The 72,089-nt window shown below is 33.5% G+C and overlaps 5 protein-coding genes and 1 long non-coding RNA gene across 9 annotated transcripts in view; 5 read left to right on the top strand and 1 right to left on the bottom strand.

Annotated features, from left to right (window-relative positions):
• Positions 1-321: 321 nt before the first annotated feature.
• Positions 322-7,900, bottom strand: LOC115725444 (uncharacterized). Its single transcript, XR_004013402.2, has 2 exons — positions 7,758-7,900; positions 322-7,581 (listed from the first exon to the last, which is right to left on the bottom strand). It is a non-coding gene; the product is annotated as an uncharacterized LOC115725444 (long non-coding RNA).
• Positions 7,726-13,892, top strand: LOC115725443 (AP2/ERF and B3 domain-containing transcription factor At1g50680). Of its 4 annotated transcripts, XM_030654962.2 has the most exons (4): positions 8,092-8,609; positions 8,996-9,085; positions 9,915-10,015; positions 12,520-13,892. In XM_030654962.2, exon 4 carries the CDS (start codon positions 12,528-12,530, stop codon positions 13,587-13,589), a length of 1,062 nt encoding a protein of 353 aa, XP_030510822.1. In that variant the 5' UTR covers positions 8,092-8,609; positions 8,996-9,085; positions 9,915-10,015; positions 12,520-12,527; the 3' UTR covers positions 13,590-13,892. The 4 variants fall into 4 exon arrangements, with proteins under 4 accessions (XP_030510821.1, XP_030510823.1, XP_030510822.1 ...); XM_030654961.2 differs by having other exon boundaries at positions 7,726-9,724; XM_061117004.1 differs by having other exon boundaries at positions 8,093-8,609; positions 8,996-10,015.
• A 13,470-nt stretch (positions 13,893-27,362) lies between these two features.
• On the top strand, positions 27,363-31,089 carry LOC115694769 (uncharacterized). Its single transcript, XM_030621855.2, has 4 exons — positions 27,363-28,439; positions 29,082-29,289; positions 30,150-30,405; positions 30,522-31,089. The coding sequence occupies exons 2-4, from the start codon at positions 29,121-29,123 to the stop codon at positions 30,862-30,864; spliced, it is 768 nt and encodes a 255-aa protein (XP_030477715.1). The 5' UTR covers positions 27,363-28,439; positions 29,082-29,120; the 3' UTR covers positions 30,865-31,089.
• A 6,587-nt stretch (positions 31,090-37,676) lies between these two features.
• LOC115694932 (uncharacterized) lies at positions 37,677-38,971 on the top strand. The gene is made up of 3 exons (XM_030622034.1): positions 37,677-38,603; positions 38,682-38,711; positions 38,882-38,971. The coding sequence occupies exons 1-3, from the start codon at positions 37,677-37,679 to the stop codon at positions 38,969-38,971; spliced, it is 1,047 nt and encodes a 348-aa protein (XP_030477894.1).
• Positions 38,972-43,587: 4,616 nt separating this feature from the next.
• LOC115694931 (uncharacterized) lies at positions 43,588-44,111 on the top strand. Its single transcript, XM_030622033.1, has 2 exons — positions 43,588-43,620; positions 43,737-44,111. Exons 1-2 carry the CDS (start codon positions 43,588-43,590, stop codon positions 44,109-44,111), a joined length of 408 nt encoding a protein of 135 aa, XP_030477893.1.
• Positions 44,112-68,232: 24,121 nt separating this feature from the next.
• LOC133039062 (glyoxylate/hydroxypyruvate reductase A HPR2-like) overlaps positions 68,233-72,089 on the top strand; it is a 9,444-nt gene continuing 5,587 nt past the window's right edge. The window contains exon 1 of the mRNA XM_061117870.1: positions 68,233-68,574. Within this exon, the coding sequence (XP_060973853.1) occupies positions 68,329-68,574 (246 nt within the window). The 5' untranslated portion in view covers positions 68,233-68,328. The remainder of the gene's footprint in view (positions 68,575-72,089) is intronic.

Genomic DNA, 72,089 nt, shown 5'->3' with positions numbered 1-72,089 from the left:
GACTTTAGTTGGTTTTTTTTTCCAATGTTTTTATTTTTTTGTTATTTTAGAAGCTTGGACTTCCTTTAATTTTTCAACTTGATGCAACTAGTGGTTTAATTATCTGTGGTAAGAAATAACTTGCTCCCAGTTTCCTGAGGTTCTGTTTCCAAAGGCATGGACCTTGGACTTCAGTATACCTTAAATCATACCAAGCAAATTTTTAGAGGTACATGGCTGTACATAATACCCTCCAAGTGAGATCCTGGGTTCCTGGTCACTTGTTAGAAACACACATAAAGATTTAAAAATAATTCATGTTTTTCTTCATTTTTCTCTATAATTGTTACAACATTGTCTTTGCCCTGGGGAGTTACTAGAGGCTTACATTTCTTGAAAAGGAAAAGAGAAATAAAACGTGTAAGGTGAAACAAGATCCAGCTACCCCCATTTACTAATAGTACTGGCGTAGGTGGTCCGCATTCCAAGCTCGTGGAATCTTAGATTCATCATGGGTTTTTAACTGCTATGTTCAGTCATCTTGTGCTAGATCTCATATGGTTCTTACCAGTTGGGTCGCCCCACTTCCAACTCTTGAGATGCCTAAACCCTTCTTAAATCAAGATCTCCGACGTCAAACCTCTGGCTTATGATCTTCGAGCTAAAGTGTTAGGAAATTTTGCCTTAATACATTTTCAGTTAAACTTGTGACTGCTCCTGAAGTTCTTCGATTAAATCTAGTCATTCTTGAAGTAAAGTGTGGTTCCAGGTAGGGTCATAAGTTTCTTGCATATTGGAATGACGAACTCACAACCATATGCCATAGAGTATGGAGTATGCCCCATTGAAGTTCTTTTAGTTGTTCGGTATGCCTAAATAACTCTGGGAAGTTCTTCCAGCCAATGCACTTGGCAGGCTTGCAATTCTTCTTCAATGTGTTTTTTAGGATCTTTTCGATGACCTCCACTTGTCTGTTTGATTGTGGCCTGGCCACAGTCGAAAAGCTTTTGATAATTTCATGTTTAGTACAAAAATTGGTGAAGTGATCACTATCAAACTGCTTATTGTTATCGGACACGATCTTATGTGGAAGGCCAAAATGACATATGGTGTTCTTGATTACAATCCAAAGCCTTCTTAGAGGTGACCGTGTTCATTGATTTCACTTCTACACACTTGGTGAAGTAGTCAACGACAACTATAGGGTATTTAACTCATCCTTTCCCAGTTTGAAGAGACCCTACTAAGTTAATCCCTCATACCACAAAAGGCCATGGGCTACTAATGAGTGCTATTTCAGTAGGTGGAGCCTAAGGGACCTTGGTGTAACAATTACATTGCTCTCATTTTTGGAGGTAGTCAATGCAATCTTTTTCATCATGGGCCAGAAACACCCTCGCCGGATGATCTTCTTGGATAGACTTATTCTAGACGTGTGATCTCCACAAACTCTATCGTGTATCTCGTGGATAACCACGCTGATCTTGGTCCTGGCTATGCACCATAGGTATGGTACAAACAACCCTCTTATGTATAATTTTTTTCTAGGATTACGTAGATGGGAGCTTGATATTGGATTTTTCTCGCAGCTTCTCTATCTATCAAGAGCTCTTCGGAACTTAAGAACTTGTAGATTGGGCCTATCCAATAGTTGGGGTGGTAATTGACGTTTACCCCAGCATCTGGGTACTTAGTACAATGAGACGAGCTATGGGGACCAATTTATGTTCCTCTATTTCTATATCTATTGCTAACTTAGCCAACATGTCCTCAAAGGCATTATGATCCCTGGAGACCTACTGGATAGTATATGTTTTAAAATTCTAGAGCAGTTATCGAGCTTTGGAGACATAAGTAGCCATCTTTTCTCCCTTAGTTTGATACTCCCCTAATATTTGGTTCACCACTAACTGGGAGTTGCTGTAAACTTCAATGTTTTCAGCACTGACTTCCTTAGCTAGATGCAAACTAGTAATCACTGTTTCATGCTCTGCTTCGTTATTGGAGGCGATGAACTTGAATTGGAGGGCACTTTTGAGCCCTTGCAGTGAGATTTGAATTATTCTTGCTCTGAAACCTTTCTTGTTAAAGGCTCTACCGATATAGATTTTCTAAATCACCAGTCCTGGAACTAGTTCTTTTGGATCGTCGTTGATTCCGATGCATTCCACAATGAAATCAATGAGGGCTTGACCCTTGATGGATATTCTTAGCTGGTACTGAATATAAAATTGACTGAGCTCTATGGCCCACTTAAGCAGTCTTCCTAAGGATTCTAGCTGCTTCAAGACTTGGCGGAGAGGGTGGTTCCTGAGTACCTTAATGGCATGGGCCTAGAAGTACGGTCTTAACTTCCTTTAGGCTATCACTAAACAGTAGGAAAGCTTTTTTATCATAGGATACTTGGACTCTACGCCAAATAATCTCTCAATTACGTAATAAATTTGAAGTTACCCTTCATTTTTCTTGCACTAATGCCAACTAATGACTTGATCTGACATGACCAAATATAGGTACAATGACTTTTTCCCTCAACTGGCTTCAACAAAATGGGAGCCCTAGACAAATGCTCTTTTAATCTTTAGAAGGCTTTTTCACACTCACTGGTCCATTTGAATGTTTTGCTTCCGCGTAAGATCTTGAGAAATGGAATGCATTATCTGTTTCTTTAGACAAAAATCTACTGAGAGATGCAATCCTCCTGGTTAAGCTGCCTACATCTTCATGCTTTCTTAGGAAGGGCATATCTAGGAGAGCCCGCATCTTCTCTGGGTTTGCTTTGATTCCTCAAAAGTTGACAATGAAGCCTAGGAATTTCCTTAAGGAGACTTTAAAGGTACATTTTTCTGGATTCAGCTTTATACTATACTTTTAGATTATCGAGAAGGCCTCTAACAAATCATTATTGTGCTCCCCAGTAGTCTTGGACTTTACTAACATGTTGTCCTCATAAAGTTCCATATTCTTCCCCAAAATATCTTTCAACATTTTATTACCAAACACTGATAGGTAGTTCCGGCATTTTTGAGCCCAAAGAGCATTACAAGGTAGCAGTACACACCTTTGTTTGTTTGAAAGCTGGTTTACTCTTGTCCTGCTACATGAATTTTTATCTGATTGTAGTTGGAGTATGGGTCCATAATACTGTGGAGTTCATACCCAGAGGTAGTGTTTAACATTTAGTCTATTCGCAGAAGCAGAAAGCAATCCTTCAGACATGCCTTATTTAATTTTGTGAAGTCAATGCACATTCTCAATGTCCTATTTTTCTTAGGGACCAGAACTAGATAGCAAGACAAACTGGTTATACAGTTTCCCTGAGGAAATTTATCGAGGTTAACTTGTTGACTTTTGCCTTCACATTTTTTGAGCGCACCTGATCAAGTGGTATCCACTTTCATTTTCCTGGTTGGGTTGGCATCTGAATCTATGTTCAAGGCATGACAGATTATATGGGGACTGATACATGTCATATATGCATGGCTCCACACCAGGATGTCTTGGTTTTGCTTCACTGTGGACATAATTTGTTCTTTTATTGTTGGGGGCAGAATTCGTCTCACTTTAATGACTTTGTGGGGTCTGCTTCACTATTACATACTTATTCTACATCCCCCAATGGTTCTATCATTATTTCCACCCCTATAGGGGGTCTGATTTATCTTTTTCCCGGGCTGTCCCTGGTGCTAGCTAGGCAAGTGCTCTAGGAATTGTCTCTTCCATATTTTATGAGGGAGATGAACATGCTTGACATCTTCTTCTATGAATATGATTGGAAAGTTCAAAATTTATGGCCTCTATGCTGGTGTTTTCACTAGAGCACACACTTCCCCATCCTATTCGAGTTCATTGAGATACCTCTTCTGGGAATTGTTAGTACTTCTGGCGATATGTGGACCTCTGGAAATAGTCACACGTGTCCATCTACCGGGGTGGAGCAACACTTAGAGGTTAGGGATTCCCTGGTCTAGAAGCTTGTATGTTTTTGAGTGCTTGTACATTTGGGACCCCCTGAGGGGCCTAAACTCCCCGATCTTGTTAGTAAACTGCTCCTTGAGGAGGGTTTATGGCTCTATGTTGTCTGGGAATGACCAGTTTTCCTTGGGCTACCCTTTGTCTTATTCATAAGATTAGGATTCTCACCCACTCGTGGAGGCACCCATTCTTTATGAGATTCTCGATCTCATCCTTTAAGTAATCGCATTCATTCATAGTATTTCAAATGTTATTATGATACTCACACCTTTTACTAGGATCAGTTTTATGCTTGCCTCCATTATACATCAGAGGGGGCTTTCTGTAATGAATCGTGTTGCACATGGTTTTATAGAAATTATCTCAAGTGTCGATCCAATTTGTATACTCAGAATATTGGGCCTCATATCTCTTTCTTCCTTTCTTCATAGCTTCACTCAGACTTTGAATTTTTCCACTTCTCTTGCTTCGAGACTAGCTTACACCTGATTCTGAAACTTTCTCTTATTGGTTCATCTGGATCTACCTAGAAGCCAACTACATCTGATCAGTGCCACTCTAAAGCCAGAGAAACTTGTCTGTGGAAGCACATACCCTGAGGTAGTGGGTCCATAGATGGTCGGAGTTGTGTACTAAGTTTTAGGAGGTAGAATAGATAGAACCAGGAGTTGTGGTGCAAATACTAACATTGATTGAGGGTACTAGAGCCACCCCTAAAGACTCGAGTGTAAGACTCTTCCAGACTGATAAAACCTTGGCCTATTGCCAAAAAATCAATAGAGTGTCATACCTTTATCTTTGCATTTCATTCCAAAATAGGGAACCTACCAAAATCCCCGACTATAGGGTCACTAACTTCATGTCATCATTAAATTTAGTCTCGACTGTTGCCTCCATCATCTTCTATTTTTAGCCAAATTTCTGGTGGAATAGTCTAGTTTTTCTCAAAAATAATCTTTTGGAGATCCCTATACTCTTAACTTTCTCTGAAAGGTGCTTCTTATAGTTCAAAGGTGGGAGTGCAAACTATTTTCTTGTTCTCATCCAATTTTGCATTAAGACTAATAAGGAAAATAGTGTAGAAATCTATCATGTTGACTACATGTGTTCCTAATGGATAAATAAAGATGTGCCTATTGCTGTGATTCTTTTCCTATTCATACCAAAGGATTTTTTTCCACTCTTCTAGAGGAGCGTACATAGACAAAATGTCCATTTGAATTTTGTAGGCATGCTTAATTTGTTCTTGTTTGAGAAAAGACTGTATAGCAGTGTGAAGAGGCATAGTTTGGACTTTGACAATAATCGTATAGATGCATGTTAAGTACCAAAAAAGATGGGCTATGGATTTTGGAGTGAAAAATTTAGTCCGGAGGGGTACCAGATTGGCAAAAGGATACTTTGGGTGAATTAAAAAATCATGTTGAAAATGGGGTCCAAGTTTAGAGAGAATGGTTGTGAGTATAAACAGCCATGTGAGAGGCCCTTTCATTTCCTGACTTTTTGGATTTGGAAAGGATGATCTTTGCATCTCAAGGAAATGAGCGATTCTTTTGTGATGATGATCGATGATGATGCCATTATATATATGGAATGGTATGAGAAGATTTTTAGATGATAATCTAATGCGCATGCCATGGAGAATTGGTCTATAGAAATTAAAGGTACCTCCAAAAGTGAAACATTTTATTTGGAAGATATGCCACTCATGGATTCTAACTAATGTTGAACTCAATAAACGAAAGTTGAGGGTGACACCTGATTCTGATCTGTGCTCAAGGAAACACAAAGAAGGAATCTTTAATACTCTCTGGGGTGCTCAGTCAATAAGGAACTATGGAAACTTAATGGGCTAAAAGGTGATATAATGTCTTGTGCTCAAACTGATATACTCTCATTTGATAGAGATTATCTCACCTTTGGGACCCAAATAAATTTAATTTTTTTTTTCTACTGGTTTCATAGTATTTATGGTCTATATGTAATAGCATGAAACATGGGGGTGTAAGCCGAGAGGGAGGGATGTTCTAGATTGGTTTGAAAATAATTTGAATGAGTTTCAGGCACCAAAAGATAAACATGTCCATAAAGAACAGTGACAAAATATACGTTGGCAACCACCCATTGAAGGGTGTTACAAAGTGAATGTTGATGCCAGTTTAAAAAATGAAACTCCGATAGGAGGGATAGGCTCGGTAGTACCTAATGCACATGGTAGTATTATTTTTGCTGCATCAAAATTTATTCAGGATGATTTATTGCTAGTCACAACTGAGCTCCTTACGATTTGGGAAGGCTTACAGATTGGCATTCAATGACAACTCCCTCACTTTACTACTGAATCGAATTGTAGAGAAGCAATTAGCTTAATGCAGGGAGAAGATGGGGGTTGTCATGATGTGGATGTTATTCTACAGGAAATTCAACGTTGATGAATCATGCTTGGATTGTCTTTTGTGTATCGTGAGGCCAATATGATGGCTCATATTTTAGCAAATTATGCTTTGATTAACAAAATTAGTACCATGTGAATTGGGGTTGTTCTCCCTCGTGTCATTTATGCTATATAAAGGTTGTATGGCCTTATCCTTTTGTAAGAATGTTTCAGTGAATGAATTACCTTTCAAAAAAAAAGATATAACATGTTATCCTTAAAATATCTCCAATAGAGTGTTAAACAGTGTATTGTGATATTTTACCACACTTAAAATTAATACAATTCTAATGGTATTCTAAAAAATGTACCAAATTTGTAACATGCTGCTAACAATTGTACCAAATTTAACACAAGATATAACATTTACTAAATTTGGCCCACAATAAATGCCACTTTTTGATTTACTATTATGACATGAATTATTATGATATATTAACTTTTAAAAACTTTACATAAATTATTTACCTTATTACCATTATTTATACAATAAAAAGATAAAAAAAAATGTATTCTCAATTGCTCATCAATAATAATTAATATTTTTTTTACTTATTTTACATATTGTGTATTGAAGTATAATTGTAAATAGTGGGCTAAATATAACACAATCTCATTTGTTGTCTCAAATTTAACACAAATTTTATAGGGATTTCTATATCATATACTAAAATTTTCTACTTTTTTTCTTTTTTATTGTGGGACAGAATTTTTTTCAAAAATATTGTGTACTGTGTTAAGTTTTCAGTTGTTCAAGGATTATTTTTTAGTTGTTCTACTTTTGTTTTTAATTGTTTTATTTTATTGTTTTACGGTTATTTTATAAAAAGACAGTATTATTATAAGAATTTTCATGTAGCAATAAAATTGTAAATTTTTACTCAAAATCTAATATTTTTTTATAAAAATCCCAATTTAAAATCTCTTATATGAAAAATATTAAATGCCCAACACAACTACATAAATGTGTTTACAATTTAATATTAATTAAATCTCACAAAATTTAATTTAAAAACTATACTATAAAAAATTGCAACTACTACCTATTAATAATGGTGTACATTTTTTTCAAAAAAAAAAAATAAATAAATAATGGTGTACATTTATACTTGTGTAAGTACTAGCAGTCTATCACCATTATGTTATCATCATTTTCTTTCTTTCTTTTCTTTGGTTGATGGATGAGCTTTCTTCTACACAAATACATATTCTAAAATTCAACAACTAAATAAAGGAACATAATAAAAACATTAGAAAAAAAATGATTGAAATGAAAATGAGAGGCTCAAATTTTTGGGAGTACAAAAAGAAGGAGCATGCATATATAAAAGGTGGGTTTCTCTTATTTATTGTTTGTTCTTTTTCTTACCTTGAAATTTCTCTTTCTTCATATGTTTGTGACTTTATACCTACTATCTCTTTATTTCATGAACTTAGTCCTCTCCCATCATCTCCACACACTTGCCTCTTCCTCTTCTTCTTCTTCTTCTTCTTTTTCTTCTAGCTAGGTCTTTTTTCTGAAGAAAAACAAAATATTGATCTTGCAAACCAGTCATGAAATCATTACTATATGTAAATTTATCTATAGAGGGAGATGGGTGGAAGAGGAAAAAGAAAAAGAGATTTAATATAGACTATATATTATATGTAGTGGTAATTTATGGGATAATATAGACTATATATTATATATATATATAATATAGTTTGTTTTAGTTGTGGGGGTGGTTCTGAAATTACCAAAAAAAAACCCTAGATCCTAATGAGAAGGTTGGGGTTTATGGTAGATGTATGTAGCTATAGCTGTAGAGATTCAATTCTAATTAAGGTACTTAGCTATAGGAAGCTAGAAAAGGGTGGGTGTGCGTTGAAAAACTAACATGTTTTTACCATAAATAGTGTCATTTCTGGGTACAATCTCATCATTTCTCAGATCTGATGAATATATATAGTATATATTTTCTCCACTATCATCATCATCATCATATAGATCCATTCCACATCTTTCTGGGATTAATTAGATAGATCTTGTTGTATATGTATGTAGTGTTTTGTATACATACACATATTACAATATAGATAAGCAAAAACAAGTAAAGGGTTTGGATTAGAAGGGGATATAATAATCTATATATATCTATATATAAAAGATGAGATAATATACAAACTGACAGAAGAGAGTGAGCACACACTGACAATTGTATGAGTGCATACCTTGTTGACGGTTTGTGCTCACTTCTCTATCTGTCAGCTTATTGCACTTTTATATTCTCTCTTTGCCCTTTCTAATTAATTTGCTATATATATAAATATTTATTCATTACTTCTTCTTCTTCTCTAGACTTTTTTTTTCTTACTTTTATAATGTATGTATAGTAGTATATGTATATATATGTTCTTAGCTAGCTCTTCTTCTTTTTTCTTTTTTGTTTTTTGTTCATATTATATAAATATTTGACTGAATATGGATCTGTGTGTTTTCTTCTTTCTATTTCTATTGGCTATATAGCTTTAAGATCAGTAGTTTTCAACACCTTTATCTCACAATAAATTTTTGGTTGGTTTCAGTCAAATATTGTCTCTTTAATTTCTATTTGTTTTTGTTGATAGAAATATAAAAAACAAAAGAAGAAAAACAAGTACTGAATTGGCTTTAATGGCGGCTGCTGCTCCTTTAGAGAGAGATAATATATCAATGTGGTGATAGTCTAGTCTGATGACACATATTTCATTGATCATATCCTTTTGACACATCACCCCCTTATATATATATATGATCTTATCTCTATAACTTTATCTTTCCTTTTATTTTCTTCACACACATCAATGCCAGAATTTATTAGATTTTCTTTTTTAATGTTTGCACATGATATGATTTTTCAACAGAAAATATAGTTAATTTTGTGCTTTCCATAAATAATGAACAAATTATTAATAGCATCTTTTCATTATTTTGTTTGTGCTAAAGTATATTTCATGTGATTGAACCTAGTTGGAGAATCTGTATAATTTGTTTTTGAAAGATTGAAAAACTTTCATAAATTTCTAATAAAATGTTTAGTGGAGTATTTAATTTATTAATATGAAGTAAATTAATAATTATTTTGAATATTTCTATATATACATAAAAAGAAAAAAAAAAAAGCGTGACTTTTCATGGTCCTTCCTTTGTTGAAGATATAAATAATATGATGGATTAGCCAGGTACATTAAAGGTACGCCTGGCACTGTTATTTATTTAACGGAAAAAACCCTTAATTTATTCTTCACTTAATTCTCAAAATCGCTTAAAAAGGAAAAACTTCTTCTCTCTTTTCTTCTTCTCCATGCAAAGATAAGGTAAATAAAACAGTTTTTTTTTGTGTTTTTATTTTTCAATAAAAAGATCTTTCCGTTGTTAATTAATGAGCTATTTAGATATGGGGCTTTTGATTTTTTTTTTTTTTTGTTGGTCTATATATATATTTGATGGTGAAGATTCTATTTCATGGTAATAATGATTTTTTTTTTCTGGGTTTCCTTTTCTTAGGTGGGTCAACGATCATAATGATAAAGATGGAAACTTTTGTTAGTTTCCTATTCTGGGTCGCAATGAAAAAGCTCGTCAAAGAAGAAAATTACCTTATGGAGGTATGCGATTAATTGCTCATCACCTTGTTTTTCTTTTCAAATTTTTGATTCTCTTTCTTTATTTGGGTAAATAGTAATTTAATTATTTTTTGATTTCCTTTTTTCTTTGTTGCTTGGAACACGAAATAGATTATACCCCATATATATAATACATATATGTAAACATTTTCTTATATATATATATGATATATGAGTGTCTGCTGTTTTCACTACATTGCTTGTTAGTGTTTTGGGAGGCAACGTTGAAAATATTTTCTGCTTCTAAAATTTGCAGCAGGTTAGATATTCAAGTTCTATACAATTTTGGGTTCTTCTATTTCGATCTTCTGATTTTATGTGTGGTCTATTATTACTTTTGATGCATGTTTTAAGTGTGTATGTATAGTATAATACTTGTTAATTATTTCTTTTTTTTCCAGATTTGATTTGCATAAAATTTCACTATTTCAATCTACTGTAATGTATATGTACTGAAACGAATATTAATTGGTATTAAATTTGATTTGTTGTGTTTGTGCAGTAATTTGTTGAATATATAATTAATAGAAAACTGAGTAATTCCGTGCAAGAAATTGATTGTATGTTTCGTTATATATATTTCCCTCTTTTTCTTTGAAGATGTGTAAAAATAACTCTATATGTATGTACAATATATATTAATTGTATGTATGTTAAATATATTATTTGTCTTGTGTTGTAATTGAACTCAAATTATTTCACAAGTAATCACTCACTCCTTTTACTTGAATTCTTTTGAACATTCTTAATTTATTTGATTTTAGTTCATCATATACAGTGATTTTTCTCTGTTGGATTATTAACCCCCTTCACAATAAAGTATGGAGTATGGAGTTGTGTTTTTCTTTTCTTTTTTTTTTTTTTCCATTTTTTTTGGTGCAGCTATAGTAAATTTTTAATTCCTCTCATGAGTGTTAGCGTTTTTAATTTTTTTTTTCTAGAATGATAATCTAGCTATTTTTTTTGGTGAATAATTGATTATTTATTCAATAACTTTCGGCCATTACAATAGATTTTAAGACACGAGAAGCATTGAGCTCACTAAAATTATAGTCCGACATAAAACAAGATTCTAGCAACACAATGAGCGGCCTTATCATTTAACAAAAGACAAACACACATTATTAGCAACACAATGAACGGTCTTATTTGATAATCTAGCTATATTTTAATATTGTTTAATTGTATTGTATTGTTTAATCTTGATCAGTTCTTTTACTATAGAAGTACTAATGCATAACTCACGAGATCATGAGATCTCAGTACTAGTTTTAATTTACATTTACACACACAGACACTTCTATGTATAAAATTTTTGTTAAATTAACTTTTGTTTATGATTGGCTGCTTGGAAACAAATTACATGCTCTTTTAATCTTGCTTTGTAATTATATAATTTGGTTTATTATTATTTGTATGCGGATGATACAGTTTGCATAGTCTTTCTTTCAGGAATTACCTAATTGTATGTATATTATCATTGTGAGTAGTGTTAATTTCTCAATAATGAAGTACTGGACTGATTGTATGCCAAAGGATTATAAACCTATATATATATATATAAATTATGCATTATTTTCTGCAAAAGATTTTGTTTGGAAAGGGTTTTGATTGTTTCTAGAATGATTATCTCTTGTTACTGTTTTTCTTTTCCCTGCTTTTTGTTTTTGGTTTTAGAGAGATAATCAGTAATATATTCGAAACTTTTTTATGGTTTAAAAGCTTTATAGGGGTTTCTTTATTCCATAACTTGAAGTTATTAAAATATAATAGGGTATTTTTAGTTTATTTGGAACTTAGAAGTCTAATCATAATAATAAAAAATTTGAATGTTATATTAATTATCTTTTTGTATGTATACTACCTACCATAAAAATTTAAAAATAATCACAACCTCTATTTTTCATTAGATTTTATTATAGATGCACTTGATGTGCTACAATAATCCATGTTTTTCGATTAATTGTTTAAATAATTTTGAATTTTAGCATTTTGAAGCGTTTTATTCTTGTGGAAAATGGATTAATATACTATATGAAAGGAAAGTCGATCTTTGTTTGTCTATGTATAATTGGTTTTTGAGATACTTGTTTGATATTCAATTAAGATGCTTAATTTAATTGTGTATATTCCAATTGCATGAATATTATTAATCTTGGTTTATGCAAGGATATATACTGTTTCGTTATATAAAATATTTATTTCTTCTGATTTTCGTAATTGGTTTTCATTTCTTGTGTAATCTAATTTTCATAAGTGCATCTGATATGATCCTTTTCTCACTTAATGGTAACATTATAACATTTATATATCTTTTGGATTGATGAGCATTGTGTAATAACTTGATCAAACTATAAATGTAGATTATCAATTATATGCCAAACTTAATGACTCATGTTTCATCTGTGTTTCAGTTCCGTTTAATTTGTTGTTGATTCGTTTCTTTAGTCTAATATTGGGCTATTTCATTTTGAATTTATGCATAGGTATCAGCATGGAAGATGTCATGTCGAGCATTGTTTTAAATGGAGGGTTGAATGTGATACCGGAAGCAGCTAATTCCAATGGCAGCGTGCACTCGCTCACTCCAAGCAAGCGTGCAAAGACTGGTTCCTCGGCAAAATACAAAGGGACGGTGAAGCAGCAAAATGGGCACTGGGGTGCCCAGATATACGCTAATCACCAGCGCATTTGGCTTGGGACTTTCAAGTTGGAGGAGGATGCTGCTATGGCCTATGACAGTGCGGCAATCAGGCTGCGGTGCGGGGATTCACACAGGAACTTTCCTTGGACTAAAGCTACTGTTGAAGAGCCAAAGTTCCAAAGTCATTACACCACAGAAAATTTGCTAAACATGATCAAAGATGGCTCTTATCAAGCCAAATTCGAAGACTTTCTAAGGAATACTTGCTTAGAAAATTCTGAGAAAGCTGCTTCTCTCGGCTTATTAGGTAATGCTAACATAGGTGGATTGTTGTTTAAGCAACTTCTTTTCCAAAAGGAGCTCACACCGAGCGATGTAGGCAAGCTGAACAGGCTTGTGATTCCCAAGAAATACGCCATCAAGTATTTGCCTCATATTTCTGAAGAGGACTCAGAGGAGAAGGAAAGTCTCGGTGATGGGACGGTTGATGACATGGAGGTGGTGTTCCATGACCATTCAATGAGGTCATGGAAGTTTCGGTATTGTTACTGGAGGAGCAGCCAGAGCTATGTCTTCACTAGGGGTTGGAGTCGGTTTGTCAAGGAAAAAAAGCTCAAGGCAAATGACACCATTGCCTTCTACTTATGTGAGCAGAGAAATGTTTTGAATGAGAAGGATGCTTTTGCTATGATCGAAGTGGTTGAAGATAACGACAGATTATTGATCAACGGTGCAGCGAAACATTCCTGTCTTCGATTGAATTTCGACAAGTGTTGTAAACAAGTTGAAGTTGACAAGGAAGGGGATGGCGAAGTGGCCATGGAAGAAGTCGGCAATGAAATTCCGAAGGCGGCTGCTGCTGCTGCTGCTGCCAATTCAGGTTTTAGGCTATTTGGAGTGCAAATAGTATGATCTGCTGATTGAAGTTTTTCTTAGCACTTTTTGGGCACATATCTAAGCTAGTTAGTTCTAATTTTAGTTAGTTTAAAGTTGAGAATTCGGATTTTGAGGCTATATTATCTAGTAATTAAGGGGTAATATTTTGTTATCTGCTATTCTAATAATCTTGTTTTTGTTCATATTTGGCTTGTAGTCTTAATTGCACTACAATTTTGAGCAGCCAATTATGCATACATAATTATATATACAGGGCTCTAGTCTACTTGTTAATGTTAGTGGCAGACCAACATAAAAAGGAGTTGTTTTTTTCTATTATTATTAATTGTTAATGTTGTAACTATTTGTCGTCCTATTATAAGTAGTACCGTTCACAAAATATCTGATTTAATTTAATCTACAAAATATGGACATCTACATTTGTGAGAATTAGATTGAAAAATTTAAATACTTGTGCGGATTGGATATTGTTTAACCTCAAAAAAATAACATTTTTTTTGAGATAAATTATATATATATTTTTTAAAAATGAGAATATAAAATATATATTGATTTCTAATAATATTAATTTTTATTTGCATATACACATAAATTTAAGGAATAATTATATAAGGCACTATTTTTTGTAAAATATTTATATTTTTACGTTCAAAGAATGTTTTTTTTTTTTTTTTACATTTTTATAGTTTTCTAAAAAATAACACGAAAACAACCTAAAATCAACAAAAAAAACAACATTAAAGTAACATGAAAATAACATCAAAATAAGAATAAAAAATAACATACAAATAACAAAAAATTAACAACAAATGAATAAAATTTCCACATAAAAGGACTGTATTTTATGTAAATAAAATTAAAAAAATCGTAAAAATATTTAAAATTCCGTGAAACCGTATTTTTGTTGTTTTTGAGCATTTGTGAAATTAACCCTAAATTTAAATATGTATTTATACTTGTTTATTTATTTTAATAATGGATACATATACAATTTAGTGTAAATCTAAAGATGAGTAGATATATGTATATTAATTTGATTTGTATATAAATAGAGATGAAAATAAATTATTATTGGAGATTAAAAAATAATAGTCTTTTTTTAATTTTTTTCTATGAAATATTAAATAATTTATCGTTAAAAAAAAATAACTGATCTAATCCGTACTATTGCGAATTGGATTAGATTGGATTTAAACTGTTACGCGAATCAGATTGAATCTAAAATATAAAATCTGTACTTAGTACGGATTGAATGTTGTTTAACCTAAAAAAAAACGCGGAATGGGATGAAAGCCCTAATTATAAGTTTTAGGGAAATTCTACAATACACCCTTAAAATAGATATATTGATGCACCCTTATCTGTTTTAGCACTTGAAATAATGTTTAGTCAAATTTTTTCTCATAGTCATGTACGTTATAGTTATTTAAGATATCCTGTAAAATTTTAAGAAATTTGGAAAAATTTAACACACCGAAAAATATGTTCAAACAGTGTGTTGCACACGTGACTATTTTATTTTATACGCGTGTAAAATAGACTGTTTGAACATTATTTTCTATATTGTAAATTATTCTGAATTTCATAAAATTTTGTAGGTTATCTTATATAGCTATAACGTACATGAATATGAAAAAAAAAAATTAGACTAAAAAATTTTTCTGGATACCGAAACAAGTCATGGGTATATCAGTACATTTCTTTTAAAAGGGTACATTGTAGAATCACCCTAAGTTTTATCTCTCTCTAATTATTTAAGGTGTTAAAGGACAAGAGTGAGGAGTGGTAGTAATGAAAGAGAGATTCATGTAAAGTCAACAACGGTAAATCCTCATTTTGGTCTGCTATTTTTTTTTTTTTTTTTTTTTGGCAGTTGAGAAAGTTGTAATATTATTTAGTGAAGTGGAGGCTTGATTTCGATAATTCTCCACAAAATAATCATCTATTCTCTTATGGAATATTAGAGAACTCTAATTTTATTTTTAACTTTTTTTTAGAACATTTTTAACTTATTATTTGAAAATAATAAAAAAAAAATGCGATAGAATTTTAAGTTAGGGGTGGCACATGGCAATTCAAATATTGTCAACAAATCTTAATTTTAATATTATTTTATTATTATATCAATTTTTTTTTAAAAAATTTAATCACACTAAAATAATATTTATCCAATTATTAAAATTTTATAATAAAATTATATTTCAATCTTTTTTATTTGTATTACATTTTATAACAATATAAAAAAATTTAAATCAACAAATAAAATATTAATAAATTAAAGAATTTATCACTAAAATATTAACATAATATAGTACTTATCAAGATGTTCTCATTGTACTCGGCGAGTTTGTATGTACCATGGTTTGTTATCTTGTAACGTGGTGCGGACATTTTTAGTTTGGTCCAAACATGCTTGTTGTAGGATCTTTTGTATCAGGAAATGTTCTTCGAAGCATTAAGTCTTCTATGGAGAATTTCGTCTCCTTGACTTATTTATTGAAGTACCTGGCAACTTTTTTTTGGCAGACATACGCTTTTAGTTGGCTTGCTCTCTTCTTTCTTCTATTTCGTCAAGGGATTCTGCTAGCAAGATGTTTACTTTTTGGTCATGGTAGACCAAAAGTATAGAGTAGGCTGTTGGCGGATCAGGTCAGCTAGGGTACAAACCAAGTGGCTGGCGAGGCTGAGGGAGCATTGCCTGGCCACTTTGATGAGGCTATGGCCGCCAGATTGTGGAAGGTTATGGCCAGCTAGGTTGTTGAACCCATGGTCGGCCAGCCTGTTGAGGCCATGGTCGGCCAGCCTTTAGGAGACGAGGTCAGTGCTGCAGTCCAAGACAATTTGATCCCACCTACACTTAGCTGGCTTTACCCCCGACATGATTGTCATAGAGCCTTCATGCACTCCTATCAAAAGTTGTTCAATTTCTTTCTTAGCAACACATTTTAGAGGTGATATTGGGATTCCACGTCTATGTGTTACCCTTCTAGGATTGGACACCTAGTAGCTTTTCCCCTCATCCTTGCAATCTGGCAAGATTTTTGTTTAGAGATATGTTGTTATGGGTGTCATCCATGTTGAACTGACATCTAGCATGTCTATTTCTTCCAAAATAGAGATGCTTAATTATTTTAAGAACTAAACGGGTACCAAGTTTGCCTTGGCTGTCAAGGCATTGCTGGCTAGTCAAGCGAGTGCATTGGCTATTGCATCTTCTTTGGGGACTTGCCTTTTAGTATAGCCTTTGAGCTGACTTAATAAGTCTCAAATCTAACTCAAGTAGACTATCATCTTTTCATATTAGGCTGTGTATTCACTTAGGACATGATTTATGACTAGGTGAAAGTCGTTGTGTATATTCAAGTAATTAGCCTGTACCTCTTGTGCTAGCTTGAGGCCAGCAATCAGAGCTTCATATTCAGCCTCATTGTTGGAAGCATTGAAGCTGACCTTCATTGCCTCGTGCAACTATTGCTCCAGGTGTCTTGAGGGTCATGCCTGCACCAAGCAAGTGGAATGCACTTTCTAGGTTGAATTGTCTTGCTCTTGCTCTCGCTTCTTCTCTGGCTCTTGCCTTTCTCCTAAATCTTGAGAGATTTCAAGAGATAAGCTCATTCATTCAGCCATGAAGTCATCGAGAGCTTGGAATTTTATAGCCATGCTTGATCGATGAGTGATCTCATATTGGTCGAGCATGATGGCCCACCTAAGTGGTCGGCCAGATGCTTCAAGTTTTTATAGCCATGCTTGATCGATGAGCGACCTCAAATTGGTCCAGCTTGATGGCCCACCTAAGTAATGGGCCTTGGCTAGCTAGCCTTTGGCCAAGTAATGGGTCTTGGCCGGCCAGCCTTTGGCTGGTTATACTTTCTTGGCCGGCCAGATCGACGAGATTCCCCTTGTTGGCCAGGCCGGTTTGTGGGTTAATGGGAGGTTGATCTTACCGATTCCTTAAGTTTGGTTGATCCACCTGCTTGAAATTATTGTTCTGTGGTAGAACAAAGTCATTCCAGTTCTTGCTCCTTGGGTTATTATTGTCCTGTGTGTTGTTGGTTATCCTAGGACCCAGCTTGTCGAGAGCAAGGTCTCTAGGCCTTGGAACAACTTGTTCTCAGATACCCTGGAAAGAGAGTCATAATGGTGGTCGGTTAGGGCCTGGCCAGAATGTAACACACCCTCTTTGAGGTTGCTTTGTCGTTGTCAAATGCCTCCTAGTGCCAGGAACTATTTATTTGTGCCATACGGTCTTTCCAAAAATATTTGACCATTGTTAAGGAGGAAAGGTTCTGTCCTTGTGTTTGAGGAACTTGATTGGACTGTTTGTCTATGGTCTACATGCTTGTAGACCTGCCTGATATGTCTATGAACCTTTCTCCCAAAGGATCAGTTCTCTCATTGAACTACCTCATCAAGTCATTAGCCTCCCTATTGCAGTGGTTTAATTTTGGCATGCAGGCTCAGAGGATGTATTCCTAGTCATCCTCCACTTTAGGAATTCACGTCTCTGCAGGGTGAAAGCATCGCAACTAGCAACGCATGGTTCTTTTTATCCTTTTTTGAATTTGCGTCTCTACTAGGCGAAAACATCGCAACTAGCATTGTGTGGTTCTTCTTGTCCTATTTGAGTGACCTGGCCTACAACTTCTCTAAGCCTGGCCACCTCAATATCATCTCCCAATGTCAAGTGAGGCTCACCAATAACTGGTTCGCCGATTTCTGGCACTGTTTCTCCTACGTAGCACCGTTGAATAGCCACAATTGTGTTTTGTGGAGGCTATCCCTATTGGGTTTTGGGCCCTAAATAAAATTCATTTCAATATAATCAGATTTACTAATTAATAAAAGATCAGAAATCATTTTATGTTGAATGGTTCACATGATTTATTTCATGATTATACTTAATTTATAAATTCTATTAAGTCTAGAACATATATAAATATGTATATATATATTTTTATTCATGATTATAGTATCGTCAGCACAGTAAAATATAATCATGATTATATGTTCAAAAGTTTAATTCTCGTGATTTGTCAGTTCATTAAATTTAGACTAGGACTGAATATTTCGAGCGGGTTCGACCCGGACCCGGGCAACCCGCAAAGCCTTTTTAAGAAAAAATATTCAAACCGACTCGGTCAACCCGCAAATTTTTTTTAAGAAAAAATATTCGGACGGGTCGTGTTCAACCCGGTACCCTTCGTGCGTGTTTGCGGGTTAAGTTTTTAGGACCACCGGGTTTTGGGTTGAACCCGAACCCGCCCGCCAACCCGCATATTTCATATATTATATATATTTTTTTATTACATATTATATATTAATTAAAAAATAAAAAGAATTAAAAATAAAACTAAAAACTAAAAAACCCTAAACTTCCCTTTACCTTTTACTATGGATATGGATGTATTTTGAAATATTTTAGTTTTCACTTTTATCATGATTCATACATGAAGATGACATTTGATTTGATGAACAAGTTGTTTGTTGGTTGGATTGATTAATGCTTCTTTTCTACAATAGTTGATTTGATGAATAAGTTGTTATATTATATATGTTTAATTTAATAAATAAAAAAAATAAAAGAAATAATTATTTGAATAAAATATTAATTTTTTTAAAGAGTTGACCGAGTTGACTAGGTCAACCCGTTGACCTCGTCAACCTGGCCAATCGTGACCCGCCAACCCGTGACCCGCCAACCCGACCCCTATTCAAGTTCGGGTTCGGTTTCATTTTTTTAAACCTGAAACCCATGAAACTGAAACTCGATAAACCTGCCCGATGTTCAGCCCTAATTTAGACTGACATGATAATCGGCAACAAGGTATACTTACACCTTGGATAAGTGTTATGTCATTTCTAAGGCATTGGTAGAGTTTACCATTATCAGATGTATGGAGTACACATTGGAAGGGACCGATATTGATCTTGGGTAAGATATCATAAACTTACCCTTATATCTTTCTAAGTCAATATCACTGGTTGATCTTAGATCTATGGATCTTAATCCTGATAAGGTTAGGTTCATCTTAGTTTTATTATTTGTGGAAGCTAACAAATGGTTCTGGCAGATATTTATATCTTGGGAACATGGTAGTTCAATTGAGTGGGAGCGCTGATCATAGATATGGAATCTATAGCTTCTTAAGTATTTAGAAGTGATTTCTTTCGAGCTTGGCTGAATAGAGATAAATAATTGTGATCTCATTTCAGTAATTATATTACTAAAATATCATTTATAGGTAGCTAAGTGTTTTAAGGATAAAATACATTGAAGGGTAGAACGATAAATATGTCCCTTTTTGATGTAGATCATCTATAGAGGATTTTTGACTATTAGAATTGTAACAATAGATAATCATAACATATCTATATCTTGGTATGTATAGAGCATTCTATATAATTGAGAGTCTAATTCAATTCCAAATATATAGTGGTGCAAGGCAGAACTAATAAGTTAAAAAAATTATTTTGTAAATTCTAGATCTACTTATTGAAAGCTCGGTTATATAGGCCCATGGTCCCTTCACTAGTTGAGAGAATACTACTTTCAGACTCATTTAATTGGTTTTAATTAATCAATTATAATTCTAAAACTAGACTATGTCTTATTTGTAAATTTTCACTAAGTAAGGACTTAATTGTGAAAAAAAGAGGTTTTGGGGTCTATTTATTAATTAAGAGACTTTGTGTGGTCTAATTAATAAATAATATAAACGGTAATTTTATTTGGTAATTAATTATAATTATTAAATAAATAGTTTTGGTATTTATAGGATTGAATTAGAAAATATGATATTATTGAAAGAAGAATAAGTGGTTGAAATAAAGTGACAAAATTGTAACTAGAGATTGGTCCCTTTATGGCTGGCCACTAGTGTGATTTTTTGCCAAATATTTTATTCTTTTTTAATCCATATAATTCAACCCTAAGCCCTAGTTGAAACACTATAAAAGGAACATGATGCTCTCATCTCATCCAATACTTGACTTTTCAACCTACCAAATCTAGTTTTCATTCTCTAAAAACTAGTAGATGAGAGACACCTTCTATAGTGATTTTCAAGCCTCCTTCATTGTTCTTCATACTCAAGCCTATAGTGATAGAGTGTCATGCCCACACATAGCAAGTCAAGTACTCAATCATAGTGAGTAAGACGGTGGTAACCAAATCCGAAGGAGAGAAAGAGATCCAGACTCAGATCTTGATAATACTCTGCGACAAAAAAGAACAAGGGTTAGAGATCTGAGCAGAAAGAGTCATTATATTCTGCTGCAACCAATATAAGGTTTTCTAAACTCTTATGTGTTTAATTTCATTATTTTAGAGATATTTATATTTAGGATGTTAATCAACATACTTGTTAGTAAATCTAGATCATGGTAAAATATTTCTAACAATCCCATGTTAATTTGCTCTCCTATATGAGATCTTGTGGATTCATCCAACCTTGGAGGAATGTCAGGATCAACAGGACTCACATCATTGGCTAGATTGACAGTGTTATGTAGGTCGGTAGGTCCCTTTGTGGTGGGAGAAACACTAGTCTTAGAATTTACCGTCATGGGATCCTGACGAGGATTCAAGGGGGGATTTCTTCTATTTAAAACTATGGTGATAATTAAAATTTTAAAAATTTTGAAAAAAAAAGTTTTAATTTTTTTTAAACAAATTTTTTAATTAATATTTTGGACTTTGACGCCAATTTGGACCTTGACACCCAGACCACCAGACCCAAACCCCGACCACGACCCAGACCCGAACCCCATACTCGAATCCCAAGCCTCGATCCCAGCTCGGATCCGAACCTGAACTCCGGCTCTAGACCCAAACCCAACTTAAATATTATAAAAAAATGAAAAATAAAATAAAATTTACAAAACACACTTTTGTATTCTGTTTTTAAAATTGAAAAACAAAAGTGGTTATAGAACACAATTTTATTTTTTAAAAATAAAATTTTAATAACAAAAATTTTACTTTTACTATTGTAATTAATAAATTTTAAAATAAATGTTACCAAATATATCCTTCAATGTATTTTCATTTTAAAAGGATAAATTAGAAATTTTGAAAATATAACACAAATAGTATACATAGAAATTTATTTTAGTTAAATACAATTTTAATTTAATACATATATATTAAAATATTTTTTTTAGTATAAAGTCTCACGTCTTAGATTTGTTTTTTTTTTTTTAAAAAATATGTATGTTTTTAATTATTTTCGTGTAATGCATTATTGTTTATTGTTTAATTTTATTATAATCTTTCCTTTCACGGATTGTAATTCGTGATATACGACAACTATCAGATGAGAGAGTTATTTAATCTGACGACTGAGATTGATCTAAGGGTAATTAGGGTTAAAAAGTAAAAACATTCTCTGATACTTATTTAATATACCTGATACCCATCTAATGTACCACAGAATACATTCGGTAAAAATACATTGGTACAAAATGATATCCTTATAATCTTTTTTTTTTTTTTTTGAGAAATTTCCATGTTATTATAACTGGCAATCGTTTATAACAACAGAGAAAATAGGATTTGGGATTTCACCCATCCAACAGACGTCTTCATCCACCTCGAGAGCATACTTAGCTAAACCATGTGCAGCCTGGTTAGCTTGTCTCTTAACATGAGAGACAGTTACTCTTGAGAAAAAGGACAAAAGACAACTAATATCAACTATTAAGTCAGTAAAACTAGAAAGATCCCGAGAAACTGAATTGATAGCCGAAGAAACACGCAATGCATCCGTCTCAATATGTGTAATTGGAAGTTGTTGTTGTAACACCCAATTGAGACTATGAAAAAGTGACTTAGCTTCCATTTCATCAGATCGAAAGCATCCTTGGACTGGCTTGGATAGAGCTGCTATGACAGTACCATGATGGTCACGTACGATTGCTCCACAGCCTAGAATTTTTAAGTCTGTGTTTACAGCAACATCAACATTTAATTTGAGGCCAGAAACTGGTGGTGGTGTCCAGGGAAACGCCTTGAAGCTTCGGTCAGAATGTTGTACAGCAGCAGACGGTTCAGCTATGTGATCCGTAGGATGCATACTTGGACGAACAAGTCCATTTTCTTGCTGGTTTGGTGCTGTTACAGTAGCTGTACTGGTGCAGTGAGATTGAAGCCGTTTTTTTGTTCTACTTCGTGCATATCTTTCCAGGTGCGTGTTTGCAAAAGTGGCAATAGTGAGACTTGATCGTGAAACACCCCCATGAGTTACCTTGTTGCGCTCATGCCAAATAGCCCACATGGTACATATAATCAACTCAAAATCATGTTTTGAGTGAATTGAAGACAAGTGAATGAGATAGTCACCATTGTGCATATTATGAGCATGAGTATGGTCTATTTTGAACTTAGTTTCTCTCCAAACTTTCTTTGCCTTTGTGCAATTAAACATGGCATGACCAATGGATTCCCAAGCATTACTACACAAAGAGCAAGTGGCAGAATTTATTACTTTCCTTCGGCAAAGAGCAGTGGCCACAGGGAGTGCATTTTGCATTACTCTCCAAGCAAAGATCTTCACTTTTGATGGCAGACTTAGGCCCCAAAAAGTTTTCCACCAATCCCTATGAGCATTTGAACCACTTGATTCTCGGTTTTCTGCTAAGTTTTCAGCCAAATGAAAACCAGAATTTACAGTATACAAACCAGTTGTAGTATGATGCCAAATATACTGATCTTGGCTTGGGAAAAAACTTAATGGGATTGCAACAATTTTATCCACATCAATTGGTTGAAAATGTTGATTTAGCAAAGGGAGATTCCATTCTCTGTGATCATTAATGAATGATGAAACAGGAATGTTTCTTGGGCCCATATAACTGACTGGTTTAAAATTAAAGTGGCTTGGTATCCATTTATCCACACCAGCCAATACGTTGTGTCCATTACCAATCTTATAACGCAATCCTTCTTCCAATAATTGGCGGCCCCAATGAATTCCTTGCCAAGTAAGAGAAGGAGAGTGGCCAAGACGAGCTTCCAAGAAGGTGTTGTTGGAGAAGTATCGATGCTTTAAAAGGCGGCTGAGCAAAGAATTAGGCATGTGGAAAATTCTCCAAGCTTGTTTAGCAAGTAGAGCTTGGTTGAAATGTACGAACGATCGGAAACCCATTCCCCCTTCAAATTTAGACTTACAGAGCAATTTCCAACTACGCCAATGAATCTTTGAACCATCTTTATTAGAGCCCCACCAAAAATTAGCCATCATGGATTCCAACTGATTGCAGAAAGTAACTGGTAAACGGAAGCAACTCATTGCATATGTTGGAATGGATTGAACCACAGCTTTCAAAAGCACCTCTTTTCCACCAACTGAAAAAAGTTTTTCATTCCATGCATGTAATCTTTGCCATATTCGTTCCTTGATATCACTAAACATTTCCTTTTTATCTCGCTCCGAGAAAGCAGGGAGACCAAGGTAACGTTCATGACATTCACTTATTGGCATTCCAAGAGTTTGATGGAAAAAAGTTTTTGCTGCTTGAGTAGTGTTGGGGGAGAAAGACATGACTGACTTGGAGGTGTTGAGCAACTGGCCAGATGCTTTATGATAGATATCCAAGACCCTATGAATGGCAATGGCTGAATTGTTGGTAGCTTCACAGAAGAGGAGACTGTCGTCAGCAAATAATAAATGGGAAATGGAAGGAGCATGACGTGTTAACCTCAATCCTCTTAGATTTTGAATTTCTTCTTCATGTTGTAGAAGACGTGAGAGCCCTTCAGAACAAATCAAGAACAAATATGGTGATAGCGGGTCACCTTGGCGAAGACCTCGAGTAGGTTGCACATTCCCAACCTCTTCTCCATTCAACATAAATGAGAAGCTAGTGGTGCTCAGGCAACTCATAATCAAAGAAATCCATTTCTGATGGAAGCCCATTTTTCGCATAACTTCTTGAATGTAAAGCCATTCCACTCTATCAAACGCTTTGCTCATATCCAGTTTGAGGGCTGAGTAGCTTCGGTTTCCTCTTGTTTTATGTTTCAAATGATGTACCAACTCAAAAGCAACAAGAATATTATCAGTGATGAGTCGATTCGAGAGAAAAGCACTTTGTGTTTCAGAGATAACCATGGGAAGAACCTCTTTGAATCTGATAGCTAGGGTCTTGGAAATTATTTTGTAAATGACATTACATAGGCTAATTGGTCGGAAATCACTCATACCTTGAGTAGCCTTAATCTTTGGTATTAATGTGATGAGTGATTGATTGAAAGATGCCATACTGTGCCCTTCATTAAGAACTCCCAAAGCAACCTTTGTGACAACATCTCCAACAATAGGCCAATATTGGTGGTAGAACATAGCAGACATTCCATCACTTCCTGGGCTCTTATCGGGATTAATTGTTTTAAGAGCACTAAACACTTCAGTACTCGTGAAAGGCTGTGTTAGAGCATCATTCATAGCTGAGGTGATTGTTGTTGGAATGGTGTCCAAAACATGGTTTAAAGCTTCTCTGTTAACTGAAGTTGCAGAAAAAAGATCCTCAAAGTAAGATGTAATGATGGTTGTCATACCAGTTTTTGAACTCACTACATGACCATTATTATCAACCAGTGATTTAATGGTATTATGTTGTTTGCGGGAAGAGGCATATGCATGAAAAAACTTGGTATTTTCGTCCCCATTCTGCATCCAATCCACTCGTGAACGCTGTTGCCAATACATCTCTTCTTGAGCGAGCAAGTCATCTAGAATATTTTCTTGGCATTTCAGGTCATTTAAAACAATAGGGGTACGATGACTGCTGTTATTCAAGTCTGTAACAGTTTTCTGCACCTTTGAAATCTTTTTTTTGAGATTTCCGAACTTGTGTTTGTGCCACTGCTGTAGCAAACCAGCACAGTTACTGATGTTGTTGTTGAAGATTGCACACGCATTTTCAGCATCAGCACCTTGCCAATTTTGTTTGATGATATCAGTAGCTTCTTCCTCGTGTAACCAAATTTTTTCAAAGCGAAACCTTCTTTGCACAGATTGTTTCTGGTGTGTAACCGAATGCTGCAAAACTTTGACAGAGATTGCTCGATGGTCTGAGCCATAGTAATCTAGATGCTGAGTTAAAATTGGTTGAAAGGTATCACACCATGAAGTGTTCACAAAACACCAGTCAAGTCTCTCTTTTAAAGTATCAAGTGACAGCCTGCCCTTAATCCAAGTGAATGAATCACCTTCAAAGGCCTGCTCATGAAGATGACAATGGTGAAGAACTTGTCTAAATTTGTCCATTTGCGACTCTCGACGAAGGGCTCCACCTGACTTATTGGCATTTGACAAGATTTCATTGAAATCTCCAATTACTATCCAAGGTAGTAAAGGAGCAACATCCCTCAATCGTTCTAAAAGTGTCCAAGTGAGATGTCTATTATGAACAGCCGGTTCACCATAAAAAGCAGTAAAATGCCAAGTCGGACCATTTCCACAAGCCATATAGCAATCAAAGATATTTGTATTATAGTTCAATAAGGTTACATTTACATCGTCTTTCCAAAGCAACATTAAACCTCCACTAAGACCAACACGAGGGACTTCAAGTCCATTATTGAAATGTAAAACATTACGAAAGCGAGAAATAGAATTAGAACCTAGCTTAGTTTCCATAATAAAGAGAACAGTTGGGGATTGCTCTTTTACAAGCAATTTGAGATGACGGAAAGCACTCGGGTTCCCCAAACCACGAGAGTTCCAACTCAAGATTTTCATGGCTGCTTGCGGAGCTGAGATTCAGACTCCGCAGAATTGTCCTTATCACCAGTAGAATCCATGTTATCGATGGAAACATCAAAGTGTGATTCAGTATCCCCTGACAAAGAAGACATGAATTGTGCTTGGTTACCCCTGCATCTCTTTAGAGTTTGCCTCAGACTTAAGCTCTCGGAATTTCTCTTCGATAGTCTATTTGGAGATAGATTTTCTTTTCCAATGTGTGGTTCAGCAGAAGCAGTGATAATCGATTTGGGATTGTGATAAAGCCGAGTTGGTACTGGAGAAATCAACTGACTGAATGGTGGAGAAGCTTGGACAGTAGCATTTGTTGGAGGATATGTTGCAAAAAAATTTGAAGAGACATCCATAGCAGCCAAAGGAGTAAAAACCCGTGATAGATCAGCCACATTATCCTTGGAATTTGGCTGTGATTGCGCCTGGGACATTGCTGCAGAAAATTGCAGCAGATTGCAATTTTGTTGGGCCATAGTCACACCTGGTTTGGAGGCCAAAGTTGAGGCAGTATGCATGGACTTAGAACCATTGATTGTAATACCACTAGACATAGCAGTGTTGGTTACTGCAGGGATGCTAACTTCAGTCGATGTAGCAATATCAAAACCCGAATGCACTGATCTGTTAACTCCAGGAATATTAATTTCAGGGATACTAACTCCAATTGAAGTGGCAGAGGAACCAACCCTTGGCTGTGATGATTCACCCATAAGTAAGTGTGTTGGATTAGGACTTTCACGATTCTTTAAGTTTGGTATGGCCGAAATGAGTGATGTCTTTGCCAATCGGGTAAGTAATGGCCAAGCATTGCCCTTGGAAAAATCAGTTCTATAGCGATCATAATTTGAAATCGGTAGTGGTGCACCCTTCATTGTAGGCCTATATTCCAAATCTGGTTCAATACCATCATCCAACTTCTCAAGATAGACAGAGCACTTGTCAAAAGGGTGTCCCAATCGGCCACATTCCATACAATATTCAGGTAACCGTTCATACCGAAATTCCACCCAAAATTCCTCCTTTGCTTGGTGTAAAGTGATCATTTTGCCTCTCAAAAGTGGTTTAGTAATGTCTAGTTTCACTCTGACACGCAGAAATGGTCCCCAACCTTCACTAAGAGAATCCTCAAATACATCCACATATTCACCAATAATGTTTCCAAGAGCCATTGCAATTCCTTTTGTTTTGCTAAGGAAAGGAAGTCTGAAAATCTGTACCCAAAATGGTGTATAAATGAGTGAATCAGAGTTAACTGTTTGTCCTTGAGTGGGAGAGTACAACACGATGTGGTGATTTTGGAAGTGAAAAGGTTCTCGAAGGAGAGCCCTCACTTTGTCACCCTCACAGCCAAAACTTAGAGAAAACATATCCGAAGATTCCGTGATTGTTACGGGAAATCTACCATTCCAGTGCTGCGCCATCTGGTTTTTGAATGTAGATAACCAGACTTTTTTTCCTGTAAGAACTTTGGCATAGAGAACAAGATCAGAAGCATCTTGATGTCGAGAAGGAATCAGATCAGTAAGATCGAAAACCCCCTCTTCATCTTCAGTTAAATTCATAGGCTTTTTCATCTTTTGCATAGCAGAATCCATAAGTGGAAGGAGAAGAATCTATGAAATGGAGATAGTGGGATAATCGAAGTAGTGTTGTGATGGAATTTGTGGTTAATGTTGAATTGATGCTATAGAAAATGGAAAAACCAGAAGAAAACCAGAAGAAAAACAATACAAAAAAACTGTCAAAGACAGTTAAAATCCATAAACTGCCACAGAGCACTCAGGAGGGCAGACGCTCTTATAATCTTTTTGAGACATAATATTCAATTTCAAAATTTATATTATATATATAAGAAAGATTTCAAAATTTAGAGTCTCTTCAAAAAAAACGATTGAGTCTTCACTTTCCGACAAAACCCTAAAATTGAATTAGCCCCTTCTCTCTCTCTCTCTCTCTCGTGCGATACTGCGATCTGCTTCTCTCCATCAAGCACCGTCACCTCCTCCTTCTCCTCAGTCGTCGTCCTCTTTCTCTCGCAACAACCAGCGGCAGCGCCGGCCAAAGCACAGAGAATCATTGACGGAGGTCACTCTCCTTCCTCAGGGTATGTACTATGTTTTATGTTTTCAGGTGTAAATATATTTGTGTTACAGCGATAAATTTATTTTAATATTTGAAAATTTTGTATCTTTTGCTTGTTTTCTAAAACTTATGTTTGTTTGTTTGCTGGTCTTCTTCCTCAATTTTAAGATTTATCATATGATATGTTTGTTTGTTTAGTTCTATGCTGTATTGATCCTTTTTTTTACTGGTTATAGCCTTTTTATTATTATGATTATTATTATTAATATTTGTTTGCTGCTTTGCTTTACATAGCTGTTGTAGATTCTAGTTTCTGTTTAAACTTTTTTTTTTGAAACTAGGATCCCGCTTAACTCTAACCTCAGATCTTGTGAGAGCAAACCACATGCCTGACCATTTTAGCATAGTTTCTGCTTAAAACTGTGAATCATTAGTTTGTTGTGGGATAGAGGTTTTTAGATATTTCTGTGCTTTTTTTAGTTCATTATATATGTCTGAACCATGGTGTCATATATTAATTATTTTTTTTTTTCAAAATTCATATATTAATTATTTAATAAAGATAGATGGACTAGTGTTATTATGTCAAATCAAATTTGAGAACTCTAAATTTTCAGTCTTTTGTTGTGGGGGCTGTGAATTTGATGATATGATTTTGAATTAGGGGGAAAAAAGAGAGTTGAAAATTGCTTGTTAGGGTTAAATGGATCTTGAGACGGAGAACAGAATAGCTGCTATTCTTATGAAAGAAGCAGCAGAGTTGCGGCGCCAAGCTGAAAAAGATGGTGTCTCTGTTTATCTTAATCAACCTAAACCTAAGGTCCGCCCCAATTCACGATTTCTCACAGCTACTGTTCGTGGTGTACAACAAGGTAAGTTCATTATGATTTGCATTTACTTTTTGTATATTATGTATGAAATTAAGGTACACTGTCTTAGTTTTTGAGTCACAGAAAATAGCAAAACTAGTTTGAACTTATTAGCAAATAAGAGGGTTGCTGACGAATGACCTAACCTAACTTTAATGACTTTCATGGTTTGCTTTATGATCAACTATGATACTTGGGGTCCGTAGAACAATTGAACAACCCTTATGATCACGGTTGATTTGCAAAGTTCACTTTCTCATACATACCATTTTGGCAAATTTTATCATTAGAGACTGTCAATGGTGCTTTAAACTTGAGAAATTGGCAGAGTTTGGGTTTTTTTTTTTGGAAACCATGTCATGTTCACATCTTTAGTTAGGAGACCGACCAAGAAAGTTTGCTTTCTATGGAGAACAACCGGGATTCAAAGGCATTTTCCTGTTTAATGTTTTGGCATTCTTTTGTGACATTGGTGAACTTAGACAATATCTGGGATGCTGAGGCATTTCACTGTTTAATCTTTGGCATTCTTTTGTCATTGGGTTCACTTAGAATTATGGAACTTCAATAATGCCAATGAGTGAGACATGATTTATTGAGGAACTTTTGACTTATAAAATTTGTCTTTTTTATTCTTTCTTTGGAGGGGTGGGGTGAAGGATAGCTGTAGTACCTTGGTCATCACTACTTAACATGGACAATTTGATTTTTAGTATATATAAACATGTTAAGAGTTTCTAGATGCTGTGGGGGAAGTAATATATGGTTGTTGATTGATTCGTTAATTTGATTTTTTCCATTGTTTGCACTTTGCATGAGAATGTTATCTCAGTTTAATCATTTATTTGTAATCTTGTTTGTAGCTAATCGAGCTGTGGAAATTAATGAGATGTGGCGAGTTCGGCAAAAAGAGCTAGAATTGGATGATCGACTTAAAGACAGATCGAAGGATCAGCGAAGCAATGGTGCAAGGTACAATAATGGTGGTGACTTCAAAAGTAATAGGCACACAGCAGTAAATGATGGGGCAAATGCTTCATGCTCCTCAAGTAAAAGTTCATATTCAAGAAATGATGACGGGTTGAAGGATGAAGAACTTGAAGAGTTTTTGCACTCAAGGTATATAAACAAGCTTTTCTCTCATGTTTGATCATGTGTGTCATTGAGATTTAACAAAATAAAGAAATGGTAAGAGGAAGCTACATATGGCTGACACAAATGAGATTGCATGGCAGGGCCAAGCGCGGGAGGGGTGCTGTTGGACCAAGGATGGATGAAACAGGTCCTTATCTTCCCCGTGGTCCAAACCCCAAGGAAGAGCTATTGACAAACATAGAGCATCGTAATGTTGTTTATGGTCCCAAGAAGCCTTATTCCCTAGAGTCATGCGAATCTTCTGAAACAGATACCGAATCTTCTGAAACAGATACTGACGATAATAAGAGAGAAAAGAAGCGGAGAAAGACTCATTCTAGGAACTCAAAGAAACCGCATAAAGAGAAGCATAAATCTAAAAAGAAATCCAAGGATAAGAAAAAGAAGAGAAAGGAGGAGAAAAGAAGAAAACGTGATCATTAAAAATCACTATCTGCACTTCAAAGTAGCTCAAATGATTAGGTGAGTGAGTGTATATATAAGGAGACTTGGGATTGTTTATTATCAAAAAATTAAGGGTGGAGTGGTTTTTATCTGTTTCTAATTTTTTTAAAGGCCAATATTTATATCAAGAGATCCAATCACTTTCTGCACTTTGAAGACCATTTTAAAAAGGATAAGAATGGAGCCTTGTACATTTACACAGCATTCTTTGAAATATGCATCATAATCTACTACAAAAGTTCATCTCAAATTAGACGTTGAGGTCACCTAGTAATGCTTATTCAGTTTAAGAAAATAAAAAGTCAATTTTATAAAAAAAGAAGATAGATTTAACAAAAAATTTCTTATCAAAAATAGATTTTTTTTTTCTTCACTTTGTTTCCATCATTTCTTTCTTATTTTATTCTTTTCCTGCTAAAATTAACTTCCAAACAAAATGAATTTAAAATAACAGGAGTAACGTGTTTTAGCTACGATGAAAGAGCTTACACCCACGGAGAAAGAAGCACTGGATTTTCTTCTTTATAGTTTTTAATCATAAAGTTAGAAAGGGTTTTTAAAACACAGATCTCAATATTACACACATATCTGAATGGTTTTTCTATCTTTCGAATTTGAAATGATTTGAGCTGGTCTTTATATAGAAGCGAATACCAACTACCTAAATGGAATCTACTTAGAACAATCACAAGAAACTTGCCATTTTTTTTTACACAGTTTCAATTACTCACAACTCAGCAATTTTACAGCCCAAAATCAGGCCAAGTGGGCACTAAATTAGAATGGAAGAGCTCACGAGAGGTGAAGCTTTCAATCATGCTCAATTTAAACCCTCATTTGTTTTTTGAGGGGTTCTTTTGTTTTGTTTGTATCCAAGGTGTAGTGTAGGTTGTCTTCTTTGTTGTCTTGAGTATGTCTTTTGTTTTAGCCTTGTGGCCACTGTGTAAATTGTTTTACTTATCTTTCACTTTCTCTCTTTAACTCATTTAGTCATGTTTAGTTTCTTGATTGATTTGACTCTTTACAATTTATTAGCAACCCTTTTATCCTCTTTTAGGAAAAAAAGCCTTTTGCTTGTTGAAATCTCCAAATGACAAACTTAGTATGAGAAAACAACATAAACCTACATAATTTGGCTCATGAATTATTTGTTTTAGGCTAAGTCTATAGCATATCTAGGGATGTGCATAAATAGATCCAATCTAATGATAATCGACCGATCCAATTACAACTGACCACCAAATATAGGATATTCGATTGTGATCGGATCAGATTGGATGTTAATTTTGAATATCCAATTGGATCAGATCGGATGTTGGATGGGGTGTCTAAAAATCCAATACATCCAACATCCAATCTAACTAATTAGTATTTTCATTTAGTTTGGATGAGTAATTAGATTTTATATTGTTATACGTAATATATATGTAAAAATTAACATTAAATTCTTACTCTTTTTTTCTTAGATTGGATGGATCCAATCCAATCCAATACATGCTGGACTTAAAATATTAGATGGATCCAATCCGATCCAAAAAATACTAGGTCTGAAATATTAAATAAACACAAATTAAACTAATAAATATATATGAAATACATCCAATGGATAGAACCAATCCAATCCAACATCCAATGGATGTTGGATCGATTGGATGATTGAAATTAATTGCATCGGATCGGATAGTAAAATCTAACATCCAATATATAATTAAATCAAATCTGGATAGGCCTAAAAATATTGGATGCGGTCCAATGAACACCCTAAGCATACCCCCTAAAAGGGTGTTTCAGTAGACCCCTATTTGTTTCGTCATTCGGGAGATTTTTTAGGTTTTTTCAGTTTTTTTTTTTTATATATAATTGGGTATGTTGTAGTTATTTAGGACTATTTGTAAAATTTCAAGAAATTCTGAATAGTTTACAATGTTAAAAATAAGATTTGAATATTTTGTTTCACGCGCGACTCTTTTTCCTTATACGCAAGTTAAGTGACTGTTTGAACATTATTTTCAACACTATAAACTATTTGAAATTTTTAAAAAATTTATAGGTGGTCCTAAATAGCTACAACGTACGCGATTATAAAAAAAAATGGACTTTTTTCTTTTGAATACTGAAACAGACAGGGGGTCTACCAGAACACCCCTTTAGGAGTGTGTACTACAAAAATTTCATTTGTTTTATAATGTATTCATACGAAATGCGTACAAGTAGTTTAGATTTTGATTTTGCCATTTAGTAATACCTACTACATAGGTATGGATGTAACTTTTTCTTGTATTTTTTTTTGTTTTTCAGAAAATTATAATTTTTTCTTTTACATAACAGTAATTGTTGTTGGATAAATTCTAATATAAACTGTCCTGACTCAAGACCAAATTATTTTTACAGCTCAATTAATTTACAATAGACTTAAAGACTCTCGAATTCACTTACATGCCAGATTAGCCGAACAGTTTATAGCTACCAATTCGGTCACAACTAGCAAAAACACAACAAAAAGCAGTTACAGACCTACTTTAGCTCAGACTGAGCTCTACTCTACCATATGCTTATAAAAGCTAAACTCAAGACTAAGATTTCTATTAATAAAAAAAAAGACTGAGATTTCTACCTGAGGATTATTCTGCATCAACTGGAGAGAGAGAAAGAGGAAAGATAGAGGGCCTTCGTGCTAGTGTGTTCATGTAAAAGAAAGAAAAAGAGAGTTAGTGAGAAAGTGAGTTTGTGTAAAATAAAAGGAAAGAAATCAAGAGAAATTTAAGGGTTACCAGTCTTACCTCAATGGCTGGAAATCCAAGGATGTACCAAGTGTTCGCACCATTGTTGATAGTAGAAATCAAGCTCTTCTCTGAGGATAGCTTGACGAAGACGTAGCCCTTGATTGAGGTGAACTCCGAGATCAATCTCATGTGCCTTTTTGCTCTCTGTTTGTACTCTAACATGTTTCTTCATTTATCTCTTTTTTGGTAATTGTTTTGTGTTGTGTGGTTCTTAGATTTAAGGTAGATCAGTGGTGTTCAAGCTCGAACACTCTATGCTAGGAATTGTAGCTTTTAGATATAGGGTTTGTGTTTTGAGATTTAGTTTTGTGCGAGTGTTGTGTTTTGTATGAGTATTATCAAAATCCAGTGTAGTTTGTGTGTGTGCTGTGTCATTTTCTTTGTGGCATTACTAAAGTAGAAAGATCAAAATTGACCTTGTGATTGATTAATATCGTGAGTTATTGGTGTAGGTAGAAAGGTAACTTTCCCTACAGTAGTATCAGAGCACATGTTTGGTATGTCAATAACTCTAGAACTTCAAGATTCACACACAAGATTCAAGAACTAGAATCTAAGAGGGAAATCGAAGCACAAACAACACAACTAAGATGGAGAGCACAAATCAGGAATTTTGGAGGAAGAGGATCCCCCAGAAATTGAAGAAGTTCCAAAAGAATTTGAGGATATCCCTCTGAATGATATACCGAGAGAAGAACCTAAAACTATTGGGAATATTTTACCAGGATCTAGATTTACTAACAAGTATGTTGAATTAACATCCTAAATATGAATATCTCTAAAACAATGAAATTAATCACATAAGAGTTTAGAAAATCTCCAGCGAAGCTTTCCCTCTCTTCGACCTTGCAGCTCTCTGAGCTGATGCCATGGCTAAGACAAGATCTAAGCAGCAGGGTAAGCTAAAATCAATCGAGAAGGTGACTGTGAAGAAGAATAAACGAGGCCCTTCCTCCTCTGATGTGAAGAAAACGAAATCGATGGACGAGGTGCTGGGTGTGGAACCTTTCGAACTTTCTGATGAAGAAGAGGATCGTCAAATCGCACATCAGGGAGCCACTTTGAATGATTTTTTTCCAGAACCCCTAACTCCCAGGTCTTCATTGAATGCGATTCTGAGACAAGAAGAGGTACAACGTGATTTCAATTTTTTTCTAGCTGCTAATCATGAATGTTCGAAAGATGTTGCAAATGGTTCTCATGCTACTCCTCCAGTTTTAAGGTCTGGATGTGTAGTACGAAATCTATCAAATTCATTTGAGAATTCAAAAAAGCCAGGTCAGGTTAAAGTTACGATTGATGACATAGGAGAGGAGATATCATATTGGAATTCTTCATTGGTCTGCTATATTCTGGGAGCAAATCCACCATTGAATGTGCTGGATGGTTTTGTTCGAAGACTGTGGAAGGATAAGATTGATAAGGTAGGATTGCTATCCTATGGTATTTTCTTGATTAGATTCCATGAGGCTGTTGATAGAGATGCTATTCTTCAAGGTGGATACATCTTTTTCAATAAACGTCCAGTCATAATGAAAGCTTGGGATCCAAATGTGGATTTCATGAAGGAGGGTGTGACTAGAGTACCAATTTGGGTTACATTGGATGATTTAGAATTGAAGTATTGGGGTGAGAAGTCCCTCTTCAAAATTATTGGGCAGATTGGAGACCCGATAATGGTGGATGCGGTGACAAAGGAACGGGATAAACTTAGCTACCCTAGAGTGCTCATTGAGGTGTCGATACACCAGGAATTTCCAAGTACCATTTATTTTGAGAATGAGCATGGAGTGAATGTACCAGTTGCAGTTTATTTCGAGTGGAAACCAGTTCTTTGCAAGAATTGTAAAGGAATGGGCCATGAGACAAGTGATTGCAGGAAGAAAGAGAAGTTTCAGCAACAATGGGTGATTAAAAATGATGCAAGGAAACCAGCTGAGAGTACTGTTTGTGAGCAGGGGAAAAAGGATGAATTCCAAACAGTTACTAAAGGTTGTAAAGTTAAGGGTAAAGAGCCACTGAAATAGACAGTAATCACCAATTCTTTTAATGCTCTTGAGCAAGAAGAAGAAGGGTAGGAGAACATGGTAGTTGATAGATGCAAGTCAGATGGTTTACAAGAGCGTAATAAAAGAGAGGGGGGAGAACCCTCTCTTGTCAATGGATAGAATCATTTGTTGGAACGTCCGGGGGATTAACAACCAGCAAAAGCAAATGAGTGTGAAGCAATTTATTGCAATCCAAAAGGCTGGTTTAGTTGGTCTCCTCGAGACGAGGGTTAAGCCTCCAAAACTTGGAGACTTATACCAAAGAATGTTTTTAGGGTGGTGTTTTACAACAAATTCAGCTTGGCACAAAGGAGGGAGAATAATCATTGCTTGGAATCCACTTGTTTTCAATACTAGTATCATCAAATGTACTAGTCAATTGATACATTTTCATATTGAAACGGTAAATAAAAGGTATAAGTTTTTTATCACTTTTGTTTATGATTTCAATGATGAAAATGGGAGGAAGATTCTTTGGAATGATTTGCGTAGTATTGCTAGTCCGGAACCATGGATAGTATTCGGTGATTTCAACGATATTCTCTTTAAAGAAGAAAGAATTGGGGATAGAGCTAAGATAGGAAACTCCACGACTTTCTTTGATTGTGTGAATGATTGCCAACTGACTGATATAAAGAGTAGTGGTTGCTTCTTTACTTGGAACAACAAACAATAATCTAAAGATAGAATCTATTCTAAGATTGATAGAGTCATGGCTAATCAATCTTGGATGGATATGTTTGAGAGGGCTGAAGCAGTGTTTCTCACAGAAGGGGCATTTGATCATACTCCTGCAGTATTGAACACTTACAAGGATTTCCCAAGTGGCAAAAAACCATTCAAATATTTTCGCATGTGGACTTCTTATCCGAGTTATCATGTGGAAGTAAAGAAGATCTGGGATAAAAAAATAACAGGCACAAGTATGTACTAGGTAATATCAAAACTTAAAGCTCTGAAGGTTTTCTTTAGAAATTTGAACAAGGAACACTACTCGGACATCCATATAGCAGAGAAAAAAGCAAGGCTGGAACTTGAAAATGCACAAACCTTGTTACACCAGAACCCGATGAATGAGCAGCTGCAATACCAGGAAAAATAAGTAAGAGATCGATTTATCAAGATACACAAAGATTACTGTTCGTTTTTACAACAGAAATCTAGGCTACATTGGCTCAAAGAGGGTGATGAGAATTCAGCCCTTTTTCATTCGAGCATCAGAGAAAGAAGACAACACAATAACATTCTCTCTATCGCGGATGTGAATGGATTCGGACATGAAGAGCCAGAGAACATTACAAAAGCTTTCTTAGATTTCTATAAAGAATTATTGGGATCTAAGATGGTGAATAGAGTGCCTGTGAATATCAGTTTAGTCAGAAAAGGAGCTTGTGTTACTGAATATCATAGCCAGATCCTGACTGCTGCATACACAATGGAGGAGCTGAAAGAAGCTATCTTTGGCATACCAACAGTGTAGGCCCCGGGGCCAGATGGGTACAACAACTCGTTTTATCAGGATAATTGGGACTTAGTCAAACAAGATGTATTTGAAGTAGTAACCTCGTTTCTCCATTCGGGTCAATTACTCAAGGAGCTGAACTCGACGATCATAAACCTTGTACCAAAGAGTAAATGCCCGAATGTTGTAAGTGATTATCGTCCAATAGCTTGTTGTAATGTACTCTACAAGGTTGCAACTAAAATGATTTGTAGCAGGTTGAAACTCATATTGCCAGATCTTGTAGCTCAAAATCAAGGAGGGTTTGTCAAAGGGCGGTTCATTGCTCACAATATCATGGTTTGCCAAGACTTAATAAGGCACTATAGGAGGAAAAATGCTAGGCCAAATTGTATGATTAAACTAGATCTGCAGAAGGCCTACGATACAATCGAGTGGAGCTTTTTAGAAGAAATGTTATAGGCCTTTCAGTTCCCTGATTCATTCATAAAGCTAGTAATGACTTGCATCACTACTCCCAGGTTCTCTCTTCTCTTTAATGGATCGTTACATGGATTCTTTGAAGCGAAGAGAGGACTTAGACAGGGAGATCCTATGTCACCTCTAGTTTTTGTACTGGGAATGGAGTATCTCAGCAGGATAATGAAGAAAATAGGTGACACAGAAGGCTTCCAGTTTCATGAAAGATGTGGGGCTTTAAGACTAAATCATTTGAGCTTTGCGGATGATGTCTTGTTATTTTGTAGGGGTGACTTCAAAAGTGTCTACTTATTGCTAAGGGGCCTCAAATTATTTTCTATGACCTCGGGGTTACAGCCTAATAAGAAGAAGACTGCAATTTATTGTAGTGGCATGCATGAGAGTGAAACAAAAAGACTGGTAGATGCCTCGGGATTTCAGAAAAGTACCCTGCCTTTCAAGTATCTCGGAGTACCCATATGTGCTAAAAAAATTTCATCAGCTGAATGCTCTATCCTAGTTGAGAAGATGACTGCAAGAATCAAAGTGTGGAGCTCCAAAAATCTTTCTTTTGCTGGTCGATCTGTGTTAATCAACTCAGTACTCTTATCCATTCATATGTACTGGAGCCAAGTTCTTATTCTTCCCAAGAAGGTGATTAAAGAGATTGAGAGTATTTGTAGAAGTTTTCTCTGGTCAGGGAGAAGCACTATGAATGGTCCAGGGAATATAGCTTGGGAGCAGCTATGCAAGTCCAAAAAAGCTGGTGGAATTGGTTTTCAAGACATTGCCAAATGGAATCAAGTTGCAATTGCAAAACATGTGTGGGCGATTGCTACTAAGAAGGACAATCTTTGGGTGAAGTGGGTGCATAATGTGTATATTGAAGATGAAGATTGGTGGGGGTATGAGGCTCCCATCCATAGCAGCTGGTATTGGAGAAGACTTGTGAGCATAAAGGACCTGGTAAAGCAAATCCTTCCTCCCAGCCAATTTGTGGCATCAGATTTTTGAATATCTGGTGTATATCAACTCATGATGCAGGAAGAAAGAGACTTTCACCTTAGCAAGCAGGTCTGGTGTAGACTAAATGTACCAAAGCATTATTTTATATTATGGATTGCTGTCCAAAACAAGCTGAGGACTCGGGATAGGATGCAAAGATTTAATATAGCAGCTGACTCATGCTGCCTGCTATGTAACATTGCAGCAGAAAGTATGTTGCACTTGTTTTTTGAGTGCAGATTTGCACAATACTGCCTTCAAGACTTGAAAACCTAGCTGGGATGGAGGTCAGTGAACACAATTCTGCAGAGTATCTTGAGGGGAATTAATCGAGCAAGACAAAGCAAATTCAAGAAAAATTGATATACTGCTTGTGTAGCTGCTGCTGTGTACAAAATATGGAATGCAAGAAACAAAAAATTCTGGTGTAATGAGGATACTGAACCGAGTATACTAGTGCAAGAAATCAAGTGGTTAGTAAAAAATAGAATTACTTGTGTAATGCCTAAAAGTGTAGATCAAAAGGATATAGATTGGTTTAGTGGATTATAATTTTCTTTTCCATGTACATGTATAGATATCTGCTCTTGTGAGCTATAGTTTGTAATCAAAGAGTTTATAGTGCAATGAAACTTCTGATTTATCAAAAAAAAAAAGTTTAGAAAATCTTACATTGTTGCAGCGGAATATAATGACTCATTCCGCTCAGATCTCTAATCTTTGTTCCTTTATGTCGTAGAGTATTATATCTGAGCCTGAATCTCTTATTCTCCTTCGGGTTTGGTTACCACCGTCTTACTCACTATGATTGAGTACTTGACTTGCTATGTGTGGGCATGACACTCTTTCACTATGGATTTCGAATGGTGAAGAACAATGAAGGAGGCTGAAATCACTAAGGAATAAACTCTCTCATCTAGGTTGGTTGAGTAGTCAAGTTGACAAGAGGATGAGATGAGAGCATCATGTTCCTTTTGTAGTTTTTTAACTAGGGCTTAGGGCTGAATTATATGGATTAGAAAAGAATAAATATTGGACAAAAATAAACTCTAGGGCCGACCACTTAAAGTGACCAATCTCTAGTTATAATTTTACCACTTTATTTCAACAACTTATTCTTCTTTCAATAATAATATATTTTCCAATTCAATCCTATAAATGCCAAATATTATTTATTTAATAATTATAATTAATTATCAAATAAAATTGTCATTTAATTTATTTTTTTTAGACCATACAAAGTCTCTTAATTAACAAATTGACCCTAAAACCTCTTTTCTTTACAATTAAGCCCTTACTTAGTGAAAATTCATAAATAAGACGTAGTCTAATTTTAGAATTATAATTGATTAATTAAAATCAATTGACTGAGTCTGCAAGCAGTATTATCTCAATTAGTGAGGGGACCATGGGCCTATATAACCAAGCTTTCATTAAGTAGATCTAGAATTTACCAAGTAAATTCTCAACTTATTAATTCTACCTTGCGCCACTATAGATTTGAAATTGAATAGCACTCTCAATTATATAGAATGCTTGATATGTACCATGATATAGATATGCTATGATTATCCATTGTTACAATCCTAATAGTCAAAGATCCTCTATAGATAATCTACACTAAATAGGGACTAATTTACCGTTCTACCCTTCACTGTATTTTATCCTTAAAATACTTAGCTACCTATAAATGATATTTCATTAAACTAATATAATTACTGAAATGAGATCTCAATCATTTATCTCTATCAAGCCAAGCTCAAAGGAAATTATCGTTTCATTTCTAAATACTTATGGAAGCTATAGATTCTATATCTATGATCAGCACTCCCACTCAATTGAACTACCATGTTCCCAAGATGTAAATATCTGCCAGAACTATTAGTTAGCATCCACGAACAACTTGAAGAACATAAATAATACAACTAAGTTGAACCTAACCATATCAGGATTAAGATCCATAGACCTAAGATCAACCATTGATATTGACTTAGAAAGATATAACAGTAAGTTTATGATATCTTATCCAAGATCAATATCAGTCCCTTCCAATGTATACTCCATACATTCGATACTGGTAAACTTTGGCAATGCCCTGGAAATGACATAACACTTATCCAAGGTGTAAGTTATACCTTATCAGCCGATTATCATGCCAGTCTAAATTCACTGAACTGACAAATCATGGGAATAAAACTTTTGAACATATAATCATGATTATATTCTACTGTGCTGACGACACTATAATCATGAACAAATATATACATATTTATATATGTTTTGGACTTATTAGAATTTATATATTAAACATAATCATGAAATAAATTATGTGAACCATGCAACATAAAATGATTTCTAATCTTTCATTAATTAATAAATCAAATTATATAAAATAGGTTTTATTTAGGGTACAAAACCCAACAAAAACTCTATCTAATTCTTTTACTAAACCCAGTATGTGTAATATTAAATTAGATATTGATAAGTTTGATGGTTCATGTGACTACATAATATTGAGGAAGAAGATCAAAGCTTTACTTACTCAATAGAAACTTTGAGGGTTCTAAATGAACCTATTGAGTGGGCAGCTGATGTATCTCAAACTCAGCAGGAAGAATTGCTTGAAACAACTGTTGGTATCATTATTTTCAATCTAACAAATGCAATTATCATATTGGTGGACAATGAAGATACTCTTGCCAAGATTTGGAGGAAGTTGGAAGGACATTTCCAACATAAAGTCACTCACTACCAAAATATTCTTGAAAGAAAGAATATTTGGGTTCAAGATGTCTCACTCCAATACACTTGAGTAGAACTTGCATACATTCTTTAGAATGCATATTGAGTTAGCCAAATTAGGAGAGAACAAAGCCCTAAGTGATGAAAATCAGGCCATTATCATACTTAATTCATTGTCAGAGTCTTATAGAGAAGTTAAGACAACAATAAAGTATGGAAGGAAATCCATAACTTCAGAAGAAGTATTATTTGCTCTGAAGTCTAAAGATCTAGAAATGAAGAATGAAATGCTTGGAAGTTCAAGTGGATAATTGAACTTGAGTAGTGGAAAGATGAATCAAAAGAAACCATGGAAAAACAAAGGTATCCAAGTGTAGAGGACACCATAAAAACCATCATAACCATAACAATAGAGGAAATTACAACAACAATAATAATGGAAATCATAGAGGAAGATTTAATTCGAGAGGACCTAATGATCCTCAAGGTTGTTTTCATTGTGTAAAGCCATGCCACATGAAAAGAGAATGTTATCTTTAGAAAAGGAAATCCAACATAAAGACACACAATAATCACAATGACTCATAGAAATCTGAAAGCAACTTCACTAGACAAAAATTAGAATATTAGAATGCAAACTATAATGATGGATATGATAGTGGAGAAGTTTACTTTGCTGCTAATACTATTAATGATGATTGCATACTTGACTTAGGGTGAGCTTTGCTTTCTGATTTTGGGGAAACTAATGGTGGGAAGGTGATCTTGAGGAACAATCAAACATGTGAAATAACTAGATCTGGACTAGTCAACTTCAAGATGTTTGATGGCATTACAAGATCACTCACCAATGTTAGGTATGTTCCTAATCTGTCTAAAAATTTAATTTCTCTAAATGTTATGGATGATTTGCAGATATAATGCAAGATAAAGAATGGGAAAATCGAGCTATGCAAAGGGTCAATGGTGATACTAAAAGGACAGAAAAATGAAGGGTTGTATTACCTAGTTGGAGAGCCTATAGCTAAGTGTAATGCAATCGTTTCAGCCACATCATAAGACAACAAAGAAACCCTATGGCATAGAAGATTAGGATACATCAGTGAAAAAGGATTCCAGATTATCAGTGAGCAACAGTTACTGGGTAAGGATAAAGTTACCAAAGTTGATTTCTGTGAATATTATATTTTGGGGAAATACCATAAGCTGAAATTTAGAACAAGCACACTTAGGTCTAAGGGGATTCTAGACTATGTTCATTCAAATTTATGAGGGCATGAGAAAGTAAGAACTCAATGAGTGTGTTCCTATTTCCTATCTATATTAGATGATTATTCTAGAAAGGTTTTGGTTTACTTACTAAAATATAACAATGATGCTTTTCAAAATTTTGTTCAATGGAAAACCCTAGGGGTGTACATCAAACCGCTCAAACCGCCCGCACCGCAAAAGAAATGCGGTTTGAAATTCTTTGCGGTGCGGTTGCGGTTTGAATTTCTCCCAAACTGCGCGGTGCGGTGCGGTTTGCGGTTTGGAATTATTAAACCGCGATTCAAACCGCACCGCACTGCATGTTTTAAAATTTTAATTTTTATATTTATTTAATTAAGCCCATACATATGAGCCCAACCCAAGCCCATAAATCTTAGGACAAAATCCATAACTCTTCACAAACCCTCTCTTCTTAGCAACAAACCCAAGCCCATACATGTGTATTGAAATTTGGAGTTAGAAGTTTGTGTTTGTACATTTATATTGTTGTTAGAATTTAATTAGTTTCAAGTTTATTATTTTGATTTAGGTGTGTTGTTGAAACTTTAAAAAGATTATTAACTTATTGTTGTTGTTATAACTTATATTAGTCTCAAGTTTGTTGTATTTTCTTAAGTGTTTTGGAATAATTATATTAATGATAGTTTAATTATTTTGTGATGACTTCAAAAAAAAATTGTGATAGTTCAAACCGCATAAACCGCAGAAACCGCACCGCACCACATCATTTTTTACAGTGCGATTTTTGCGGTTTTTTAGTATTGCGGTGCGGGTGCGGTTTGGAAAATTGGAAAAAACGCATGTGCGGGTTGGTTTGAAAAAATGGTTAAAAACCGCACCACCCGCACCGCGAACACCCCTAGAAAACCCTAAAACCAGACTAATAAGAAACTTAAGGTGTCGAGCACAGACATTGGATTCAAATTTTGCAATGACCAATTTGATGCTTACTGTGGAGAACATGGTTTGTTGAGATATAGAAGTGTTAGGCGTACACCTCAACATAATAGGGTGGCTAAGAGGATGGATATGACTATCCTAAATAAATCTAAGTGTATCCTGTTTAACTTAGGTTTCTAGGGTGAAGCAGTGGTTACTGCTGGCTATCTTGTAAAAAGGTGTCTCTCTAGTGCAATAGAGTTGAAAACCCATGAGGAGAATTGGTTAGGAAGACCACCAGATTTGTCAAACCTAAGAGTGTTTGGGTATGCATCTTATGCACAGCAAAGTGTAGGAAAACTTGAACCAAGAGCTATTGAGCGTATGTTTCTAGGCTATCAAGAGGGAACTAAAGGTTATAGATTATGGGTTAGAGAGCAAGGAGGTTTTAAGATCCTAATTAGCAGGGATGTGATATTTCATGCGATTGAATTTCCATGTTTATCTAAGAGTTACCCTAACAGTAAAGATGCAGGAACTTTTAACCCTACATGTGTTCACATAGAAACACAATAGAGCATTCAAAGAGATAGAGTTACACTTGACCTAAATAAGGTGGAACAAGAAGAAGAGTACTTGAATCAGATGGAATCAATCCTTAATAACCCTAACCTAGTTCAGTGTTGGAATATGTTTTACCAGGATCTAGATTTACTACCATGTATGTTATTTAACATCCTAAATATGAATTTCTAAAACAATGTAATTTAAACACATATAAAGTTTGAGAAACCTTACAGTGGGTGCAGCGGAATAATAATAGCTCATTCCACTCAGATCTCTAACCCTTGTATCCTGTCTGTAGCAGAGTATCACCAAGATCTGAGCCCGAATCTCCTTCTCTTGAATCTGGATTCTTCACAGCCTTATACACTATAATTGAGTACCACTTGATATGTGTGGGCACTTACTCTATCACTATAGGGTTCGAAAATATAAAGAGAAGAAGAGAGTAGACTGGTTCGAAAATAGAGAGAAGTGATGGCTCAAAAATTTGACTGAAGGCAAGTGTTTCATAATCTTTTGATTTGAGGCCATCACTATCTATTTATAGGCAACCACCTAGGTTTAGGTTAGAATTATTTGGCATTACAATATTGAAAAAATAAATGGAAAAATACCTCTTAAGTAGCCGGCCATAGGAGTGGGCCCCACTTTACAATTTTGCTATTTTTCTCAACTATTTATCTTATTTTCCAAAAATGCCACTTTTCCAATTCAACCACTTAAATGCCAAAACTATTTGTTTAATAATTAAAATTAATTATCAAATAAAATTGTCATTTAATATATTTATTAATTAGACTCCATAAAGTCTCTTAATTAATAAATAAATCCTAGAATCTCTTTTCTTCACAATTAAGCCCTAGCTTAGTGAAAAAATTCATAAACTAGACATAGTCTAATCTTAGAATTATAATTGATTAATTAAAATCAATTATCTGAGTCTTACAAGCAGTATATTCTTAACTAGTATGGGGACCATGGGCCTATACAACCGAGCTTCCAATAAGCAGAACTAGAATTTACCAAGTAAATTCCCTAACTTATTAATTCCTTATTGCATGCACCATAGAACTTGGAATTGCACTCTCAGTCATATAGAACGCTCTATATGTTCCACGATATCGATACGCTATAAACATTTAACCATCGTTCTAATCCCAATAATCAAAGATCCTCTATAGATGATTTACACCGAGTGGAGACAAATTTACCGTTTCACCCCTCAATGTATTTTATCCTTAAAATACTTAGCTTCCTATAAATGATATTTCAGTGAGCTAATATAATCACTGAAACAAGAGCTCTTTCATTAATCTCTATTAAGCCAAGCTCGAAGGAAATCATCGTTTCACTTCTATATCCAGATAGAAGCTATAGATTCCATATCTATGTTTAGAGCTCTCACTCAATTACACTATCATGTTCCCAAAATGTACATATCACTCTGACCAAAAAGTAGGCTTAACTAACAAATCAAAGAACATGAATAGCACTCCTGAGATTGAACCTAAGCATGTCAGGATTAAGATCTTTTGATCTAAGATCAACCAGTGATATTGACTTAGAAAGATACAACGGTAAGATTATAATATCTTTACCAAGATCAATATCGGTCCGAGTTTAATGTATACTCCATACATTCGAAACTAGCATACTTTGCCAATGTTCTGGAAAGAACATAACACTTATCCAAGGTGTAAGTATACTTTATCGCTGACTATCACATCAGTGTAAATCCAGTGCACTGATGAATCAGGGACATTATCTTTTGAAGCATATAATCACAATCACATTCCACTGTGTTGACATCACTGTAATTGTGAATAACTATATGTTCTGGATTTAACAGATTTTGTACATATTAAACCATAAACATGAAAAACTACATGTAAACATAAATGACTTCTAATCTTTTATTGATAACAAATCAGATTAGATTGAAATTGATTTTATTTAGGGCATAAAATCCCAACAAACTCCCACTTGCACTAACATAAAACAAGTAGTGCTTATCAATCAATCAATTGTCTTGATATCCAAATGAAGTGTACTATATTTAACTAAACCCAAATTACTGGAACTGTAAGTCTGTGGTAAGCTATTGCTTTCTCCACCATTACTTCCTTTGTGTTCATAAAATATTATACAACATTACTTTCTATATGCATTACTTATCCAGTGATACAGATTTCTTTACTGCTTTTAAGTGCATCTGAATAAACATAAGACAAATCTCTAATTCTATCCAAAAATGGAATAAAGATATTACAGTAAGAACTTTCTTCAATTGAATAAATTCCAGTGCTTTCGAAACAACAAAGTTATTTATCTTCACTTATGGAGCTTAAATTATCATAGATGGGTTTTTTACATCCTTCCAGAATAATTCCTCCACCCCAGAGTAACCACCATCTCGAATAGGTTATGAGTTGGTGTAGATATAAGGATTCTAATGTACACCCCTATCATCTTACATATAGGCCACATTTATAGATTCTTCCTTGATTATCTCCTAATGTTCCTTGTTTGATTACATCTTAGATGGCTCCCACTCAATAGTAAGAGTCTGGTAGCCTCTTACTATTGGTTCTTAGGGACATCTTGTTGTGACATATTATCTTAGTCTGAAACTATCAGTTTCTCCTAGACTAAGTCATCAACATAGCAATCTAGTATTAACTTTAATGTATAATACTTGCTTATGATTAAGTAATCATTAGAGATACCACAAAACATTTCATGAGGACTAAGAATTTTGCTAAGTCATTCGAATAGACTTTTCAAATTTCTCCTATCTTATCCTTAAAATTTTGATAACTTATTTCTATCCATATGAATGGTTAGATTTACTTTCTCAGTTGAATTCTAAAGTTCCTATCATTATCATAACATAGTAGACTATCACAAGTGTCATCCAAATAAAGATGGGCTTAGAATTTTAAAATTCTCTCACTCAAATAAGGTACTGTGATACTATGTCCAAGAACTTTATTGGTATCAATTTCTATCACTACAGTAATATATTAATTGGAACATAATACAAGATCAAGAATAAGTTCTAATAAATTTGCTAATTTGTTCATTATATTACATCCATGTTTAATCAAATATGTGTGCATAGAGATACTGTGGTGTATTGAGTATAGTCTAGAGTTCAAAATGAACTACATACGTCAATAGCATTATCCACCCCTAAGTGTTATAGAGATCATGTGGATTATGAATATAATCCAGATTTCAATAGATATAAAAGATCGTTGAACTGCATATATTACTTCTTAACTTTTTCTACCGCTATCAGATCAAAAGATCTTTTTATTAAATAAAATCTTAATAATTGTTTAAGAAATAACAATTATTCATAAACATTAAATTGAAATTCAAAATGTTTATGTGGTATTATCTCTTTACATAGAAGAATATACCATAGGTTTTGTAGCAATAATAAAATGCAAACACATACATACATGATAAACATACAAATATAATTGGTATTGGCATACATAAGATAAAGAAATATGAAGCTCAATTCATAAATGCAATTCATTACTAAAAGAGAAAACTCTATTAATATTCTCAAAAATTAAATGAATTGTCTGCATAAAATTGAAACAGGGAATAAAATCCCAAACCAATAGTTGAAATCAAATTGTTCAGAAAATAAAACAATTAATTCAAAAATTTAAAAAAGAAGATTTCGAGCTTCATCTTCAATCTTGGACAATCTCCACCCTTCTGTCCAACCATCCGACTCAACTCACTAGGATAACAATCCAAGTTTAAGCAGCTGGAGCTAAAATAAGAAGAAAACAAACATGGTTAGTAGATCCAGAATTAATAACCCAAGGGGATAATAATTCTCTAAAACACATGAGTTTATAGCATAGAAAGAAATACCTTGTTTCTTTGCTAGAAACTTAGGGCATTGGGGTTTCCAGTGGTCCTTTTTCATTGCAATAGAAGCATTTTCCTTTTGGCTTTCCATCGGGATTAGCAGCCTTTTTCTTTTTAACTGTTTTCACAGCTTGAACAAGCTTCTTGCTATTCTTCCACTTCTTCTTGCTGTTGGGTTTTGAAGTAGAGGCTATGTTTGCCTCAGCTTTGGCCGTACCATTAGCATTGCTAGAACTAGGAGCTTTAGATCCTCCTTTCTTTTGTCCTCCAATCAAATTTTCAAATGTCTGAAGGTTGTTGAACAACTCGTGAAAGTCAAGTTCCAACTTGTTCATGACATAATTTGAAGTAAAGGGTAGAAAGGCTGGAGTCAAACTATTCAAGATCAGACTCACTAGAGTTGTCTGATCCATAACAGCTCCATGATTCTCAGCTTCTTGGAAGTAACTCGTCATCTGGAGAAGGTGATCACGCACGCTCTGATGAGGTCTCATCCATGCATTGATGAAATTCTTTGTCGCCTCAAAGCGAGCTTGAATTGATGCCATCCCAAATAGTTCAGTCAACTTGTTCATGATATCTATAGCCGTGAGAGTATTTGCAAACCTTGTTTTCAAGGTGTCAACCATGCTAGACAGCATAAAGTACCGAGCTTTGTTGTTAGCATTCTACCAACGCTTGAACTTTTCTTTAACTGCCTTGGTTGCATTCTCACCTGGCTGCTCAGGAGCCTCTTCAGTCAACACAAATAAGGCACTTTCACCAATGAGAACAATGTTAATGTTCTCTCTCCATTTGGTAAAGTTAGATCCATTGAGCTTGTTATCAGACAATAGTGACACCATGGGATTGGTCATAGTCATATTGGATACTACAAATAACAATAAATAGAAATCAAGTAAGGTTCAACACAAAATCACATTCAGAAATTATTAGCACTTAGCAAGTAGGAATGACAAGTGAAAATACTAAAACAAAAAATCCTAAATAATTTCCAAGGTCTTCAACAAACTGATATCAGTATCCCGTTTAGGCGAGAGTCAAAGATACCATCCATTGAATAGAGTGGTCAGCTCATCTAAAATGATAAACATTCTAGCAACCTTTTATTCGATCAAGATGAGAATCCAGCGTTGTCCCGTTTAGGCGAGAGTCAAGGCCATTCTATCTTATGAGCTTCTACCATTGTTTCATACTTTTGTAAGTCTTACTAATAGTCGCCACCATTAGGGTGATCCATACTAAGAATAAAACACTTACAAATAATACTTATCTTTCGAGATTCTACGACGTTAAATCGCTAATGAACGTTCATTCATTAGGGATGATTACTCACTAAAACAAGAACTATGTAGAACTAACAATGGAGATCGAATGTCCTAGTAATAAAGCTCATTATTTAAAGTGTATTTTCTTCTAATATTTATTTTAATCTATTTATTTTAAAATATATATTTATTTAATTAAAATTTCCAATTTAGAAAAATTCTAAATATAAATTTTAATTTCATATTTATAAAATTATACTTAGATTGATCTGAAAATAATTAAAATTATTTTCTATCTTAGTAATAATTTTCAATAAATATTTCAAAAATTATTCAATTTAAGTTGATCCAAAATTAATTAAAATTAATTTTCAACTCAAATTTAATTTTCTATAAATATATATTGCATGATTCGAAAATTATAATGTATTTAAAATAAATACATTTTTTTTTTGAAAAAGGCTTAAAATAAAATTAAATAAATTTTGAAAAATCATTCTAATTTATGTTGGTCTAAAATTATTTAAACTTAAATGGGCTTCTTATATGCATCTAAGCCCAAAAGCAAACACATAGGCTCACACAGATCAAATGATTTGGATGGGTCCTATCATGTTACTAGGTTTACACAGATGAAAAAAATTGCAAAATTTACCTGTTACAAATTATTTATAAGATCTATCGTCAATTAGACTATAATTAAAATAAGATAATTGTATCTGTCAACAAGTTAATCATAGTAATTTAGATCAAATAAATAATAGGTTTGTAAAAAAAATTGAATAAATAAATAAATAAACAAACATGTAAGAGATGACTGGAAAGTAGGTTAAGATATTTCTATTTTAAAATTTAAAATTTAAAATATATCTTAACTAGAATTTAAAATTTAAGTTGTTAGAGAATATTTGAAAAAAAAAATCAAAAATCTAACAAATCTCCTAAATATCATAAACTCTAACTAAAATTCAAATATCTAACAATTTTTCAAATTTGAAGTTTATTTAAATAATTTAAATTAATTAAATTTCTATTAAGATAATATAATATAATATCTTGAATTTTAAAATTTAGATATTCCTAATATTATATTCTTAATCTTATAATTTAATAAATTAAATATTACAAAAATAAACAATTTGAAAAATAAGATATTTTATGGTTAGGATATTATCAATTTTTTTTTTTAAAAAAAAACTCTAAGTTTGAAAATTTTATTGTTAGAGACCTTAAAATTTTTATTCAAACCTAAACTAACAAATTTTCAAAATTTCATGTTACTTTCGCCAAAATTATTTTAATTAAAAAAAGATCTAATAAGATATAATGTCAAAATTAATATTTTTCAAATCTTAATTTAATTTAATAAAATATATTTCAAAAAATAACAAATTTTGAAACAAATGATATGGTTAGCAAATTTTGAAATTTAAACTAGATTATTTTAAAAAATATATATTTTAATATCAAAATAAGATCATTCAAATTTTAATAATAAAAATATGTAATATCTAATCTTATAATTAAAATAAATAAAATAATCAAAATTTCAAAATTAACCATAAGGCTACTTTTGTAGAAAAATAAAATTTTCAAATTCAAAGGCTACTAATATCTAAAATTAACTTTAATTAATTAAAAAATTAATAAAAATTAATTTTATTCTAAAAATTAGATTTTCAATTGAAAATTTAGATTCTACGCAAAATTCTACCAAAATTTAAATTTTGTTTCAATGAAAAACGATTTTTGAATCAAAAAATATGACAAAAACAAGTTTGGTGCACAGGGGTATGCAATGCACGCGCGCGCAGAAGTGGGGTGCTGACCGAGACACAAGGTTGCATGCAGCCTGTTTGGCCGAGGGAACTCGACATGACACGGTTTCAGACAGCCCGTGTCTGAGTTCCCTCGGTTAGGCTGTCTGAAACCGCGTGATGGTGCCGAGGGTCTCCCTTGGTAGCGCGCGCGTGTGTGTGCATCAGTTTCAAATATTTTTATCCAAATTCAAAAAATCATAAATAATTCATAAAAAATTCAAATTGAATCTGTAAAAACCTAAATTCATTAATTTTTTGTCTACTTTCCAGTAAAAATATTTCTAGAATGAAATAAAAAATATTTTAAAACATATATTAGGATTTCCAAACAATCATCAAATAAGTACATAAACCATCATGAAACCATCCAAATCAACACAAATATCGTTTTAAATCTATATTTCATGAAAGTAAATCATTACCATGGCTCTGAGACCAGTTGTTGGAATATGCTTTATCAGGATGTAGATTTACTACCATGTGTGTTATTTAACATCCAAAATATGAATTTCTAAAACAATATAATTTAAACACATATAAAGTTTGAGAAACCTTACAATGGGTGCAGCGGAATAATAATAGCTCTTTCCGCTCAGATCTCTAACCCTTGTATCTTGTCTGTAACAGAGTATCAGCAAGATCTGAGCCTGAATTTCCTTATCTTGAATCTGGATTCTTCACAGCCTTACACACTATGATTGAGTACCACTTGATGTGTGTGTGCACTTACTCTATCACTATGGATTTCTAAAATATGAAGAGAAGAAGAGAGAAGAGTGATTCGAAAATAGAGAGAAGTAATGGCTCAAAAATTTGACCGAAGGCAAGTGTTTCATTATCTTTTGATTTGAGGCCCTCACTATCTAATTATAGGCAACCACCTAGGTTTCGGTTAGAATTATTTGGCATTACAATATTGAAAAAATAAATGGAAAAATACCTCTTAAGTGGCCGGCCATAGGAGTGGGCCCCACTTTACAATTTTGCCATTTTTCTCAACTATTTATCTTATTTTCCAAAAATGTCATTTTTCCAATTCAACCACTTAAATGCCAAAACTATTTATTTAATAATTAAAATTAATTATCAAATAAAATTGCCATTTAATATTTATTAATTAGACTCCGTAAAGTCTCTTAATTAATAAATAAATCCTAGAATCTCTTTTCTTCACAATTAAGCCCTAGCTTAGTGAAAAAATTCATAAACTAGACATAGTCTAATCTTAGAATTATAATTGATTAATTAAAATCAATTATCTGAGTCTTACAAGCAGTATATTCTTAACTAGTATGGGGACCATGGGCCTATACAACCGTGCTTCCAATAAGCAGAACTAGAATTTACCAAGTAAATTCCCTAACTTATTAATTCCTTATTGCATCCACCATAGAACTTGGAATTGCACTCTCACTCATATAGAACGCTCTATATGTTCCACGATATCGATACGCTATAAACATTTAACCATCGTTCTAATCCCAATAATCAAAGATCCTCTATAGATGATTTACACCGAGTGGAGACAAATTTACCGTTTCACCCCTCAATGTATTTTATCCTTAAAATACTTAGCTTCCTATAAATGATATTTCAGTGAGCTAATATAATCATTGAAACAAGAGCTCTTTCATTTATCTCTATTAAGCCAAGCTCGAAGGAAATCATCGTTTCACTTCTATATCCAGATAGAAGCTATAGATTCCATATCTATGTTTAGAGCTCTCACTCAATTACACTATCATGTTCCGAAAATGTACATATCACTCTGACCAAAAAGTAGGCTTAACTAACAAATCAAAGAACATATTTAGCACTCCTGAGATTGAACCTAAGCATGTCAGGATTAAGATCTTTTTATCTAAGATCAACCAGTGATATTGACTTAGAAAGATACAACGATAAGATTATAATATCTTTACCAAGATAAATATCGGTCCAAGTTTAACGTATACTCCATACATCTGAAACTAGCATACTTTGCCAATGTTCTGGAAAGAACATAACACTTATCCAAGGTGTAAGTATACTTTATCGCTGACTATCACATCAGTGTAAATCTAGTGCACTGATGAATCAGGGACATTATCTTTTGAAGCATATAATCACAATCACATTCCACTGTGTTGACATCACTGTAATTGTGAATAACTATATGTTCTGGATTTAACAGATTTTGTACATATTAAACCATAAACATGAAAAACTACATGTAAACATAAATGACTTCTAATCTTCTATTGATAACAAATCAGATTGGATTGAAATTGGTTTTATTTAGGGCATAAAATCCCAACATTCAGGTGGAACCTACAAAAATTATTGATGAAGGAAAAGAAGGACAAGCTGAAGAATTGACCAATTATCAATTGGCCAGAGACAGGGTGAGGAGAACACTAAAGCCAAACCCAAAGTTCAGTTTTAATGCTTGGAATGAAATCCTAGCCTATGCTTTTCTAATAGATATGTAAATAAGAATGTTGAGCCTGGTTCATATGGACAAGCACTAAATAGTAAGGAAGCTTAACAATGGCTAAGAGTTGTGGGTAGTGAAATGAATTCACTTATTAAGAACAAGACTTGTATTAAAGCCAGTTGAAAAGAATATTATTGCTTGTCAATGGTTGTTCAGGCATAAAGAAGGGAACAAGAAAGGAGATCCAATCAGATAAAAGACAAGGCTTGCAGCTAAATGATTTACACAGAAAGAGGAAATAGACTACACTGAGATTTTCTCACCTGTAGCTAAGTATAAAATGTTTGAATATATTTTACCAGGATCTAGATTTACTACCATGTATGTTGTTTAACATCCTAAATATGAATTTCTAAAACAATGTAAATAAACAAATATAAAGTTTAAGAAACCTTACAGTGGGTGCAGCGGAATAATAATGGCTCCTTCCACTCAGATCTCTAACCCTTGTATCATGTCTGTAGCAGAGTATCACCAAGATTTGAGCCCGAATGTCCTTCTCTTGAATCTGGATTGATTGAGTACCACTTGATGTGTGTGGGAACTTACTCTATCACTAAAGGGTATGAAAAAAAAATGAAGAGAGAAAGAGAAGATAGTGGTTCGAAAATAGCAAGAGAATGGCTCAGGAAAATTTTGACTAAAGGCTTGAATTTCATCATCTTTTAGTGTGAGTCATCACTATCTATTTATAGGCAACCACCTAGGTTTAGGTTAGAATTTATTAGGCATTAAAATATTGAAAAAATTAAATGGTAATTCTCTTTCAAAGTGGTCGTCCATAGGATGTGGGCCCTACTTTAGACATTTTTAACAATTTTTTCTTATTTTCTCAAAAATGTCATTTTTCAAATTTTAACCATTTAAATGCCAAAACTATTTATTTAATAATTAAAATTAATTATCAAATAAAATTGCCATTTAATTTATTTATTAATTAGACTTAATAAAGTCTCTTAATTAATAAATAAGACCTAGAATCTCTTTTCTTCACATTTAAGCCCTTGCTTAGTGAAAATTCATAAACTAGACATTGTCTAATTTTAGAATTATAATTGATTAATTAAAATCAATTAACTGAGTCTTACAAGCAGTATGGTCTCAACTAGTATGGGGACCATGGGCCTATACAACCGAGCTTCCAATAAGCAGAACTAGAATTTACCAAGTAAATTCCCTAACTTATTAATTCCTTATTGCATGCACCATAGAACTTGGAATTGCACTCTCAGTCATATAGAACACTCTATATGTTCCACGATATAAATACGCTATAAACATTTAACCATCGTTCTAATCTCAATAATCAAAGATTCTCCATAGATGATTTACACCAAGTGGGGACAAATTTATCATTTCACCCCTCAATGTATTTTATCCTTAAAACACTTAGCTTCCCATAAATGATATTTCAGTGAGCTAATATAATCACTGAAACAAGAGCTCTTCCATTTATCTCTATTAAGCCAAGCTCGAAGAAAATCATCGTTTCACTTCTATGTCCAGATAGAAGCTATAGATTCCATATCTATGTTTAGCGCTCCCACTCAATTGTACTATCATGTTCCCAAAATGTACGTATCACCCTGACCAAAAAGTAGACTTTACTAACAAATGAAAGAACATGAATAGCACTCTTGAGATTGAACCTAAGCATGTCAGGATTAAGATCTTTTGATCTAAGATCAACCAGTGATATTGACTTAGAAAGATACAACGGTAAGATTATAATATCTTTACCAAGATCAATATCGATCCCTTCCAATGTATACTCCATACATCCGATACTGGTAAACTTCACCAATGCCCTCGAAAGGACATAACACTTATCCAAGGTGTAAGTATACCTATTGCTGATTATCATGCCAATCAAGGAATTAAACTTTTTGAACATATAATCATGATTATATTCCAATGTGCTGACACTACTATAATCATGAACTAATACATATATTCTGGACTTAATAGAATTTATACATTTAATATAAACATGAAATAAATCATGTGAACCATGCAACATAAAATGCGATTTCTGATCTTTATTAATTAGTAAATCTGATTATATTGAAATGAGTTTTATTTAGGGCACAAAACCCAACATAAAACTCTAAGGATCATGCTTGCTCTAGTTACACAATTTGACTTAGAAGTGAAACAGATGGATGTGACTACAACTTTCCTTAATGTTGAGTGAGAAGAGGAGATTAATATGGAATAACATAAAGGTTTCATAAAAAAAAAGGACATAACACATTGTTTGCAAGCTAGAGAAGTCATTATATGGGTTGAAGCAGTCATTTAGACAATGGGACAAAAAAAATTTGTCTTTTTCATGCTGAAACAAAGGTTCAAGAAGAGCTATTTTGACCAGGAAGGATTTAGGAAATGTTACTAAGATTTTGGGCATGAACATCAAGAGAAATATAGAAAAGGGGAAGCTAACTCTAAACGAGGAAGACTACATTGAGAATGCGCTTGAAAAGTTTTCTATGAAAGAAGCTAAGGTGACTAAAAACCTATAAAAAATCAGCATCAATTGATAAAGAAGCTAATGAGATGAGTGAAGCTCCTTATTCTAATATTGTGGGATCAATAATGTATCTAATGGTGTGTACAAGATCTGAATTAGCATGCACCATAAGTATCTTAAGTAAATACATGTCTAACCCAAGAAAGGTTCACTGGTGAGCTGTGAAGTGGACTCTAAGATATTTGCTAGGTACTAATAAGGTTGGTTTGACCTATAAAAGATTGAACACAAGCCTGAGAATTGAAGGGTATTGTGATGTAGACTATGTAGGGGATAAAGACAGCAGGAAGTCTATAACAACCTACTATCTCACTATTAATGGGTGTTCTGTAACTTGGAAAGTCCATTTATAACCAGTTGTTGCTCTATCAACAATAGAATCATAGTACATTGCTGCTATATAAGCCATAAAGAAAGCAATATGGCTAAAAGGATTACTAACTGAAATTACTAAAGACAAAAGGATCCCTACAGTATTTTTCAGACAGTCAAAGTTGCTTACATTTTATGCAAGAATCTAATGTTTCATGATAGAAAAAACATATTGAGGTTAAGTATCACTTTATCAGGGATAAAGTGACACAAGAAGAAGTGAGTATTCAGAAGATTGCTACTTCTGAAAAGTCAACTGACATGGGTACTAAGATTATTACCCTTAGTAAGTTCAATTTGTGCTGGAACTCATTAGGGATTTGGAGGATAAATAAGGAATTATTCAAGCTAAGACCCTCGGAGAACTAACACTATCAACAACTAAAACAGTTTATATGGAAATTTAGGTGGAATTTGGGATGAATTCCCATATAAACTATTCTAACTCAAGACCAAATCATTTTTATAGCTCAGTTAATTTACAATAGACTTAAAGATTCTCGAATTCAGTTACACGCCAGATCATCCAAACAGTTTACAACTACCAATTCTGTTACAATTAACAAAAACACAATAAAAAAACAAGTACAGGTCTACTTCAGCTCAGATCGAGCTCTACTCCACTAGATGCCTATAAAAGCTAAACTCGAGATTGAGATTTCCACCTCAAGATTATTCTGCATTAACTTGAGAGAAGAGGAGAGGTAGAGGGCCTTCGTGTTAGTGTGTTCATGTAAAAGAAAGAAAAAGAGAGTTAATGAGAAATCCCTGTGCAAAAGAAAAGGAAAGAAATCGAGAGAAATTTAGGGTTTACCAGTCTTACCTCTGTGGTTGGAAATCCAAGGCTACTAGGTATTCCACCATTATTGATAGTGGAAATCAAGCTCTTCTTGAAGGATAGCTTAACTGAGACGTAGCCCTTGATTGGGGTGAACTCTGGGATCAATCACTTGTGCCCTTTTACTCTCTATTTGTATCTCTAACATATTCCTTCATTTCTCTCTTTTCTAGTAATTATTTTGTGTTGTGTGATTCTTAGATGTAGGGTAGATCAGAGGTGTTCAAGCTCGAACACACTCTGCTAGGGTTTGAATCTTCTAGATTTAGGGTTTGTATTGTGAGATTCATTTTTGTGGGAGTGTTGCATTTTGTATGTGTATTATCAAAACATAATATAGTTTGTGTGTGTGTTGTGTCGTTTTCTTTCTAACATTGCTAAAGGAGAAAGGTCAAAATTGACCTTATGATTGATTAATCTCGTGAGTTATTAGTGTAGGCAGTAATGTAATTTTCCCTACAAATTGTAGTTATGCAAGTATCTCACTATATATGGAGATATTTTGAATAATTTAACCATGTAAAAATCAAAATTCAAAATATTAAGTTCTATGTGTATAAAAAATACGCAGGCTTCATAAGTAATTTTTGAAAATTGAGAGAATACTTACTATAACTATTATATATCTTACCATATAAAAATAAATTAATTATAATTTTTGCATTGTCAAAAATAGAAAATACTCTCATAGTAGGATAAACGTTGGTATAATTAGGGGTGTTTATTCAATTCAATTCACACTATTTTGTTTATAGTGCATTCAATCCGCACTAACTGTAGATTTTATATTTTGAATTCAATTCAATCCGCACAATAATTTAAATCCAATCCAATATTGAATTATTTAAAATTTTAGATTCGATCAGTTATTTTAGATTGGTTAATTTTTAAATATTGAATTATTTAATATTTATGAACATATATATATTTTCACATAACTAACAACAAAATAAGACAAATTATTATTATTTTATATCTCTATCAACAAATAAAAATAAATGAAACAAAAAATAGAAGACTCTAAGTAAGTGAAAAATAAATTGTATGTAGAAAAAAATATTTAGTTTTGTTTTAGATTATATTTTATTAATATATATGTATGGAATATACACTTAATATATAAATTTTGAAGTGTATTTGCATCATACTATATGTATTAGATTTTTAATTTTTTTTTTTATTTTAAAATATTAATTATATATATACATGGGGCACTTTTAATGAGTATTACCCATTCATGGGTAATATCATGAAAAATTTGAGTTTTTATGCTTAGTTTTTCTATCTAATTAAAAAAATATCTCATTTTTACATTATATAAGTTAGGATTGTTTCATTGGCTGAAAAAAAATCAAGAAAAAAAGTTTTTCGGCAAAAAAAAAATTGAATTTGACTTAAGTATTTTTTATATGAATATATTTTTAATATAGTGTAAAAAGTAATATTTTTTGATATTTTTTTAATTTAGTAGTTAAATTAAGTACAGAAATTTAAATTTCTCTTTTATTATTCGTCATTAGATTAAAATCTAATAGTTTAATATTTTTAAAATTAATATTTATAGTTAAATTGCTTAGTAATCATCAATGGATAATACCCATTAAGAAGTGTTCTAGATATACATAGGTGCGGATTGAATTTGATCGACTACATTTACTTTGCTGAAAAAAAAAAAACTTTTAAATATGAATCAATATCTAATTCGCACAAGTATAAATTTTAAAATTTCCAATCTAATTCAATCTGCACAAGTGTAGATATTTGTATTTTACATATTGGATTGAATTGTGCAAATTAGTTTGGATTATGTATTTTATGAACACTCCTATGACATACTAAGAAATTCCCATAAAACTTTTAACTTGATAATTATTATTTTTAAATAATTTTTATATATAATTTAACCTGATATGTAATTATTAAAGGATTGAAGGTAGCTCGATCCTCTTTCCAATTCAGCCAAAGGATCCATGGCGAGTTCTATATATCAATGGTCTCCTTGTTCCCAATCAAAAAACACATCGCATTCCTTAAAAGCTCTAAGGAGGCAAAAATCGCCTTGGCACCAAAGGAAGCAGCCGTTAGAACTTTCGAGGACCAAAACAACGTTATTCCCAATGCTAATTTCCACCCAAGTTTCGAGACTAGGGAAAGGTTAAGATCCTCAAATCTTTTCAAATTAAGACCACCCCAATTTTTAGGGAGATAAATGGAGTTCTTGTTCGTAAGAGCCAAGAAATGAGACTTATTTGAGGAACCAAGCCACCAAAATTTTCCAACAGCTTGGTCCAAATCATCACAAATACCTTTGGGCAACAAAAAGGTTGACATAGTGTAAATAGAAGTGCTCATCGCCACCGATCTAATGAGTGTAGTTCTTCCCGTTTGGGAGAGAAGTTTTTATCTCCATTCAACCATCCAACCGAGCAATCAACCTATCCTTGATAAAATGGAAGTCATTGGTTCTGTTGTTAGTCACAAATATTGGGTTCCTAAAAAATTTATCTTGATGGCTCATCATCCAAACCAAGGGAATAACAAATGCAGTCAACCATATCCAATTTGGTATTCTTTAAGTATACGACTGGTGATTTGGCCACATTAAGCCTTGGACCCAACCATCATAAAATGTGACATACTACTATTCATGCAAATCATTATCGGGTCCCACACATTTTAATTTCATAAATAATATAAAAAACTATTAACTACTCATAATGTGTTACATCGGTATGATGTTGGGTACCATAAAGTACCTAATAACATTGATAGAGAGCTAAACAAAACAAACAATACTGAGTAGACTTCCAATGAAAACTTGGCTCGCTCAAGTTCTTGAACACTCATGAACTTGTTTCACACAAGTAAGCTCCTAGAGAGAAGTTTTCATGTTTTGTTTGATGTCATTGCTCCATTGAGCCAGAGTTAACGAACCAAATAGAATATAATAGAATTCTTTATAAGAGATGATTACGAATTCTTTATTAATAATTGAGAATTATTTTACAAAATAACATTAAGAAAAATAATTATGTTAAAGTAGAAAAGAAAAATGATAAAGTATCTCTTTATTTTGTCATTAAAAAAAAATTAAGAATCTTAGGTAGGTTGTGTTAGGGTAAGGAGTTTTCGACTGTTTCAGTTGGTGTCTTCGTTTTAGGTTGGGAACTGAGTAGCTTAATTAGGCCTGTTCTCAACTCATGGCAGCACACAGAAAAATATTTAGGGTTCTAAAAATGTTTCAAGTTTCTTCTTTTTCTCTTCTAATGGCAGCTAGGGTCACACTAGGGTTCTTGGATTATTGGGCTTTCTAACTTTTCACAGCTTATTCTTTTTCTTACTGCTGAAAACAAACTACGTCTCTAATGGGTTCAAAAATTCTTTCCTTTAGGGCTGAGCGTTTAACCTGCTGAGCCAACCAAACCAGCCAACCCAACCCAATTTTGGGCCGAAATAGTCCCATTTTTATTGGGCTGAAATAAATTGGGTTAAAAGGCTTACACCTCGTGGTCATTGGGTTGGTAACGGCTTGGTTGCTTTGTAACCCATATAACTCAACCCCAGCTGACCCACTAGATATTATTTAAAAGGGAAATTTTCATAAATATGGGAATTGAAGGTATAGCTTATAAAAAAAATAACATTATAGGGTTATGGTTTTTTTTTTTTTTTTTAAATTTTTATGGGTTTTTCTTATGCCATATTTTTGTAAAAAAAAATAGAAATCTCATATTTGTAAAATAACAATAAGTTTTGCCGGAAAAATCACTAGCACCGGAAAAGTCACCGAAAAATTCATCGGCACTGAAAAAGTCACCGAAAAATCAACGTAGCCGAAAAAATCACCAGAAAAGTCACCGTTGCCGGCAAAATCACTGGAAAAGTCACCAGAATAAAATGTTTCGGATATAACTAAAAAATATAACCGGTTCTATTATGTTACAAAACTAGTTATAATTAAATATAAATAACATAAAATAACTCAAAACAGTTATATATAAAATAGAACCGGTTCTATAATAGTGTTATAATGAATAAAAACAAATAATACGAAATAACTCAAACCGGTTATAACTAAAATAGAACCGGTTATATAACATAATGAATACAAACAAGTAACGCGCAATAACTCAAAACGATTACAATTAAAAACAAAGAAGAAATCAGTTCCTAAAACACTGAAATATAAATTAAAAATAAAACTAGTTTCACAATAAAATACTTCATAACAGATAATACCTCATAAAACTGGTTATAATTTTTTTTTAAAAAAAAAGTGGGGAAATGTCTCGAATATAATAAAAATAGAACTGGTTCTATAATATAATGAATAAAAGTAAATAACACAAAATAACGCAAACCGGTTATAATTAAAATATAACTAGTTCTGTAACATAGTGAATAAAAACAAATAACACAAAATAACTTAAACTAGTTACAATTAAAATAGAACCGGTTCTATAACAGTGTTATAATGAACCAGTTTTATAACAATGTTATAATTAATAAAAATAAATAACACGAAATAACTCAAATCGGTTATAACTAAAATAAAACCAGTTATATAGACATAATGAATAAGTATTTTTTAGGTAGATATGGTATAAGTGTAATTATTTGGTGGGTTGGAGCATATTGGATGAATGTTTTTGTTTAAACTGTTTTATTTAACTGGTTTTTGTGTGTGAGTTTTTATCTTAGTTGCTTTACGGAAGCAATTTTTTTGTCTTAAATTTTTAACTAGTTGATAAATATAAACAGTTTCTTTATATTATATTTAAGTTATTGTGTGTTATTATTTGTGTTTATTTATTTTGTTACGGAACTAGTTCTTTTCATAGTTATGCCTCAATATTTTTTAAATTTGATCTCCATTTTTTTTAAAAAAATTATAATCGATTGTATGAGGTATTATGTGTTATGAGGTTTTTTATTGTAGAACTAGTAAACATCCCGCGCTTCGCGGCGGATATATAAATATTTTAAATTATATATAAAAAATAAATTATATATTTTAATTATAACTATTTAATTTTAATATTATTTATTTAGTTTATATTTATTATTATATGTTTTTTAAAAAATAATTAATTTAAGATAGATATTTTTATAGAAAATTTATTAAAATAATTGTAAAATATTTTGTAAATTTATGCTCTAATAAAATATTAAAAAATTAAGAGAATTAAGGAGAAAAAAGAAAAATAGTTATAGAGAAATTTTAGAGCGTCACATCACCGCCTCATACGTCTCCTTTATATATATAGATATAGATTTAATATTATTTATTTAGTTTATATTTATTATTATATATTTTTTAAAAAATAATTAATTTAAGATAGAAATTTTTATAGAAAATTTATTAAAATAATTGTAAAATATTTTGTAAATTTATGCTCTAATAAAATATTAAAAAATTGAGAGAATTAAGGAGAAAAAAGAAAAATAGTTTTAGAGAAATTTTAGAGTGTCACATCACCGCTTCATACTTCTCCTTTATATACTAGTAAACATTCTGCGCTTCACGGCGAATATAAAAAATATTTTAAATTATTTATAAAAAATAAATTGTGTATTTTAATTAATAATAATTACTTAGTAAAATTATATTAAAATTTTAAATGTAAATAAACAAAAAAAAAAAAACCCATAACCCCTTAGCTTTATTTATTTATTACTCAATCACACAAAAATAAATAATACTAAATATATAGAATCTTTAAATTTAACATTTACAATAGTATCACATAAAAATGATATATATAAGATCTTTTAATTATTTTATGTAATTAATAATTTTAAAAATATTTTCAAATAAAAATATTATCTGTATTTCTAGTAAGGAACACGTGGATTCTAAATACTAGCTTAGGGCCTATCAGTGGGGCCAAATGACATAAACTGGGCCAAGCCTAGGATCCATTTCGCCTTCCAGGAGAACAATAACATAACTTGCCTAGGCGAGGTTTTGTCAAGCCTACACAGTCTCAGAATCATCACACATGACCTTCCCTGGGCGATGTGGGATTGTACAGCTCCAAGTCTTTCCCCTTCAGATCACGGGGCTTTGTAACGTTCCCGCTTCAAGCCTCTATTGGGCCCTTATACCCATAAAATGATGAATCTTATACATGAGTACGTCACTTTGGCTGCTTCATGGAATGATGACTGATCCTACAAATCAACACGAGTGTTTCCAGCGTGCTTTGTCCTCACTCACACACTTCCTAGGAAAGTTTCCCAGGAGGTCACCCATCTTGAAATTACCCCAGGTCAAGCACGTGATGGGCTACCAAAAAACAAGATACACCGTGTTGATATAGGTAGTACTAATCAATGCATTTAAGCCCCCTTCAACTACGTAGTCCTATACCTATACAGTCTCAAAATCATCACACATGACCTTTCCCAGGTGACGTGGGATTGTACAGCTCCCAGTCTTTTCCCTTTGGATCATGGGTCTCTGACTATGACAATCACCCCCCTTTGGGGGTCCAACATCCCCGTCCACCAAACTTTTGGCTGGGCTAAGGCTCTGATACTATTTTGTAATATCCCCGCTTCAAGCCTCCATTGGGCCCTTACACCCACAGAATGATGACTCTTATACATGAGTACGTCACTTTAGATCCTACAAACCAATACGAGTGTTTCTAGCTTGCTTTGTCCTCACTCGCACACTTCCTAGGAGGTCACCCATCTTTAAATTACCCCAGGCCAAGCACGCTTAACCGTGGAGTTCTTTCGTGATAGGCTACCAAAAAATAAGATGTACCTTGTTAATATAGGTAGTACCAATCAATCCATTTAAACCTTATTTAACTATATAGTCCCATACCTACACAATCTCAGACTTATCACATATGACCTTCCCTAAACGACGTGGGATTGTACAGCTCCTGGTCTTTCCCTTTCGGATCACGAGTCTCTGACTATTACAATCATCCCCCTTTGGGGGTCTGACGTCCTCGTCGACTACACTTGCGGCTGAGTTAAGGGTTTGATACTATTTTATAATTTCCCACTTTGAGCCTCCATTAGGGCACCCTTACACCCATAGAATGATGACTGGATTGCGCTTCACTAGAGAAGCCCAAAGTTAATGTATTATTTGTAAACTTCTTATTAAGGGAAAAGGGTAACTAGTATGACCTCTATAACACTATAAATACCCATTGAATCCTTCACACAAAGGATTGAAAATTCGTAGATACTTGCTCAGGGAAAGAATAAAGTGCTCATACTTACTATAATCCCTTAAACTTTTCTAGCAAAATACTTAATAATATTGACTCATGGACTAAGGCTCGTTAATGCCCCAACTACGTAAAAACTCTGAGTGTTTTCTTCATATATTTCTCTCTAAATTATATTCTTTAACATTCATATTTAATAATTAGTTCTTCAAAAAACTCGATAAATATTTTGGCGCTTTCATTGAGAGCCGAGAAAAAGCAGTGGTCTAAGATTATGTTTAGTAATTATGGTACTCACTCGAATAAAATTTGGTCTTCATTACCAAGATGATGCTTATCTAAATACCAAAACTAGGCTCGACAAAGATCCCACTGAGGTGACCAGTCGCCAAAAAGGGAAAGATTAGCGTGATGAGAAACACCTTCATGATGATCCTATCGATGAAGGAGAAGAAGAAGACAAGTTTAAGGACTCAGATCCTATAGATCTAGAAGACAATGATGTCAATGAGGGAGATGAGCACCCTGAGTCAGATCTTAAAGTTGTTAGGATGGCCAAAAAACTAGAAGAAACTGAACAAAAATAGGTAGCACAAGAAGAATTTTCTCAAATGATGTTGGAGAAATTTGTAATGTTGGAAGGGATATTTGGAGGAAAAAATCAGAATCCTGATGGAAGTATACCTGATTATACCGATCCTCAAGGGAATACTGTTGGGAAAATAAATCCTAAAGATCCTGACTCCTGTAATCCTCCTAAGGATAAAGGGAAAGAAAAAATAGGAGAAACCTCCAAAAAATTTCCTCCTAGTGATCGGCATAAGAGAGCAAACCCCGCCAATCAACCTCATAAGAAAAAGAAAGCAACCAATGCTTCAGGGCAGGGTCTCTAGATTGATTCTAGAGGCAGAACTACGCATAAGGAAAAGTCTCATGCACAAGCACAAAACTCTTCCATCAAGAAAGATAGAAATTATCCTAAGAATTCTACTATCCAGAGTGATGATGTGGAAGAAGTTCATCCAATATCAGATAATGAAAGTGGACGTCTCTCAACAAACGATCTCCGAGCATGACTGAATGCTAAGTGGGAAAAAGCTAGAAACGAGAAAGGCAGACCTCGTGGAGATGGCTCGAGAAATCACATCAATGACTGAATACGTGGAAGAGAGTCTCAAGACACAGCTACCCATCATCTCGTATGTAAGATTAAAGAGCTAACTAAAATCACAGAGCGCATCTCCTAGAAGAAAAATGGAGCTATGTCTGACTCGAAAGATGAAGACACGGACCATGTGTGAAAATAATCATAGAAGTACAGCTGTTGAAGCACTTCAAAATGCCGAAAATGGAGTTTTATGAAGGAAGAACGGACCTTGGGGCCATTTATCCAAATACACAAGAATGATGCTAGTGGCAAAGGAAAGTAATGATGCGAAATGCCTTTGTTTTTCTTTAACTCTGTCCAAGTCTGTGGAAGACTGGTGGAAAAGATTATCTCCCTTATCTGTCGTAATTAGAAGGATCTGCAGATAATGTTTAAAAAATAATTTATAACAACAAACGACTTCGACCTAGAGGTTAGTTCTTCAGCAAATATCAAGCAAAAGCCAAGTTAAAGCCTTAAGAAGTACATTCAACGTATGATTGGATGTTGCTGCAAAGACAAAGGTTACCGATGATATAAAGATGGTGGCTCTAACATTAGGAATAACTGTAGGATCTTTACTAAGGGAAGAACATCAACGGAAAAGAGTAGATTCTTTTTTGACTTCTTATCTAGAGTCTAAGGATTTATTAATTTGGAAGATGCTTATGCTGAAGCTTATGATGTACTTCCATCACCAACCACCAACTGCAGATTTATCCTCCAAAAAGCATGCTCACAACTCCAACAATATACAAATAAGGTGCTTCCAGACAACCAATTGCACAAACAAGTTTCTCCAGCTTTGGAGTGGCACAAACCAAAAATAGTGTTGCTTTTGGATAGACAAACTAATAAGAAAAAGTTCCAAAATCGAATGTGAGAAATCACACATTACATATCCTAAGGCTATCAAGTAGATCAAAATACTAAAAGGACAACAATCTAACGTAGGAATCGATGGATATTCAAAGCAAATAATAATGTTCATGCATTCATGGCAAAATTAACCAAATGAAGTGAAATAGTAGGAATAGAAAGCTTACCCACTACAAGAAACTGCTGAGGAAGAATGTGGAAAGCTTAGATCATCAAAACGATGCAAAAATCCTGGGAGAATGGCATTTGATGGGTTCAGCCCTCTAGAGAACCTAAGTGAGAATTAAGCCTTAACTAAGTATCTAACCCTCCATGTTCTAAGCCTAAGTCTGATAACTCTATTCCTCACTCTCTCACACGCCCATAGCATTCTCAACACTTGAGATTTGCCAACCTCAATTTCTACTTTGTAGCCTTAAGGGTGATATATCAGATCCCACCTATATATAGTGATCTGGATAATATTAACCCTTGGTATCAATACAAGTAAAAGGGAAGTAGGTCATTACCCGCTATCAAAGGGGCCAAACCTCTATAATAATTCTACATGTTCTTCACTTTCTTGTTCTAATTGTGTAACACGTGGCAAACATTAGATCTATACGACCCCGCCGTTAGTTGATCAATTTTTTGGGTCAACAGGTATGAACAATGTTGTATATACACATACATGGATGATTCGATAAATTAGATAAATATTGATATTTTAGGAACGCCTCGTTCATAATTTAGAAGATCACACATACTCTGGAAGAGTTATAGTAAATGTACGGTCATAGATATATAATATATGATGATATTTTAAAAGCGATAACAATAATCATATGAGATATATTATCACCAAAATAATTGTGGATCATATGTGCATTAGGGGGAGGTATATTCATGAAGCACTCTTTTCCCCTTAGTTTAGGTTTTGTCTCACTGAGTTTTTCTAGCAAGGTTTTTAACGAGACAACGTGCAAAATAATTATAAATATATGTATGAAGAGAATGCATGTATGTATTGCATTATTTTCTCCTTAGCTCAGGTTTTATTCCACTGCATGGGTTTTCCTGATAAAATTTAATGATGTAATTTTAAATCATGTTGAGATACTTGCAATTCATGAGCAAGTAGAGAATGTGTGCGACTGATGAGATCATTGGTTGAGTACATATGAATTACACTTAATAAAAAAGTACGAACAATTCACTATGAAGATAATACTGCTTGCATTGCTCAACTAAAAAAATGTACATTGAAGGAGATAGAGTTGAACCCATTTCATCAATTCTTCTTTACAGACGATATTCAAGAGAGTGGTGACATCGACTAATGTTCAACAAATTTGATCAAGTGACAATCTTGCAAATGTATTCACAAAATTATTATCAACATCATTATTTGAGAAGACGATATATAAGATCGAAATTCATCGATTAGAAGATCTCCACAAATATCTAAAAAGGAGAGTTATTTCACACTGCACTCTTTTTCCTTGACCGAGTTTTTGTCGTACTAGGCTTTCTGGGAAGGTTTTTGATGAAGCAATTATTATGGACATCTAAGGGGGAGTGTTATAGAATATTATTAATAGATATCTAAATTATCAAATTAATTATCTCCATAAATGCTTGATTGTATTTTACTTTATTATATTGATTTAGTTTCTCATTCATTTAGTCTTATTCTTGTATAAATAAGGGTTCACCCTATTAAAGTAAACTAGTAGAAATTTTCATTCCTTTTTCATTCTCTCTTCATCGTTGAGACATAACTGAGTTACGATTCACGAGTCAGACTTGGTCCTCAAAACCCTAACTATGGAGTCCATAGGTGTTCTGATGCCCATCCCCATGAACTCTTATCTCGAGACTGAGCTCAAGAAGTGCTTCAATCTCTTCAAGCTATGGACCTTACCCAACAAGACCCGATTCATAAAGGAAAACGCTGAGTCAATCCGAGCCATCATCGAAAACTCATTCTCCGGTACCGGTGCCGATGCTAATACAATCAGCACATTCCCCAATTTGGAGATTGTCTCAAGCTTTAGCGTTGGAATGGATAAGGTGTTGGGTTTTATGCCCTAAATAAAACTCCATTTCAATGTAATCCATATTATTCAATATCAATAAAGAAACAAAAGTATTTTTCATTCATTTGTGTATGTTTTGGTTCACCTACTTAATTATTTGTCTATTTGATTTATAAATTCATCCAAACCCTTTTCACATACTTGATCCCGTTTATTGTGTTGTCAGCACAGTGGAAAGTAAACATGACTATGTGATTAAAGATTCCTAGATTTATCAGAACACTGGGGTTTTACTGATATGACAATCTACAACAGAGTTTACTTGCATTTGGAGAAATGCTATGTTCTTTCCAGAGCATTGGTTAAAGTAAAGCTTGGGTTGGATGCATAGAGTATGCATCGAAAGGGACCGATATTGAACTTTGACATAGATTTATTAAACTTACCGTAATATCTATTCAATTCAATATGACCTAGTTGATCTTAGATCAAATGATCTTAATCCTGATATGATTAGGTTCAATCTCAAGAGTGTTATTCGTGTTCTTTGATTTGTTAGTTAAGCCTACTTTTGGGTCAGGGTGATACGTACATTTTGGAAACACGGTAGTGCAATTGAGTGGGAGCGCTAACATAAATATGGAATCTATAGCTTCTATCTGGCGAATAGAAAGTAAAAGATGATTTCCTTCGAGCTTAACCAAACTAAAATAAATGGTGGAGTACTCATTTCACTTAGCTGAAATATCATTTATACGGGGTTAAGTATTTTAAGGATAAAATACATTGTAAGGTGTTACGGTAATTTGATCCCTTTTACAGTGTAGATCATCTATATAGAGGATCATTGATCGAATTAGGATTCTAACAATGGATAATTAATAGCGTGTCTATATGGTGGAACATATAGAGCGTTCTATATAGCTGAGAGTGCAATTCTAAGTTCTCTGCGTGGATTCAACGAAGAATTAATAAGTCAGTGAATTAAAGATGTAAATTCTTGATCTGCTTATTGGAAGCTCGGATATATAGGCCCATGGTCCCCACACTAGTTGAGATAATACTACTTGTAAGACTCATTTAATTGGTTTTGATTAATCAATTATAATTCTCAAATTAAGACTATGTCTATTTGTGAATTTATCACTAAGCAAGGGTGAAACTGTAAAGAAAGAGTTTCTAGGGTATATTTGTTAATTAAGAGACTTTGGTTGGTCTAATTAATAAATATAATAAATGAAAATATTATTTAATAATTAATTATAGTTATTAAATAGTTGAAATTGACATTTAAATGGTTGAATTTGAAAATTGGCGTTTTTGAGAAAATGGGATGCATAAATGATAAAATAGCAAAATTGTAAAAGTGGGGCCCATATCCACAAGCCATGGCCGGCCACTTATGTAGGGATTATCATTTAATATTTTCATTATTTTAATGCCAATAATTCAAACCTAATCCTAGGTAGTATACTATAAATAGGTAGTGATGACTTTAGAAAAAATACAATGCATCTTATTCCTTTCAGAGAAAAACCTGAGCCATCTCACTAAACCTAGCCGCCACTCTCTTTCCTTCTTCTTCTTTGATAGTTTCGAAACCTCTTAGTGATAGAGTAGTGCCCACACACAGCAAGTGGTACCTCAATCATAGTGTGGAAGATCGTGAAGAATCCAGATTCAACAAGAAGGACATTGGGGCTCAGATCTTGATAATACTTTGCGAAAGAAAGGATACAAGGGTTAGAGATCTGAGTGGAAGGAGACATATTATTTCGCTGCACCCAATGTAAGGTTTCTCATACTTTATATGTGTTTACTTATAATCGTTTTAGAAGTTCATATTTAGGGTGTTAATCAACATACTTGTGAGTAGATCTAAGATCCTGGTAAAATAATTCCAACAACTGGCCTCAGAGCCATGGTAATTGATTTGCTTGCAAGAAATTTGGACTTAAAACGATTTGTTTGTGATTTGGATGGTGTCATGTTGTTTTGTGTGTTGTATTGATAATTGATTGATGTTTGTGAAATTTTTGTGTAAAATAATTGAATTTTTGATTCTGGAATTATTTTTATTGGATATTTTGGAAAAAAATAAGCAATTTACTTTTTTACAGAACTCAATTTCGATTTTATTTGAATTAGTTATTAATTTTTGAAAATCGAAAAAAAAAAAAATTAGGGTGTCATCACCCCATTCACGCGCGCGGATGGCCCATTTCCTCTGCCTGACGCGTGTTAGGACAAGTTTTTATCCGAGCAACACGCGCATGGGCTGTCTGAAACCCCATTCCGCGCACAAATATCATGCTGGCATACCCCAGCGCCGAGTTTCCTCGGCCATGCACCCTCTCGTGCGCGCGCACTGTCCGTACCACTTGCAAATTTTTTCGTTTTCTTCACTTTTTCATGCTATTTCATGGAATTAACTTCCGTTTTTTTGTGTAGTTTTGTATTTAGATATTTACTATTCCTATTTCAATTCTAATTATCATAATTAAATTATTTAATTTTTTTAAAAAAATTAATTTATGATATTAGTGTAATTTGAATTTGAAAATAGGTAAATATCTAATTTTTGGCTAAATTATCTATCTTATTTTTAAATTTAAGGCCAGATATTATTTTTTTTAATTAATCTATTTTTTTAAAAAAAAATTATTTGACCTTATTTAAATTTAAAATAAGATTACTATAATCATGATATTTTGAATAAATATAAGATATTTAGCTAACTTTTAAATTTTGTTATTTTTTTTATTCAAATTAAATTATAAAATCAGACAAGATATTTATTTATCTTTTTTATTTTATTGAATATTTAATTTATAAATAACATAAAAAAATTTAAAAGGTGGTTAGCAAATTTTTGAAATGATATTTAGGTTAGTTGAAACCTAATTTTTCAAAATTCTAGGTTTAATTTTAAATATTATTTTATTTTATTTAAAAACTGAAAATATTTTTTTATATTTATTTATTATTTTTCAAAATTAATTATTTAAAATTAAATAAATCCTACATCCAACCATTTAATTCATCTTGTTGCAGGAGTATGTGTTTTAGCTTGTGTGTAAGTTTTACAAAACCTATTATTGCTTGATCTAAATTGCCATGGTTAACTTGTTGACAGATCCAATGATCTGATTTTAACCCATGGTTCAATTGTCAATAATTATTTAGATATTTACATTCTTCTTTCATCTGTGTATGACCTAGTAACATGATAGGATCCATCCAAATCTGTGTGCCTGTGTGAGCCTATATGTTTATTTTGTTATAGATGCATATAGGTTGTTGTTGCTAAATAAAATATCACAGCATGATAGATTTTATTTAGGCCCATTTAGTTTTTGGGCCTATTCAATTAATAACAGTTGTTCATTTTAAGGTTAAATTCCTCTCTTTTGGGCCTTATGTGAGAGTTAGGGGGCCAATAGCAGTGGGTACGACATACTGAACCCAGCCCTCCTTCACACGAACAACCCCAATTGTGAAGGCCTATTTGCCTGATTTGGATAACTGTGCTAGGTTAATTAAATTAGT

This window comes from Cannabis sativa, chromosome 6, assembly GCF_029168945.1.
Source record: "Cannabis sativa cultivar Pink pepper isolate KNU-18-1 chromosome 6, ASM2916894v1, whole genome shotgun sequence".
NCBI classification, from domain to species: domain Eukaryota; kingdom Viridiplantae; phylum Streptophyta; class Magnoliopsida; order Rosales; family Cannabaceae; genus Cannabis; species Cannabis sativa.
Note: the sequence above shows the minus strand (reverse complement) of the source record. Positions and strands in the feature narration are given on the sequence as shown.

What these genes read in the sequence shown, in the direction of transcription:
- LOC115694769 (XM_030621855.2), top strand. Translation starts at nt 29,121, where the DNA reads ATGGATCTTGAGACGGAGAACAGAATAGCTGCTATTCTTATGAAAGAA. An exon ending in TGTTCGTGGTGTACAACAAG is followed by an intron (nt 29,290 to 30,149) that starts GTAAGTTCATTA and finishes TCTTGTTTGTAG; the next exon opens with CTAATCGAGCTGTGGAAATT. An exon ending in GAAGAGTTTTTGCACTCAAG is followed by an intron (nt 30,406 to 30,521) that starts GTATATAAACAA and finishes ATTGCATGGCAG; the next exon opens with GGCCAAGCGCGGGAGGGGTG.
- LOC115694931 (XM_030622033.1), top strand. Translation starts at nt 43,588, where the DNA reads ATGACCAATTTGATGCTTACTGTGGAGAACATG. An exon ending in TGCTTACTGTGGAGAACATG is followed by an intron (nt 43,621 to 43,736) that starts GTTTGTTGAGAT and finishes TTAGGTTTCTAG; the next exon opens with GGTGAAGCAGTGGTTACTGC.
- LOC115725443 (XM_030654961.2), top strand. Translation starts at nt 12,528, where the DNA reads ATGGAAGATGTCATGTCGAGCATTGTTTTAAATGGAGGGTTGAATGTG.
- LOC115694932 (XM_030622034.1), top strand. Translation starts at nt 37,677, where the DNA reads ATGACTTGCATCACTACTCCCAGGTTCTCTCTTCTCTTTAATGGATCG. An exon ending in TTGTGAGCATAAAGGACCTG is followed by an intron (nt 38,604 to 38,681) that starts GTAAAGCAAATC and finishes CTCATGATGCAG; the next exon opens with GAAGAAAGAGACTTTCACCT. An exon ending in ACTTTCACCTTAGCAAGCAG is followed by an intron (nt 38,712 to 38,881) that starts GTCTGGTGTAGA and finishes TTTTGAGTGCAG; the next exon opens with ATTTGCACAATACTGCCTTC.